Genomic DNA, 72,089 nt, shown 5'->3' on the forward strand with positions numbered 1-72,089 from the left:
CGCTGCTTATATTGGAGTCCGCAGACGACTCGAAGGACATGTCGCTGAAGATCTTGGCGAGTTTTTCACTTGCCCTGGTGCTGACGTAGCGTGTCGACGAAGTTTCTTCTTCTCCTGATTCGGTTGACGATGTATAGCTTAAAAAATCAGAATCGACCGCCGACGATCCCGACGAAATCGGAATTTCGACACGATACGATCCTTCCTTCTCGACGCGAAAGCGAAATCTTCCGAACGTCATCTCCATAGGCTCCGCCAGATACGCATATGCATCCAAACGGGAGGGTGGGTGAGGAATAAAATCGACAGGACCAGCAGCGATCTGTTTACCTCGATCCATCGCGTTGCTTGCAGTTGATGATACCAAAGATCTTGAACGTGCCATCGAAATCAGATCCTTACGCCTCTAGTTCCCACAGACGGCGCCAATTGACAAGGGATTAACTTGTCAATGCCTATGGATTGTAGGCTAGGGTTTAGTTGGAAGTAGAGGGTAAGTAGATCTCGAAGGTTTCAGCCGAAAAGTACTCGACGATTATGAAAACTAGGGTTTGTAAACAATGATTCGATTCCTTCCTCGTCCCTCGACTCCCCCTTTATATAGGAAGTGGAGCCGAGGGATTCGTGTTGTACAAGTTACAGAGTCCGGGATGGTTTCTAATTCATCCCGTAAGATTACAAATAACACTTCCTATTACAACTCTAGCTTTCCTTAATAACATCTTGGGCTTCCGAATCTTCTTATTCTTCGGGTAGTGGGCCTTCAGTAAACCCCGGGTACTATCTTCGGCAGGCCCATTTGGGATGCCTATGTCAACAGGCATGCGGTCAGAGATCACTTTCCCCTCCCACTGCTTGGGAGCTCAGCACGGTTTCACGTTCTATTTCACTACCCACTGGGGGTTCTTTTCACCTTTCCCTCCCTAACCACAACTCATCCGCTGATTCTTCAACATCAGTCGGTTCGGACCTCTGCTTAGTTTCATCCAAGCTTCATCCTGGTCATGGATAGATCACCCAGGTTCGGGTCCATAAGCAGTGACAATCGCCCTATGAAGACTCGCTTTCGCTGCTTCTCCGGTGGGTTCCGTTCCCTTAACCAAGCCACTGCCTATGAGTCGCCGGCTCATTCTTCAACAGGCACGCGGTCAGAGATCACTTTCCCCTCCCACTGCTTGGGAGTTCAGCACGGTTTCATGTTCTATTTCACTACCCACTGGGGGTTCTTTTCACCTTTCCCTCACGGTACTACTTCGCTATCGGTCACCCAGGAGTATTTAGCCTTGCAAGGTGGTCCTTGCTGATTCATACGGGATTCCACGTGCCCCATGCTACTCGGGTCAGAGCGTAGTTGCTGAAGACGATTTCAGAATCAAAAAAAGAAAGTCAAATTTAGCTTATTCTCTCAATTTCAATCGACCACTGCTGAATTTAGTATATCTAATATGAATTGGCGATCAGAACACGTATGGGTAGAACTTCTAAAAGGTTCTCGAAAAAGGGGTAATTTTTTCTGGGCCTGTATTCTTTTTCTAGGTTCACTAGGATTCTTATCGGTTGGGGCTTCCAGTTATCTTGGTAAGAATATTATATCTATACTTCCATCTCAACAAATTCTTTTTATTCCACAGGGGGTCGTGATGTCTTTCTACGGATTCTCCTCAGGAGGATAGATGGGGCGATTCAGGTGAGATCCCATGTAGATCTAACTTTCTATTCACTCGTGGGATCCGGCCGGTCCGGGGAGGGTCCACCACGGCTCCTCTCTTCTCGAGAATCCATACATCCCTTATCAATGTATGGAGAGCTATCTCTCGAGCACAGGTTGAGGTTCGTCCTCAATGGGAAAATGGAGCACCTAACAACGCATCTTCACAGACCAAGAACTACGAGATCACCCCTTTCATTCTGGGGTTTAATTTATCCTTTTAATTGATGTTTTTTATTTTATTTGAAATCGTGTAAAGATTATTTGGATTTGATACAGCTACTTGTGCAAGCATTTTACGATTAAGAATCAATTTCTTCTTGTACAGATTGTGTATTAATTTACTATAACTATCAAATACTTTATATATCCGCGTTGCTGCATTTATCCGAGTGATCCACAAATGACGAAAATCTCTCTTTTGCCTACCTCTATCTCGATGAGAGGAAACAAAAACTCTTTTTACCTGTTGATATTTCTTGCCCTACTATAGGCCAAACTACCTGAGCACTGGGTCCAATGTGAGTAGGATCACTTAGCCATGCTTCATAATTGGAAAAACGGGCACCATGAAAGTACATACCACTCAACCAAACAAAGATAATGGAGAGTTGCCCGAAATGAGCACTAAAGACTTTTCGAGAGATCTCCTCTAAATCACCGGTATGACTGTCGAAATCGTGAGCATCAGCATGTAGGTTCCAGATCCAAGTGGTAGTATCGGGGCCCTTAGCTAGTGTTCTTGAGAAATGGCCGGTTCTGGACCATTCCTCAAAAGATGTTTATACCGATGAATCGTCTCTGCTTCCTTTTTTTCTTCTCTGCACTTATTTTATTTTGTCCTCAGTCTTTGGGCCAACATATACATATTCTACCTGCTCCTAATCAGTTCTAATTTCTGTTTGCCAAACTCAGTACAAACATAAACTCTCACAAATACGTATATATATACACTCACCCCTACGAACATGGGCAGCACACTCTACCCCTATGCCAGCTCATCACATAGCCCGAGGGGCAGTTTGAAGACGCTCATGACATGAACACGAATGGCTCATGACATAGAATGAGGAAGAAACATGCTGAAAGATTTAAAGAATGGCTTCAATCTCAAGTTTAGATGTTTGTAACTTAGTTTTCTTTTTCTTTATTGTATTTTCTTTGTAAAGTTTTACTTTCGTCATTAATAAAAATTGCAGTGGGGTTTTTTTCACTCTTTTACCTTTAAAAAGACGCTCATGACATAGAGATGAATGGCTTGGGCAATTGCTTTTATTAGGATTTCTTTTGCTGCCTAGGATTTATGATTATCTTCCCATTACACTAGCTAGGCATTTAGCTAGTTTTGCTTGCAAACTATGAAACTTCCCACTAGACATTTTTCTCTAGGACTAGATAATTTGTTTCAAATGCTTCTTGTGTCACATGTAGAGTCGCTTTCACCTCTGAACGCCTGGGCAGGGGCAAGAATTACCAAACATGATGGAGCATTTTCTAGGGTTTATGAGTTTTCTTGTGTTGGATGCATAAGTATCTAGGATTGTTTTCACATTTGCTGCTTGTTCAGTCGTCTCTGCTTTGCCTTGAAGAAGGGAAAACTATTATCTGTAAATAATAGATGGGAGATCCCATGGGCTTGGCAACATATTTTAACAGGGGTAATATTGTTCCTTCTCACTTCTCTTTGTAATAAGGTAGACAGACCATCCTCCACGAATAAGAATCTAAGAACATAAGGTGAGAGAGGATCACCTTGCCAGAGGCTTCGGCAAGGCGAAAATTAATCCAAAAGGTTTTCATTGAACTTAACTTGTATCTCACCGAGGTGACACATGCTATTATCCAGTCCACCCATCGATAAGAGAAACCTAACTTTTGCATCACTTTCTTTAGATAATCCCAATCCACTTGTCATACGCTTTAGACATATCCAATTTGTACACACAATGCTCAATGAATGTAGGCACTCAAACGCCACTAGGGCAGTATCTGTAGTTAGCATCCCGAGTACAGATGCACTTTGGTTCACAGACACTATCTCTCCCACAATGGGCCTGAGTCTGTTTACCAAGCATACACTTGGCAATAACTTTGTATATAACATTTTCGCCTTTGGCAGTATCATTAACAGCTTCTTCTGGCATATGATAGTCGCAAAGAACAGCTTAACCGCATTTATTACCTCTATTTTAATTGTAGTGAACAATTCCGTAAAATTTCCAAAACTATTCTGATCACTCCGGGACATTTCAAACATACTGGAACACTTCTGATAATGTTTCTCTCCCATATTTTAGTATCAGATCGATTCCGGTGTGCCTCGGAAACTATTAAGATAACACCGAAATGACTCTGGTACTTCATCAAAACTATTTCAATGTCACCGAAGTTGAGAGAGAGAGTCGAGCTGTTTGAGAGAGAGAGAGGGAGTATTGTAGAGTAAATGTGAAACGAAGCTACAACAGTTTATGCAGATTGTTTGATGTTTTCGGGCTTGATTGGGATGGTCCAATTTTCTCATTGCCCAAGAGAGATGAATGGAGTAGCACGTCTAATAGCTAGGACTTGTTTGAATTCTAGATTATCTTGTAATTCGGTCGATGGGCCCCTAGCTTTATTTTGCCACCTCTTGTGGGCAATGTAACAATTACCTGATAGTAATAAAGCTAGCGATCACGGCTTTCCCTCAAAAAGAAATACCACCTTGAGCTTGTATTCAAAAATAAACATTAACTTCTTCCAAGCTTTCTTTCTAGCTGTATAGGCTGGATTCGTCTACACATAACGAAAGAATCTCCTGCACCCTCCATAAACAACGACGAGGGGCCTGTTTGGTAGCCTGCATGCCTCTTTTTGCATGAGATGAGAAGCGAAAAGGGCCAATTTAGTTGCATGAAGTCCTCCACATTGTTGCACGAACCGGTTTTTAAAGCACCACGGTGACAGGCCCGGGAGAAACGCTCAAAATGACTGTTGATGTTGAGCATGGCCCATTGTCTTTAGACGCCTGCACACGTGGGGAAGGGATACGGAAACGCCGCGTCCGTTCGGGAACACGCGCCATAACTAGCCTCACCGCTCCACTCTTCTTTGTCTCACTCGCCTCTTCACTCTCACCCCTCCCCCCTAAACTGTCACATCAGCAGGGCAGTTGCTCTACCGCCGACAAATCCGCCGCACCGTCGCAAGGAGGAGCAGCGGGATCGGAGGAGGAGACGATGACGAGAACCACCGCGACATAGGCCGGAACCTGCACCGCGCTCTTCACTGACATCTCAAGTTCGGGCGCGATCTCGACCTCGTCCTCGACCTGATCAATGGATGTAAGCTCCTCTTCCTCTTATCTTCGTCGTTGTTGTGCGACAACATGTCATGCTTCACCATTTGCGACGACATGCAGATTAGATCTGCTAGGGTTTCCATTAGGATTGGGTTCGGATAGACGATTGCTTGTTATTCATCACGATTGCTTGTTGTTTTTGTCGATTGCATGTTGTTCACGATTGCAATTTGCTTAGATCTGTTTGTGTACTTTGCAATCACGGTAGATCCATTCTAGATCGGACTGAGATTAGTAAAACTGTATGTACATGCAAAGAGGGGAAGGGCTTCTTGTGCTGGGATTTTGCATGTTGTGATTGTTGTGCCAAAGATTAAGCTGAGTAGCCCTAGTTTGTTCATACCCGGGCGCAAGACGAGCTAGATGAGTTGAAGAACGAGGTTGCTCTGCTCAAGAATTTGCAGAGAACTCAAGCACAAGTTATAAGGTCTAAGAAACTGGAATGGGAGGCAGAAAGAAAGACCACATTGGTGGCTGAAAACAGAAAGTTAGAGTATGACATATACAATCTACTCCAAGTGAATTTGCAAACAGGGAAACGCTCAAGAGGATCAGAGCTATTTGTGATGAGTGATGAATCTGTTGGAGATGTAGTGTAGGAGATTCTGATAATGGTTGAGCTAGGTAGAATTTGTAATGTACCCTAAGTAGAATTTGTAATATACACTAAGTACCACTTGTAATGTTCTCTATTTTAACTAGTACTTGTGTTGTTTGTGAGTGAATTAGGCCGACAATTATAACCAGGGATCATAGTATGGAGAGATGATTGATCAGAACCTATGGCATGACTGAACATGACCATGCCATTGGTTCTGATCAAACATCTGCTCCATATGTCCTCATATTATGAGGCTTATGTTACCTTGCTCTGCATGTTTTTGCTTCTTCAATTCTGTATTGGCCAATGATTCAAGTATGGCACAATGGAAGGCTCTTAGTCGTGTGTACCATTTTTCTTGCACACTAGACTTAGTTTGGAGACAGTATCTTTGCATGCCGTGTGACCCAATCTCTGAGGCCTCTTTAGGTTTCTCTTCTGCATTGGCCAATGATTCAAGTATGGCACTACGAAAGGCAAGGTGATGCCCTCAAATTTAGTCGTGTGTGTCACATTCCTTACACACTAGACTTAGTTTGGGGACAGTCCCTTGAGCTGCAGTGTGATCCATTGTATGAGGCCTCGCTAATATTTTTCATGTCCTTGTTCATCTACTAGAAAATCCAATTTGGGGCACCTGCGGAGGTTCCCGGCGAGGGACCGTCCAAGAAGCGTCTGGAACACGGAGGGGGTTCTTCTTCCTCGCTGGTGCACCGCCCAGGTTACCAAAAGGACCCGATAATGTTGATGCTTGACCCAACAGTGACACCACACTTAGATCATCTCCAGTCGCGTCCCCAAAGGTTTTTGGGGCTCGTCGGACATTTTTTCGGACCCAGTCACGCGCCCCAAAGCCTCCTTCCGCCCGGTGCGGCCCAATATGGTGTCTGGCGCCCCGAGCCCGTCCCCGCTCCACAGGGGACACTCCGGGAACGGAGGATAGAGTGAGAAGTGAGGCGGGGAGTGGCGGGCCCGACGCGTCATTGACCCATTGAAATTTAACAGGTCTCCCGCCACATCGCGCTCTCCCGTCACTTCCCGCCGCCAGTCGCACATATCTCTACCCTACCAAAAGATTTCACCCCCTCCCACCGATTCATTTCTCCCTCCTACCGCTGCTACTCTCTCCCTCCCATCGGCGATTTCATTTCACCCTCCCACCGCCGCTACCCTCTCCCAGCCATGGCGCCGACAAACCCCAAAAAAGTGGCCAAGAAATTGGCCACCAAGCCATCGGGAAAGTAAGCAGTGATGAAGGGGGCGAAGGCGCCCTTCGCGAAGCCGGGTGCCGGCGGCGAGGACGAAGCCGGACGGTTGGACCGATGAAAGGTGGCAGCAAGACTGCCTGCGGCGCAAGTTGTCGACGGCGGAGCGGAGGGGGCGGCAGGTGGTGGAGCATGAAAAGAAGACGGCGGGGTCGCTTGCGCAGCAGAAGACCGCGCTGGCCGCGTGTCTCGCTGCGACCGCCGCGCGCCCATGGAGTACATCGACCTGGTGTACACTCAGGGAGTGACGTCCCCGTCGACACCCGGTTTCTTCGGAGAGGCCGCATCGGCGACGCCCGGGTGCCCGACACAGAACTTGTCACCGCGGTACGAGGATGCACTGCCGCATGGCGGCTTCAACACGAACGCCTTGTTCTCCCCGACATACGACGCACAGCAGCGCCAGCAAGGCCGCGGTGTGGACGGCGTTGCCTTCACTGGACGCATGGGTCCGCTCGAATTCGAGGCCGTCGGTGCTTCGTTCGGGGAGGATGAGGTAGCGCGCGAAGAGGATGACAGGGAGGACGGCGAAGAGGATAACGAAGAACACGGCGACGAAGAAGACGAGGACGAGGAGGATGTCGCAGAGGATGCATCGGATCTCGTGGAGGTTGACGCGGCCAGCGTGAGGAAGAAGAAGAAGAAAGCAGCCTCGGGCTCACGAGGCCCCAAGTGGAAGGTTCCGGAAGACCAGTGCCTCTGCGAGTCATGGTTGACGGTTAGCCACGACTCGATCATCGACGCCAACCAAAAGTACGGGAAGTACTTGGCGAGGATCAAGGTAGAGTTCGACGAGCACAAATGTGTCGACAAGGATTACCGCACGATGCCAATGAAGAGGAGCCAAAAGGCGATGTCGACGCGCTGGGCCATCATCTAGGCGTCGGTGAACATGTTCCGTGGATACTATACCGAGCTCAAGAACAGAGTGGATAGCGGCACAAATGCCGGCGATACGGTACACATCTTTGTACCCCCAGGTTAGCGCCTCTTTTAATCACGATCTGATAGTCCATTGCACTTTCTTTGATCAGTTCGACCGTGCCATGGGGATGTACCGGAAGAATTCAGAAGAGTATAGATCTTTCGTGTTGTTGCATTGTTATAGCAAGCTCAAAAACAGCGAGAAGCGCCATTGATCTGGATCCGCCGCTCGCAACATCGGCAGGGCACCCTATCGGTAACAAGATTGCCAAGGCCGCGTTGGTGCACGCAACGGCGACCAAAAAGACGCAGTCATCGATCACCAAGTGCTTCGCCGAGGTCTCCTCGACCCTGCTCATCCGCGACAAAAAGGCTGACGAAAGGTGGGCGACGCTGCTCAAGAGGCAAGATGACAAGATGCAGCTCAAGAAACCGTAAGGACTTCCCCCTGTTGACCGCGTCGACAGCTGGAATGTCTCAGACGTTGGCGGCGCACAACTTCTACAAAGGCATGATCATCAACGACGTCCAAGCCAAAATGGCGGCGGCCAAGGCAGCGGCAGCAACCCCACCACCGGAGGCAGCGGCGGAACTAGCAGGCGCGTCGGCGACATCGTTTGCTAGTACACCTGCATCGGCATCGGCCTCGGCATCAGCGACGGAACAACCAGACCGGGCAAAGCACGATGAGGTCGTCGTGCTCGACGGCCCTGCGTCGACTCAGGATGCGTCGTCAACGTCGCCAAACCCCTTCTTCTAAATTTTGTTCAGTTTGCACCACCGGTCTGTAATATGATCTTGCCTAGTAATATGTAATATGATCTTGCCCAGTAATATGGTTGCGGCTACTTTGATCGCGACAACTTCAGCACGAATATTCTCTTTTGAATGCGAACTATTTAAATTTATATTTGGGGTAGTTATGGGGAACACGGCTGAGCAGCGACGTCCTCCAAACACGACACGAAGAAAAAACATCCCCAAATACTCAATCCATAACGCTGTTTTGGTGGACCCAACTGGAGATACCCTTACTGCTGTTGAACGGGGAGCTAGGAGGAATCGGAAGGCAAGATTAGCAGTATGTCGAACTCATTTTCTTGTCCATCCTGCCTGGACGACACGTCACAGAAGGAAGCACACCATGCGATACATGTGCATTATTACGTTGTTTATAGAAACACAAAATTCTCCCAGAGATGGATGGGTAAAGAGAACATTTCTCCAAGAGATGCAGTAACAAAAACATATCCAAGAGAATCTCACAGATTTCGAGGAATACATAACTCCTTTCTCATGACTCGAGAAAAAATTGCCATGCTTTTTTCTATGGCGAACTCGTCACTCTTGGAGATTGGCATCACATGAAAAAGCATGCAGAAAGAAAGATCAAAATGTTTCCTTTGCCTTGGGGAGAGATACCACAAGGCAAGACAGCAAAATTTATACATACTGCTCCAGCCCAACAAAAACTTCCCAATACTGTATGTACACTGACTATCAATCAGAGTCTACAGCTACGGCGATATCATATCAACTCCACAACCTTGCAGGGTAAATAATAAACATTCAAAATTCATAAATTGTGTAGCCGGACAGGATGTACCCATTCTTCCGCATAACCGGTCCAGTCGTCAAGGCCTTGCCAGCCATTCTCATCTCAGAGCTCATGTATGCTCAGTTGACACTAACCATCTTCAGCTTCTTCCTAGCTGTACACATAGCCAAGAAATCTCCTGCGCCGAGTCTGCCTACCCGATGTTGGCCACGAATGGCACCAGCCGCTTGTGATCCCGCTTCCGCCCAAGGGCGCATGTGTCAAGCACGCGCCCGAGCAGCAGCCGGGTGTTCTGCAGTGCCACGTCCCGCGCGACCACTCCACTATCCGCAGGAGTGCTCCCGCCACCCTGTGTGGCCATCATCATAGGCCCGAACCCCGACCCAGCGGCTGCGTACTGGAGCGGCCCGCTCCGGGCCTTGAACGACGACTGGGGAAGCAGCATCCTCTCCAGGACCTTCTCCCCCGCCATCCCACCACCGCCGTGACCGCCGTTCTCGCCGCCGAACCCTCCTCCCAGCTCATCCGCCTGCTGCCCGCTGACGCCGCTGCAGCTCCTTAACAGCGCCTCCAGCACGTTGAGCGCCTCGGCACACAGCGCGCCCTCCACAAGCTGTGACACCACATTGTACACCTGGGGGATCTGGGACGGGTCCACGGGGGTCTGCTGCAGCAGCGACTTGAGCATCAGGAGCACCACACGCTGGTAATCCAGGGGGCCCCGCTCGAGAAGCCTGAGCAGGTGTCCAAAGGCCAGGGACGAGTGCTTGGGGAACCACTCGGTGCAGATCGGCGGCGAGGCTCGTGCAAACAGATCTTCCAAGGACACGATCTCCCCATAAGAATATGCTCTGAAGACCTCAGCCAAAACATCCAGAGATTTCACGCGGCACCATCCTGAGATGTTCGACGCCACATAGTACGCTTTCTGGTTCTGTTCTTGTAGAGGCGACGCTGACCCGAGGGAGGAGGATGCTTCCTTGGTGAGCTGCAACCCGAGCCATGGGAGAAGACCTGTGATGTGCATCAGCAGCCTTGTCTCAGGGTTCCCGAATATAGAGTCACATGTGGGTATCGTGATCCTGGATAACACCTCGATTGCAGATCCATGGCTAGCGCTAGACATGAGCCCTTTCAGCACCAGCGGCTGAACGCCTTCAAAAGCAGGCACTTTTCCGGTCTCGGTGACAGATAGCAGTCTCTCAGAAGTAGTTCTAGACTCCAGCCTGTGGAGGTCACTTGAAAACCCATTGACGTCAAACTCATCACGAGGCATGCTTGAGAGCAACACATTTTCATTCGTCCGGTCACGGAAGGTCAAGCGATCAATCACCCTGCAGAACAATTCGAGCACTTGGCAGTAGATATGCACAAAGTCTGTGTGCATCAGCGCAACACAGCCCCAGAAGAGCTGCGGGTAAAGTATCACCTTCTCAGGCTCCATGTTCTCGACCATGACTTGTAATGTCAGCAGATTCTCCATCGCAAAACCCAGAACTGCCGGGACAGGGTTACCCAAGCATCTGTGGACGCACCTCAGAAGCAGTACGCAGCTGTCGCTCTTGACGCTAGGGCGTAAAGCACGGTATATCTGGTGCGATCGGCAGGCCAAGTGACGAGATGTGCACTCCATGGCCCACTTCAGTGCTTCAGCACCCCAAGTCTCACGAAGATCACCCTGGAAGAAAATAGCACTGACCATGCTTTGTACAAGCGCTGATAACAGTGAAGAGCTAGGAAGTTCAGTCCGGACAAGGGTAGGATCCTCGTTCTCCCACATCAGGCTGCCCCTTTTAGACTGGATGTATTTTATCAAGCTCACCACATGCTGCTTATTCTCCCTTTCGCTGCTTTCAACCTCATACAGTTCAAGATGCCGGCCAGCAAGTGAGTAGAGGAGATTCACAAGCAAATCCTGGCAATGCTCAAGTACAATGTCTTCTGAGCTATCCATTGAAACACACGTGACATGGAATAGCAGAGGCAAATTTTCACGGAAGTCCTCATCATTCTCATATGCAATTTCAGCAAGGAGAATCAAAGCTATGTCGGCACGTGAAAGCAAGTGCTGGTGCCCTTGTAATGCAGATTGAAGCTCATTGGCATTGATCCCATGAACTCCGCTGCCACCTGGATGCAGAAACTCATCATTTGAATTTGGGGTGTCGAAATAGTAGTCTCCACTATCTCTGGAAACATGACGGCTCCTCAGATGACCAGCTGAGCTTCGGACACCCATTAACGGCCCAGACATGTTCATTAATGCTGGAAGGAGCTGGCCTGACCGGCCTGTAGTGGGGTTTGGGATGCTGCTTACTTCTGGGGCCAAAGGGCTCAATGGGCCAGACACACTTCGTCCAGCGACTGTTGATGTCCGCCAGCTCAAGTTGCCGCTGACGTTCCTGATTGCACCATCAAGAGAACCACGGACAAGCAGGGGGGACATGTGAGGCTGGCTATCAATTACTGATGCTACCAGAGAGGTAGTAGGTCCTTGAGAAAACTCCAATACAACATTTGCAGAAGCATCAACCTTCCCAGGCCTGATTGGCTCTTCGTTGTCTTCAAGCATTCTCTGAGATAACTCACAGACCAAATGATCAATGGTCTGCTGTGGGCAAATTCGAGCTAGATATAGACTGACACGTTTGGCAACTGAAAAGTATGTAGCAAATGCACCAGTGATCTCTGCTGATGGATTGGCGTCACAGTCCTCTATCCCTCTGGTAATCAAGAAGTTAAGAACGGGGATTATATTGCGAGTATTGCTTGCAACGGTGCTCCAAAGTTTCTCAATCTCGTCGGGAAACTGATCACCATGCTTCCAGGTGACATAATAAAGACTTTTCAGCAATCTCTCACTCCACCCAGATTCCTTTAATCTCACAAAGTTGAGATTTTCAATCCAAGGAGCCATGCATGTGAGGACCTGATGCTGTGCTATAATGTCCACTGCGTCAAGCTGGCGCTGCATTATTTCCTCACATAGATGCTCACTGAGTTCAGGATGGTCCTTGGCGAGCTTTGAGGACAACTTGTACTGGAATTGCTGATAGGAGTCTGGGAGGTTGCCAACAACTGATGCCCGGTAGTGTCCAACACCATCAGCATCATCTTCTGCCCACTCACGGAGAGAGAGAGTCTCCAACATCTGGAGTGCACTGTCACGGATCAGTTTTGTTTGATCGACCACCTTGTAGAGGATCAAACTCAAAAGTCTCTGGATTTCACATTTTGGAATTTCTTGACGCATGTAAACTTCAGCCAGAACACTGAAATACCCATCTGCAATAGAAGCATCTGGAGAGTAGCACTGCAAATGATTGACACAATCAAAATCTAACAGTGATGGCAACCGTTGAAAAAAGCATAACACCTTGAAGGAAATTATTAAGTATGACTAAAGGAAGGAGGATTAAAAAGGAAAAGGAAAATTTTAAGTTGTGAAGGACTAATTAATAAGATGTGTGATTATCAAATACTCTCTCCATCCCACAATATAAGATGATATTACAACCAATATACTCAGTAATTGATAGGCCACTTCGAAAAGAAAACTTCAACTGAAGACTTTTACAGCAAATGCAACTAAATGACTAATGCATAAAACACACTTTCCAGGTATACAACATCAAAAAGTAAAGACATAAGAATAAAAGTAGAAGTTACCTGATCTATGCAAGCAGGAAACAAATCCAAATTTGTCTGCAAAATATTCTTCAACGCAGTTTTTGCTAAAAGAATTCGAAAGTGGCTAGCTTTTTGTTTGTCCTTCCCACCAAACCGTCCTCCATCAGTATGCTTCGAGTATGACGGTGTTCGAGGATCTACTGGTGAATGCCCAAAAGGTGCTCTCAGAGCTGGTTCCCCGAACAGACTATTGATCCACAATATTACCCGGCCTGACATCTTTCTAGCATTATCATCAAAACAAGGACCATAAAGCAAAGAAGCAATAGCATTCATGGAAGCCCAATTGATAGCATCCATCTGCTCAGCGATTTCCCTGTCAAAGGCAAGCTTGTCAAGTGATTCCCTCGACCTATTATGTTGAGTGGCTTTATATCGCTCAAGTTCACGGCGATAGTCAGTGCTGCTTTCCTGCCCCCATGTGCTGCCAGAATCATCACTCAAGTTAAGGAGAAGATCAAAAAGTCTCTTGCGTATTCTGTTGTCAAACCTCTCAGACTTTGCATCAACAAACTCAGGAGCTAGATATCTTATAACAGAGGCTAATGCATATCGGAGAGGCTGCAAATCCTGAAAGCTATCGGATGATGACATGTTGATTTGGCGGTATGTTTCTTCAATAAACTTCAGAAAATGTAAACGGAGGACAGGCTTCCGAATAAGCATCCCAGGCCAAACCTTTTCAGCTATCATTCGATGTATGTTTGCAACATGAGTGCGCAGATCCTCACGACGGAACCTAGCATTCTGCAGAGGCAAATACATAAGAAAATAACTACAATGAGAGAGTTACATTATTGTACCTACAATCCTTAATATTATGATCTGAGAAGTCATATGTATGGATTGGGTTCAAATCATAACCTGATTGTTCTTGCATAAAGGGACAGAGTTAAAATACAAATATGATTGATATATACATTTTATGGTATGAACAAACAAGTGATCGATATTAGGCATGGAATATGGTAAACAAGCAATATGCTTCCAACTGTATTAATTTAAAAGTGATATTTGTGGATACTAGTAGAGTTGCTCAGTAAGAAGAGAAACTAGCCCCGAACTAAAACTACAATTTTGCTGTCCCAGAAAAAGCATGAACACAGCAAATAAGCTTGAGAAGAAAGAAACATCGTAACATGGATCAGTGCTCATCAAGCCAAGTGAATCAAATAAGGTGTGTCAGCCGAGCAGCAACAGGTTAATTTTCAGTAATATGGAGAAGTCTATTATTTGAAATATTAAATGAATATGATTAAAGAATAAAGAGGCAGTGCGAGTTAAATTAATCCAGCAATTTAACCACGATACTGGCATTAGAAGAAAGTTGAGCCACTTTACCTTCCATTTTGGTTTTGTTTCTGTTTCTGATGAAACATCCTCAAGAAAAGATGCAAGTTCACCAAACATGACTTCGCATACTTCTAGATGTGAGTGCCCAAGGGCAGCCGTAGCAGCAAGCTGCAGAAATAGAAACAAAACAAAAGGAAAAAAAATCATCCAATGCATTGATGCAATAATCAACTATGCAGAAATAAAAATTACGTACTATGCTGAAGTGTTCGATTCAGATTCAGTACACAGAAAAATGTCATTAATAGACCGTTAGCTCATTATCCCACAGCAAATCCGTACTAGTTTACTTGTGTGGATTTTTTGTAAAATTTTAAAAATAGAAAAGAAAGCACTTCACCCCATAAATAACAATCTAGAGAAATACATAAGGTGGGTTTAAGCACTTATAGAAGTATAATAATCTTACTGCATATCCTTCTGAACCATGGCGCAGTGATGAGAAAATTGTATGGAATATGTCTTTCGCTGATTTGACGCCGGATTCTTTGTTTTCACGTGGGCAAGAGCACGCAAATGTTGCATAAATCAGCCACTGATCAAGCTTAGCGTCAGAATCTTGTGATTGTTGAGACTTTCCACCTAATTCAGAAGGAGTGATCTGCTCAAGTCTCCTAACAACTTCTATTCTGTCCGAGTCAAGAAACAGGGTCAATAAGATGTCCAACCAAATTGTCAAATGAATGAAAAAAATTATGTTGTTTATTATGAAGTGAATTAACGACAGTACATATTATTTTTTAAGATATTGCAAATCTTCATATACCATCCTGAAACAAATATCAACCATTGTTGGATGGCAACCAATGGTTCTCGGGATTCTAACAAAAAGGAAAGAAGCAAGACTAGACTGATAATTACTGTGTCTCTAGACCTAAATCCTTAATCTTGGTAAGGACACAAACTGACAAGCTTGATTCTTGGTCTTCATAGGGCAGAAAACTGATGCTGGCCTATGAAGTAGGAGAGAACTCACATTTCATCAATTCTTCTTTCTCATGCCCACATACAAACACTAGTTCTGATATCTCAGGCACTAAACTAGTCAACTCTCCATCTAAGCAGGTCTTAAGCATCCACCACAGAACCAAATTGTATTCATCTACAAGCTTCTACTAAAAATGTCCTTGCTAACAGGACATTCAAAAAGAAAGGTTGTAAGCCAAACTGTAGTGTTTCTATAGTGCAGAGAAGTCCCTGTCTAATCAAACACACACACAACAAAATTCGGTGGGGTGTAAGGCACAAAATTAAGAGAGATCGTAATAAGGCTGCTCATGAGATAATTCTATTTGCTAGGCGTGACGGCAACTGTGTATCGTGGAATACGGTGTCAAATTGTACTTGTTATCCTTGCATGAAGGATTGTAATAGCTCTAATAATTGTTAATATAGTTTCACTTTCCATCAAAATATATGGACGACAAAAATCCAGGAAAAGACCAGAGTTCTTGCCTTGCATCATGCACAGAGATCGGGCAAAGTTCAGCTGCGTATTTCACAATTTCGCTAAGGTAGCGGGCCCATCTGCTTTTATCAGCGCTCTCCAAGATGGATTGAAGCGTCACATCCAAAGGGATGGGATCCATCTCACGTCTCAGATCATAAGGTCGCCCTGGATCCCAATAACAGCTCTGAGCAATGTCTTCCTGTAAATTTATTATGATTTAGTGATATGAACAAGCATATTATGTTTCAATGACAAACTTTAAGCCACTGTGGTATTGTTGAAGACATAAGAAACTCACCCCATTTTCCTCTATGATGTCAATGATAAATATTGGTTCTGGTTCAAGTTTCAGTTTATTGTCGCCCCATTCATTTGTCGAGCAATCTCTTAGATCGTTTTTTAGAGCTCGAACACATCGCAATAACTCCAGAGCTGTAAGCCGTATTTGAACATCAGCAGAGCTGAGAAAGACAAGCCCAACTGCATCCATTTCTGAGGCACGAAATTCAGATGATCTCTGCAGTGTATCGCCTCCTAGGCTCGAGCGTTTAAAATTTTGAACATCTTTGGCCAGAAGTTCCTCAGAGAGGCAACCTCTCCACAGCCGCATAAGCTCTACTAAGCGACCCAGTGAATTGAGAATCAAAATAGGGAACTCGTCAGGAAGTTTAAGGATGAAATTAGCCATTCCTTTCAACACAGCAAACCGACGATTAGGCAGGTATCGTACGATCCTGTTCAACACTAGCACGGCTTCTTCACGGACAACAGGGTCAATACTTGTCACATGTTGAGGTATAATCTCAGTCATTCTATCATTACGGCCCACCTCTTCTATCAAGTATGGTATACATTTAAGCACAGATCTGAAGAGTGATCCCTGAGATTTGTCCTTCGTTACATTATCTGAAAAGGCAATATTAGAATAATGCGTAATTCGAAAATGGAAAATGGATTAAAACATTTGCTGCTTTAACAATTTCGGTATCACTCGTGCACAAAAGATGGTCCAAAATTAGTCCATAGGAACAATAGAACTTGGCAAGTAATTTGATCATTTGCTACATATGATGATAAATAGCAACATACCAATTGTAGCCTTTGATGATGTGAGAAGGGCTAGGCTGTAAGCCTTGCTACAAGACCTTAATATTAACTCGATAGCTGACTTGACTTTTGGAATGTAGTGGCCAATACCAAACACTGAAATTGCAAAGTAATATAATGTTTACCATGTTGCCACGAAATGATAAGCTTATAAAAACTGCTACTGCTCCCAAAGCAATGTTACCTTGGAAAACATCCAAGCCAATTTGTTGATTTGATGGAGAAACAACAATCTCAAGCAAAGCCCTAAGACCAACAACCTTTGCTTCACTTAAACTATCTGTTTTCAACAGTTCCAGTATCATATGGTTCATTGCAAAATCCAGGTTGCTCTCAGCTAAGGTCACACAAAACTCAACAAGTTTATCATGCTGGACATCTTGAGTCAGCAATCCTTTCTTCAAAACAGTCAGCAACTGAGATGTAACACTATCCAAATAATCCCACACCTGATTTCTGGGCTGATACTCTGCATAAACATTTACATAAAATTTTACTACCCGATGAAGACAATCTAATGCCATTGATCGATGATTCTTGTCCTGCATCATAAACAATCAATCAGAATTATGCTTCATGGAGCAGAAAGGAAGAATACAAGTTTCATAAGAGCATCTCTAGCCGAACCCCTATAATGCTTTCGCGGAGCAAAATTTCTGGTTTCTTCTCTAACGTGCACCTAGCCGAACTAAAAATAGGAGTCGGCCTCTGCGACTCCTAAAGATACTCAACCTGGCCGAGCCCAAGTAAAACTGCCGGCCTCAAATTTTGTCCCCTTCCGGCCCCACCCGTGCTTTCCCACCCCCAACGCCTCCAACTTCGCAGCCGTCGGTATCCCTAGCTCCGAGTGCCTGTTTGCGCTCGCCGGTGGAGTACCGGAGCGCCGCCCTCACCCGCAAAAGCTGGATCAATTGCGCACGAGCGGGATGCCGAAGGGCGATGAGAACTGGAGGTAGCTGGCCGCCTCGTCGAGCGTTGACGTGGCCGGCTCAACGGGCCTCCTCTGCCGCCCCTTCCTCTTTCTCCCCGCCGACAAGACCGTCCGAGGGGGCCACAATCGCCTACAGGAGCTGCTTCTTCTACCGGCGATTCCTTGTCAAATTCGGCCGTCGCCGACCTCCACTGTCTTGTTCCTATACTGCAGCTGAGCCGTCCGCATCCGTCCGAGCCGACCATGCCGCCATGGATGTCCGCGACGTCGAGCTTGTTTTGCAACCTTGCCGCTGCTTCTACTTACCTCCGGTGCACAACGCACACGCGCCGCCCGCTTCTGGTCCTTGTCGCCGGAGTTCCCAGTTGCTTGCGCTCATGGGCGACAGCAGAGGAGACCCCCTCCTACTGGGATAACAGGTCTTCGGGGCTGGGGGTGGAGGCGGAAGGAGGGGTCGTCGGGGCGGGGTGGAGGTGGAGGTGGGAGGAGGGGTTGTAGGGGCTGGGGGTGGAGGCGGCCAGCTACCTCCGGTCTTCGGGGCAGCCCCTGCACATGGCTAGCTTGGTTGGTTCTCTGAAGTTTAGCACTACCCCTGCACATGTGTATTTCCTTAGCTAGATTGGTTCTCCGATTTGGCTAGCTGTGTTCTGCTGAATTTATTTTTTTGAGCTGGTAGTGCTGTACGGGTATGCATCAGGTGTAACTGGCTAGCTATTGCAAATTTTTCCTAAATTTGTTTGTTCAGCTCAGCTCATTGGAGATGCATAGCAAGTGTTCAACGAAATGTATGAGCCAATTGTGTTTTAGGGAGTTGCGTTTAGGGGATCGGCTAGAAACCAAATTTCTTTAGAGGAGCAAATATAAGAATTTAAGAGATAGGGAGGCTAGAGATGCTCTAAAACAGTATCTCTATGCATAAATAAAAAACGACAGTACAAAATGATAATTCATAAAATATTAACATGATAATCTTGTCTCGTAATTAAATCAAATTTAACAGAAATCACCTTAAGATACTTATACAGGATCTCCAAATGCTGAGAGAAGTTAGTGTTGAACGTATGGGAATCACCAAGGCAAAGTAGAAGAGTGACCAGTGGAAATCCAACCTGCAAAGAAGTTTCGGCATTAAATATTATAAAAACAGAAAATATGTGGAGCAACAGCAAATCAGAAACTAGAAGGGACAACAAAATAATGAGAGAACGGAAGGAGTTTATTGCCTCAATTCACCCACAACCATTATTAACGCACCTCTGTTAATACACTCAAATAAAAACTAACCAAATTAAGAAAGTACCAGTCGTGTGTCATTAAATCCTCATGATTGCTAGCGAATAAACATGTAAACAAATTTGAAGGCCGAGTGATTTGATTGATAATGTGTGCAGGTAATAAACATGATTGACAAAGGGTAAGAAAGATAAATCTTTGGGAAAGGGTTAAGGACCATTTGTAGAATTTAATATCACTTCCAAATTAATAAGGCAATGACTGATATTTTTGGATAAAAAGCAAAAAAAAAAGTAAAAGGTGCACATACATACAGCTACATAATGCTCATAATAAGTTGGCAGACAAAAAAAAGGCTGGCTTGTGAGCTTCCAAAGTGATGAATAGCAAGAAGATTAAGAAACAAAATCAAAGCATACATTCTTTGTGCAAATGCAAAGGTCAAACTGTGTAAAGTATAAAATGAAATGTCATGTCATCAACTTACAGCAATATGCTTGCTCTGTTTATCCATCCAAACCATGAGCTGGACTCTTATTCGAGAAACAGCATCATACCAAAGTGACAATGCAGATTCCACGCCCAGTGGAGGCCAATAACTTCTACCTCCCTCGGCAAGTGGAGCCAGTATACTTGAGAGCATGTTGCACAAAGCATGTTGCAGCTCACTCTTTCTTTTGTTTGGAGGCCGATTTAGAGGATTTGCTTTTGCAATGAAGGATACTGAAGCATTTAACCCACCCTCTGTCTTCACCTGGACAAATAAATTAAGGGGATAATAATAATATAAGCGATCATACACTACATAGCCAAAAACGGCATTGAGGCATTCCATGCAGCCTTGTTATGCAACAAACAAGTTCATGGATGATGAAGAGAACTGCGTAGAGGTCTTTCTTGTGCAAGTGAATATACACTTTATTAGGAAGCAAAATTGTGCAAATCAAAGGGGCTTTCTGAAATTCAGTGTATCAGATTGATCATGCTATAATTTGGTCAGTGGATCCTATGAGTTGGAGCACAGTAGCATACTACTATCTCCGTTCCAAAAAAAAACTTGTCACACCTTTGTCTAGGTACGGATGTATCTACATATTAAAATGTGTGTATCTAGAAAAAACTGTGACAAGTTTTTTGGAACGGAGGGAGTAGCAAAACAAAATTCTTACGAAGTTTCCATATTTTTCTAAACAAATGAAATCGTTATAGGAAAAAAATTTATGTACGTGATGCCAGAACAAATCAGATGGGGAAAGTTATGCACTTCAAATATTCTTGAAGTAGTCATTATAAATTGACACAAATATTCGTGAAGTAGTCATTGTAGAATCATACCCCCAATTTGAGATAGCGCATCCCATTAATAATGTTGAGTGTCTCACTTCTAGCAACAGGAGTATCAACACGGCGATTATTAAGCTCCATGAAAAACCTCTCAGTCACAGAACTAAACCTGTGAGTCATCAGAGTTTTCAGCAACTTAAACAAAGAGATCACACGAAAATGCAACAGCTTTTGCAGTGCCTCTAAAGTTGCACACGCTGCCTGGTGATTCATGGAAGTTGGATAAATTAAGAAATATACCTGATACGTGATAAAGCTCCTAAAAGTTGAGCAACAAGATCTAAGAGGAGACCTCGCAAATCAACCAGCGAAGGATAATCTACTTGGCTGACAACCCTGGAAAATGCAAATTTTGCTCTAAAATCCACACAAGTAAACAAATTTACAGAATGAATTCGAGGACTTTGGCACATGTAGACAAAATAAGACAGCGTAATAAACATGATGAATCCATAAGACAGCGTAATAAGACAGCATACAGGCGTTGAATACAAATTAATTATGTGCTGTTCTGCCAAAATGCCAAGCAAGAGTCCAGCCATTAACAAAAGGCTAAAGACACATCATCAGCAACCCCAACCCCCCCACCCCCCACCCCACACACACACACCCCTGCTTTGTGACCATCCATTGTGGCCTGGCAAATGTCCACCATGGCTGCTGCGCCCAACAACCATTGGTGTCACAGCCGATGCCACATTCAAGCCGCGGCCAGAGGCACCCTTGGTGCATCACACCTCACAATCTCAAGCAACCTAACTCCCTTGCGCCACCGTAATACTGCCGTCCTGAGATCCCACGCCCCGGCAGCCGCCCACCTCCCACGGTCCCACCTTCCCTCTATGGTTGAGTATTTCCGCGAGCCTCACACGACCGATTTACCCTCAACCTAATACTTTTGTTAAGTTCTTTAATATGGCAAGTTTTTGCTCATTTGCTAAAAATTGGTTGTTCAACGTAAAGTGGTCCTCACTAAGATCGCAGAACCTGGTATGACATGTCCTTACCGTACAAGAAACCACATTTAAGAAAGCAGTAGGTTCTCACCTGTCTGCATTAATTAGCCAATCAAATACAAAACTTTCCAAGCCATTCCAAAGTTTCTCTGGAAAAAATAATGCATAAGTCAGTTAACCGTTTTTAAAATTAATGAAGTATGCAAAGTCCTCGCAGGAAACAAGAGCAACAGAAATAACCTGTTATTCCCTCTTGTGGGCAGTACTCAGCAAATCGAATGCAGGCTGAGCTGAATATGCACTCAACAGCAAGCTGGGTAAGGGAAAGGTTAATCCACGAACATATTAGACAAGAGAATGCATGATGAAGAGTTGGGGAACAGACAAGTTTGAGATCGGGGATGAAAATCCTTGCTAGTGACTATTTGTAACTATAAGATGATCTATGGAATGCATATCAGGTGAGCGTGGTCTTGGAAAATGCATGGTCGGTTGATAACAGACCTTCTTCTGGTATGTTGAGGCATCATGGGCACCTTTTGGTGATTCACTGTGGAACAAGGGTGTAGAAAACTTGAGTAAAAAGTACAAGACAGCAGAATGTTTCTAGAGCTGGAGCAAGCAACAGATCTGAAAGCTGAATGTAAGAAAGATGGAAAATCTAAGACTAACAGGTTGGGGTTTTCAAGAGTTGATGCGAATCAGCGTACCTTTCTCTCCAACGAAGGAGAGCATCCAAGAGAGGTAAAGGTGTGTGCCTCGCAACCATGGCGAGAGAGTCCAGTACTTGCTCGTAGCTTGGATCAGACGGCCGTAGGTATTGCCCATCCTGCTAATTATTTACATAATGAAGATTAGGATTGTACATTGCAGCATTTTCTGTGGTAACATAACTTGCTGGTGCATCATGCGGATCTGGATGGTAAAAATGTGTCTAATTTTTCTTTTCAAGAAGCAAACCTAATTGATATATTTTTCTTTTCAAGAAGCAAACCTAATTGATGATAGGTAGCATTCCTGACGGCAGTATACGGGCAGAGCAGAAATGGGAGACGGACGGGGGGGGCATCACCTGGGCCTGTGCGGTCTCGATGCGGCGGCGGGCGAGCGGGAGGAAGCGGGCGAGGAGGGAGTCGACGATCTGCCTGGCGGCGCCACCGGCTCCCGCGTCGTGGGGGGCCGCGGCGGAGGCGTGCGGCGTGGGGGGCAGCGGCGGCGGGTAGGAGACCCCCGCCGCCGCGATGGCGGCTGCGGCGGCGAGGTGGTGCGAAGAGCGCGGGGTCGCCATCCAGCTCGGCCGCGACGGACGGAGGTCCCCCAGCCAGAGCCAGGCGTGGCGTCGCGTCGATCTCTCCCAAGGAGCCTCCCCTAGTGTTAACTCCACAAATATTCGTATTCTCAACGAGAAGCTTCTCATATAATTTATTTTGAAGATAAATCATTTGCTTCACTTGATTATTCATCATTTTATAATGCTTAAAAGCCATCTTAATAGAGTCTGCACAAGAACTTACCCTTTCATGAAGGACCTTACTTTTATGAGAGCTTTCCATTATATCCCTATCAATATCATTTCAGTGGGAGGTGATACATTTCCATTTTTTCAGCGGAACACATAGCATGTACTTGAATAGGAAAAACATGGTTCATCAATAGGTAACTTGATACCCATTTCAGAAAGTTCCTTCAAGTAAGAAGTTTTAATACCCTTTTCGTTCATATACCTTGAAGCTTCTTTCATGTCTTCCTTAGGTAATTCAAATATACCACTCTTATTATTGTTCACTTCAATTTTCTCTTCCTCTTCAATATGCCATTGATGTCTACGCACGCTTCTATTCCTGTAGACAGTGTTGGGCCTCTAAGAGCAGAGGTTTGTAGAACAGCAGCAAGTTTCCCTTAAGTGAATCACCCAAGGTTTATCGAACTCAGGGAGGTAAAGGTCAAAGATATCCCTCTCAAGCAACCCTGCAATTAAGATACAAGAAGTCTCTTGTGTCCCCAACACACCTAATACACTTGTCAGATGTATAGGTGCACTAGTTCGGCGAAGAGATAGTGAAATACAAGTAATATGGATGATTATAAGTAGTAATTGCAATCTGAAATAAAAATGGCAGCAAGCGAACATGTAGCAGAACTTGTTGGAAACGGTGTTTCAATACTTAGAAACAAGGCCTAGGGATCATACTTTCACTAGTGGACACTCTCAACAATGATCACATAACTGAATAAATAAATACTACTCTCAAACACTCTCTTGTTGGATAACAAACACCATTCATTGTGTAGGGCTGCAAAAGCACACCTCAAGCCGGAGTAAACAAGCTCCACAACTTCATAAATGAATCACACACGATGCGCACACTGTCACCATCACACCGTGGAGAGTGAATCCGGAGTTCATATTAAAGTAACCTCTAGAGTGCATAATAGACCGTTGCAATTTAGACCGAGTACTAACATAGCATACACACTATCAACAATAGCTATGAAAGAGGGAATAGATCACATCAATACTATCATAGTAATAGTTAACTTCATAATCTACAAGAGATTACAATCATAACCTACGCCAAGTACTACATGATGCACACACTGTCAACTTTACATCATGGAGGAGGAATAGACTACTTTAATAACATCACTAGAGTAGCACATAGATTAATAGTGATACAAAGCTCATGATCACATAAAGATCACACCATGGGAGAGAGAGATGAACCACATAGCTACCGGTAAAGCCCTCAGCCTCGGGGGAAAACTACCCCCTCCTCATCATGGGAGACAGCAACGGCGATGAAGATGGCGATGGAGTCGATGGAGATGGATTCCGGGGGCACTTCCCCGTCCCGGCGGCGTGCCGGAACAGAGACTTCTGTCCCCCGAACTTGGCTTCGCGATGGCGGCAGCTACGTAACTTTTCGTGGCGGAAGACCGATATATTTAGGGTTTTCGCATCTGGGAGAATATATAGGCGGAAGGGGCAGAGTCGGGGGACGCCCGAGGGGCCCACCCCATATGGCGGCGCGGCCAGGGGTGGGGTCGCGCCCCCCTATAGTGTGGCCGCCTCGTGGCCCCTCTTCGTCTCCTCTTCGGTGTTCTGGAAGACTCCGTGGAAAATAAGACCGTGGGCTTTTGTTTCGTCCAATTCCGAGAATATTTCCTGTGTAGGATTTCTGAAACCAAAAACAGCAGAAAACAGGAACTGGCGCTTCGGCATCTTGTTAATAGGTTAGTGCCGGAAAATGCATAAAAATGATATAAAGTGTATATAAAACATGTGAGTATTGTCATAAAACTAGCATGGAACATAAGAAATTATAGATACGTTTGAGACGTATCAAGCATCCCCAAGCTTAGTTCCTACTCGCCCTCGAGTAGGTAAACGATAACAAGGATAATTTCTGAAGTGACATGCTACTATCATAATCTTGATCAATACTATTGTAAAGCATATGAGATGAATGAAGTGATTCAAAGCAATGGTAAAGATAATGACTAAACAACTGAATCATATAGCAAAGACTTTTCATGAATAGTACTTTCAAGACAAGCATCAATAAGTCTTGCATAAGAGTTAACTCATAAAGCAATAAATTCTTAATAGAAGGTTTTGAAGCAACACAAAGGAAGATATAAGTTTCAGCAGTTGCTTTCAACTTCAACATGTATATCTCATGGATAATTGTCAACACAAAGTAATATGATGAGTGCAAATAAGCAAGTATGTAAGAATCAATGCACACGGTTGACACAAGTGTTTGCTTCTAAGATGGAAAGAAGTAGGTAAACTGACTCAACATAAAGTAAAAGAAAGGCCCTTCGCAGAGGGAAGCAGGGATTACTCATGTGCTAGAGCTTTTTATTTTGAAAACATGGAAACAATTTTGTCAACGGTAGTAATAATTCATATGTGTTATGCATAAAACATCCTATAAGTTGCAAGCCTCATGCATCGAATACCAATAGTGCTCGCACCTTGTCCTAATTAGCTTGGATTTCCATGGATTATCATTGCATTACATATGTTTCAACCAAGTGTCACAAAGGGGTACCTCTATGTCACCTGTATAAAGGTCCAAGGAGATAGATCGCATTTGATTTCTCGTTTTTGATAGATCTCAACTTGAGGACATCCATACCGGGACAACATAGAAAACAGATAATGGACTCCTCTTTAATGCTTAAGCATTCAACAACAGATAATATTCTCATAAGAGATTGAGGATTAGTGTCCAAGCTGAAACTTCCACCATGATACATGGCTTTGGTTAGCGGCCCAATGTTCTTCTCTAGCAATATGCATACTCAAACCATTCAACTCATGGCAAATCACCCTTACTTCAGACAAGACGAACATGCATAGCAACTCACATGATATTCAACAAAAGTACAGTTGATGGCGTCCCCAGAAACATGGTTACCGCTCAACAAGCAACTTATAAGAAATAAGATACATAAGCGACATATTCTTTACCACAATAGTTTTTAAGCTACTTTCCCATGAGCTATATATTGCAAAGACAAGGAATGAAATTTTTAAAGGTAGCACGCAAGCAATTTACTTTGGAATGGCACAGAAATACCACATAGTAGGTAGTTATGGTGGACACAAATGGCATAAGTTTTGGCTCAAGGTTTTGGATGCACGAGAAGCATTCCCTCTCAGTACAAGGCTTTGGCTAGCAAGGTTGTTTGAAGCAAACACAAGTATGAACCGGTACAGCAAAACTTACATAAGAACATATTGCAAGCATTATAAGACTCTACACTGTCTTCCTTGTTGTTCAAACACATTTACCAGAAAATATCTAGACTTTAGAGAGACCAATCATGCAAACCAAATTTCAACAAGCTCTACAGTAATTCTCCACTAATAGGTTCAAACTACATGATGCAAGAGCTTAAACATGATCTATTTGAGAGCTCAAAACAATTGCCAAGTATCAAATTATTCAAGATAATATACCAATTACCACATGAAGCATTTTCTGTTTCCAACCAAATAGCAATAAACGAAGCGGTTTTCGACCTTCGCCATGAACATTAAGAGTAAAGCTAAGAACACCAGTGTTCATATGAAACAGCGGAGCGTGTCTTTCTCCCACACAAGGAATGCTAGGATCCGAATTTATTCAAACAAAAACAAAAAATAAAAGCATACAGACGCTCCAAGTAAAGCACATAAGATGTGACGGAATAAAAATATAGTTTCACTAGAGGTGACCTGATAAGTTGTTGATGAAGAAGGGGATACATTGGGCATCCCCAAGCTTAGATGCTTGAGTCTTCTTGAAATATGCAGGGATGAACCACGGGGGCATCCCCAAGCTTAGACTTTTCACTCTTCTTGATCATATTATATCATCCTCCTCTCTTGACCCTTGAAAACTTCCTTCACACCAAACTCAAAACAATCTCATTAGAGGGTTAGTGCATAATCAAAAATTCACATGTTCAGAGAGGACACAATCATTCCCAACACTTCTGGACATTACCCAAAGCTACTGAAAGTTAATGGAGCAAAGAAATCCACTCAACACAGTAAAAGAGGCAATGTGAAATAAAAGGCAGAATCTGTCAAAACAGAACAGTCCGTAAAGACGAATTTTTTCGAGGCACTTAACATGCTCAGATGAAGAAGCTCAAATTGAATGAAAGTTGCGTACATATCTGAGGATTACTCATGAATTTTTACAGAATTTTTAGATTCTCCTACAGAGAGAACAGCTCAAATTCGTGACAGCTAAAAATCTGTTTCTGCGCAGAAATCCAAATCTAGTATCAACTCTCTATCAAAGACTTTACTTGGCACAACAATGCAATAAAATAAAGATAAGGAGAGGTTGCTACAGTAGTAACAACTTCCAAGACACAACAAAACAGTAGCAAAATAAAAACATGGGTTATCTCCCAAGAAGTGCTTTCTTTATAGCCATTAAGATGGGCTCAGTAATTTTAATGATGCTCTCGCAAGAAATAAGAGTTGAAGCAAAAGAGAGCATCAAAAGCAAATAAGAAACACTTTTAAGTCTAACCCACTTCCTATGAAAAGGAATCTTGTAATTAAACAAGTCATGTAAGCATAATGCAATAAGCATAGGAAAACAAGACAAGCGCAACTTCAAGATTTTCAGCAAAAAGAGAGGTGTTTTAGTAACATGAAAATCCCTACAACCATATTGTCCTCTCTCATAAAGATTTTCAGTAGCATCATGAACAAACTCAACAATATAACTATCACATGAAACATTCTTATCGTGAGCTACATGCATAAAATTATTACTCTCCACATAAGCATAGTCATTACTATTAATTGTAGTGGAAGCAAATTCAATAAAATAGCTATCATTATTATTCTCATCACCATAATCATCATATATAGGAGGCATATTGTAATCATAATTAATTTTCTCCTCAATAGTAGGTGGACTGAAAATATGATAGTCATCATTGTAATCATCATATATAGGAGGTAAAGTATCATCAAAGTAAATTTTCTCCTCCATGCTTGGGGGACTAAAAATATCATGCTCATCAAAACCAGCTTCCCCAAGCTTAGAATTTTCCATAGCATTAGCAACAATGGTGTTCAAAGCATTCATACTAATAACATTGCCATTAGCATGCATATAAAGTTCCATAGGTTTTTTAATTTTCTCTTCAAACACCTCATGTCCTAATTCAATATAAATTTCATAAAGATCTCTAATTTTGTTGTTGTTTTCCATTAAGCCTAACTAGTGAAATAAAAACAAGAAACAAAAAGATGCAATTGCAGGATCTAAAGGAAATAGCTTCGAGCACTCACACACCGGCAATAGTGCTAGGAAATAGCTTAGTAGTCGGAGGATGTGAATACCTTTTACCTTACCTCCCTGGCAACGGCGCTAGAAAATAGCTTGATGTCTACGCACGCTTCTATTCCTGTAGACAGTGTTGGGCCTCCAAGAGCAGAGGTTTGTAGAACAGCAGCAACTTTCCCTTAAGTGAATCACCCAAGGTTTATCGAACTCGGGGAGGTAGAGGTCAAAGATATCCCTCTCAAGCAACCCTGCAATTAAGATACAAGAAGTCTCTTGTGTCCCCAACACACCTAATACACTTGTCAGATGTATAGGTGCACTAGTTCGGCGAAGAGATAGTGAAATACAAGTAATATGGATGATTATAAGTAGTAATTGCAATCTGAAATAAAAATGGCAGCAAGCGAACATGTAGCAGAACTTGTTGGAAACGGTGTTTCAATACTTAGAAACAAGGCCTAGGGATCATACTTTCACTAGTGGACACTCTCAACAATGATCACATAACTGAATAAATAAATACTACTCTCAAACACTCTCTTGTTGGATAACAAACACCATTCATTGTGTAGGGCTGCAAAAGCACACCTCAAGCCGGAGTAAACAAGCTCCACAACTTCATAAATGAATCACACACGATGCGCACACTGTCACCATCACACCGTGGAGAGTGAATCCGGAGTTCATATTAAAGTAACCTCTAGAGTGCATAATAGACCGTTGCAATTTAGACCGAGTACTAACATAGCATACACACTGTCAACAATAGCTATGAAAGGGGGAATAGATCACATCAATACTATCATAGTAATAGTTAACTTCATAATCTACAAGAGATTACAATCATAACCTACGCCAAGTACTACATGATGCACACACTGTCAACTTTACATCATGGAGGAGGAATAGACTACTTTAATAACATCACTAGAGTAGCACATAGATTAATAGTGATACAAAGCTCATGATCACATAAAGATCACACCATGGGAGAGAGAGATGAACCACATAGCTACCGGTAAAGCCCTCAGCCTCGGGGGAGAACTACTCCCTCCTCATCATGGGAGACAGCAACGGCGATGAAGATGGCGATGGAGTCGATGGAGATGGATTCCGGGGGCACTTCCCCGTCCCGGCGGCGTGCCGGAACAGAGACTTCTGTCCCCCGAACTTGGCTTCGTGATGGTGGCGGCTACGTAAATTTTCGTGGCGGAAGACCGATATATTTAGGGTTTTCGCATCTGGGAGAATATATAGGCGGAAGGGGCAGAGTCGGGGGACACCCGAGGGGCCCACCCCATATGGCGGCATGGCCAGGGGTGGGGCCACGCCCCCCTATGGTGTGGCTGCCTCGTGGCCCCTTTTCGTCTCCTCTTCGGTGTTCTGGAAGACTCCGTGGAAAATAAGACCGTGGGCTTTTGTTTCGTCCAATTAGGAATATTTCTGTGTAGGATTTCTGAAACCAAAAACAGCAGAAACGAGAACTGGCGCTTCGGCATCTTGTTAATAGGTTAGTGCCGGAAAATGCATAAAAATGATATAAAGTGTATATAAAACATGTGAGTATTGTCATAAAACTAGCATGGAACATAAGAAATTATAGATACGTTTGAGACGTATCAGCCATCATGATGATTCTGAGTAATCGTGTTCAATAATTCTTTAGCTTACTCAATAGTCATGTGCCTAAAAATATTTCCTGCAACACTGTCTAGATAAGATCTAGATCTTTCAATTATTCCACTATAAAATATGGCAAGTAACTCATTATCTTTAAAACCATGAGCATGGCACCTCCTCAGTTTTCCCACATAAGCAAGATAGATCATCAAATTTTATTAACTGTTCAAAAGGGAATTCTTCGTCTTTCCCATAGAATTTAGATGCTTCAACCCTTTCTATTATTTCAGAGTCAACGGTGAACTTATAATTTTTATTTTTAATGTATATTGCATGTGGATCAATTTTATTAGCCACAGGGAATAAATTTCCTAGACAAGTACTCAGACTAGCTAGCATCAAATTTAGCCAAATCATCTAAATCAATGTTCATGAAAGCTTAAGTAAAAGCAATATCTTCTTCAAAGTGTGTTAATTTAGAGATAATTGCAATACCTTTTTCATCATAAAGTTCATCTTGAAATAGGCAAATATGGAAGGAAACCGGTCATTATGGTGAAATCTGGAGTTTTCCAGAATATGTCCCTACTGTAACTTTTTCGAAGATCACCACGAATGACCTCGAAGATAGCGTCAAATGAAAAGGTGTCAATTGACAAATTTATGGGGAATTTTATGCGCTTGCTATTAGACATAAAATTCGCCCAATCAGACTCCAGATACCCCTCCAAAGCCATATTACTGCGGAGGACAGAGGCAGTTTCGGGACTCCGAAAATATGTGACGTGATTGAGTTAAACTCCTTCCATATTTGGGGATTTCGGCCAAGGCAAAACTTGATGGACTCATAAAGGACAAAGGGGGCTCCTAGGAAGGCCCTATAGGTACCCAAGAGCCCTTGGATCAAAGGGGCATCTATCCTAGGGCCAAAATTGCATCTCCACCTCTGTATATTGAGGGGAAACCCTATTTTTGGAGGAATCCATCCATTGTGACGAAAATCCCTCTCTTTGGCAGCCGCCAAGGAGGAGGAGAACCACCTCCACACTAGCACCAAGTCAAAGGAAGAAGAAGGGGCAAGGGGGTGCTGCTCCCTACAGTTGCCGCCCCTCCAGGGGCCGACGCCACCTCCTGTGGCCGCCACCACATGGATCTTCGTCGCCATCTTCACCTTGGGGCACCTCTCCATCATCTCCCTACTGTAATCTCTTGGCAAACATGATATGTGATGTGATCTATCATTTTCCCATGATCTATTGTGTCTCTATGTCTTTGTTTGAGTAGTGACTTGTTTATGAAAATTATGATATAGTTTGTTGTTGGTTGCATACAAGTTTATGTTATCTTCTATGATGATCTTGTTGTACTAAAATATGAGTGCACACATATGTTGGGTAATACATGAGGTTGTCACCGTTGCATGATGATAGGAGGAGGGACAGATAGAGTTTGACAGAAACCATGTCCCAATTCTTAGATATTCATGTCATATTAATTCATGGTTAATCAACGGAGGGTATAACTTCGGAGACCTTTAAACTTATAGTGGTGGTTGGACTTTATGTCTTAATAATTCATTTGTTTGCTCATACATATGGCCTTAGGATCAATCACTAGAGGTGTATTTGCTCATATCAATGGTTGCACCTATCTATGGATCCTCTCTAGAAGAAACAACAAAAAGACTACCTTTGTTCTTCACTAATTGTGACAACCACACTAATGAAATAGTAATTTGCCTGAACAATTACTTCCTTGAGTTATTCCACTTTACTCCATTTCACCTCACAACCTTTACTTTACTTGCACTAATTTTACTTCCTATAATTATTTTTAGTACTTTACAATTTTCTAGTTCCTAGTAGAAACCACCTTACACAACCACACACACTATAGTTCTTAGTTTTGCATAGAAGGCTATATAAGTGGGTTATAGGGCTTTCGAGAATAGATAGTTTACCTTCAGCTCCTTGTGGGTTCGACACTCAAATAATTATTGAATTATACTACGGTGATCCCCTGCACTTAGAGGTTATCAAGATACTTTTCTAGCGTCGTTGTTGGGGAGCGTAGCACTAAGTTTCTATTCTTGTTTGCGATGTTAATTTACTTTCAGTACCTTGCATATAAAAATAAAACCATAAAAAATTAGATGATGGAAGATGCTTTGGAGCCTTCTTGTAAGGCTCACAAATATATGAAGGATATGATATACAACTATGTTAAAAGCTTGAATATTCCCTTGTGTACTAATGTTTTGAATGCAAGAAACAATGTTGAAAGTGCCAAGGAAGAAGATGACAAAAGTATAAGTTTGGGGATGGCCATGCAACCCTAAGAAGAGGATGGAGAAGAACAAGTGGAGGAAGAATGGAGTAGCAACCCATGTCCAACTCCCAACAATGGTAACAGACAAATTCCTATGAACACCCCTTCTTATACTATTGATGATGATCCTCTATGTGATATAAGTTTGTCTAACTTATGGGAGGATTATGATGATGTAAAGGAAATAGATGATACCATGATCTCATTAGATGGTTTATCTTTATGTGATGATTCTAATCACAACTATGTTGTTGAGTTTAGTTTTTATGCTTGCAAATATTATGAAAGAGGAAGGGAAAAGATCCCTCTTTATGTTATATGTTATTGAAATGCAAGCTACTGATCATTATATGCATTGGCTACCACTAAGTTGCTATTATTTATTCATATATAAAATGCCAATGCATAGGAAGAGAGTTAGACTTAAAAGTCAATGGGATTTGTGATGTTTTTCAGTTTCTTATTGTGGATAACATGGCTGCAACCTTGTGTTGCCATTTTCGCTCTTTTGTGTTGCCTAATCATAATTGCTTTAAAAGGAAACTATTTTTTATGTGTTTTTCAATTTTAAAGAAAAAGAACTAACAAGAAAAAACTAAAAACAAGCAAACAAAGACTAAAAACAAGACAAATAAAATACTATGCAAAATCTAAAAGAAATAAGAGAGCTCACAGTGATGTTACCTCCCCAAGCTTTGGTAACAACACCGTGAGCTCTCTTATCTCTTTTAGATTTGAGTGGCGTCACCAAAACTCGTGTTTTCATGTTTTCTGCCCATTTTGATGGGCTATAGCGCACAATTTTAGGTTCCCGAGACAATTTATTGCGATCGTAACCATCGATACATGATTTGAGTGGTGTCGCCAAAACTCGTATTTTTCATGTTTTCTGCCCATTTTAATTAGCTATAGCGTACATTTTTCGGTTCCCGGGACGATTTCCAGCGACCGTATCCACCGATACATGGTTTGAGAGGCTTCACGAAAACTCGTGTTGTTCATGTTTTCTGCCTCTATTTTCGTGGGCCATAGATCATAGTTTTAAATTCCCGGGACGATCTCTAGCGACGATGACCACCGATACATGGTTGGACGGGTGTCGCTAAAACTCGTCTTTTTCATGTTTTCTTCCCATTTACGTGGGCAATAGCGCACAATTTTTGGTTCACGGGACAATTTCTACCGACCATGACCACATTTACATGGTTTGAGTGGCGTCACCAAAACTCGTGTTTTTCATGTTTTCTGCCCATTTTGATGGGCTATAGCACACAGTTTTCGGTTCCCGAGATAATTTCTTGCGATCGTAACCACCGATACATGTTTGAGTGGCGTCGCCAAAACTCGTATTTTTCATGTTTTCTTCCTATTTTCATGACCTATATCACACACTTTTCGGTACCCGGTTAGATTTCCAGCGACCGTGACATTTCCCAGCGACAGGGTCCATTGTTACATGGTTAGACGGGTATCGCCAAAACCCATTTTTTCTCTCCATTTTAAGTGGCTATAGGGTACATTTTTGGTTCTCGTGATGATTTCCAGCTACTGTAACCACGGATACATGGTTTGAGATGCTTCGCGAAAACTTGTGTTTTTCATGTTTTCTCCCTAGATTTTTGTGGGCCATAGCTCATAGTTTTAAGTTCCTAGGACGAATTGTAGCGACGGTGACCATAGATACATGGTTGGACGGGTGTTGCCAAAGCTCATTTTTTCATGTTTTCTGCCCATTTACGTGGGCTATGGCGCACAGTTTTCGGTTCCCATGGCAATTTCTAGCGATCGTGACCACCGATACATGATTTGAGTAGCGTCGCCAAAACACATATTTTCATGTTTTTGCTCATTTTCGAGGGTTATAGCGCATAGTTTTCGGTTTCCAGCACAATTTCTAACGATCGTGGACACCGATACAAGGTTTGAGTGGCATCGCCAAAACTCGTATTTTCATGTTTTCTGCCCATTTTGATGGGCTATAGCACATAGTTTTCGGTTCCAGAGACAATTTCTTGCGTTCGTGGCCACTAATACATGATTTGAGTGGCGTTGCCAAAACTCGTATTTTTCATGTTTTCTGCCTATTTTTATAAGCTATAACGCATATTTTTTGGTTCCTGGGACCATGACCAACATGGTTTGAGAGGCTTCGCGAAACTCATGTTTTTTGCCTCCATTTTTGTGGGTCATAGCTCACAGTTTGAAGTTCCCGGGACGATTTCCAGCAACGGTGACCACCAATACATGGTTGGACGGGTGTCGCCAAAACTTGTATTTTTCATGTTTTCTGCCTATTTTCATGGGATGTAGCGCATAATTTTTGGTTCCTGGGATAATTTCTAGCGATCGTGACCACCGATACATGGTTTGAGTGGTGTCGCCAAAACTCATATTTTTCTTGTTTTCTACCCATTTTCGTGGGCTATAGCGCACAATTTTCGGTTTCTGAGACAATTTCTTACGATTGTAACCATTGATACATGATTTGAGTGGTGTCGCTAAAACTCATATTTTTCATGTTTTCTGTCCATTTTCATGAGCTATGGCGCATATTTTTCGATTCCCGGGACGATTTCCAGCGACCGTGACCACCGATACATGGTTTGACAAGGTTCTCGAAAACTCAGTTTTTTCATGTTTTCTAACTCCATTTTCGTGCGTCATAGCTCACAGTTTTAGGTTCCCAGGATGATTTTCAGCGACGGTGACCACCGATACATGGTTAGACGGGTGTCGCCAAAACCTGCTTTTTCCATGTGTTCTGCCCATTTTCGTGGGCAAATTTTGGTTCCCGAGACAATTTCTAGCGACTCTGAACATCGATACATGGATTTAGGGGCTTTGCCAAAACTCGCCTTTTTCATGTTTTCTGCCCTTTTTCATGGGATATAGCACACATTTTTTTGGTTCCCATGACAATTTTAACGATCGTGACCACCGACACATGGTTTGATTGGCGTCACGAAAACTCGGATTTTCATATTTTCTACCCATTTTAATGGGCTATAGCGCACAGTTTTCTATTCCCGAGAAAATTTCTTGCAATCATAACCAGCGATACATGATTTGAGTGGTGTCGCCAAAACTCGTATTTTCATGTTTTCTGCCTGTTTTCATTAGCTACAACGCACATTTTTCTGTTCCCGAGACGATTTCCAACAACCGTGACCACCGATACATGGTTTGAGAGGCTTCGCGAAAACTCGTGTTTTTTCATGTTTTCTGCCTCCATTTGTGTGGGCCATAGCTCATTGTTCTATATTCCCGGGGCGATTTCCAGCGACGGTGACAACCGATAGATGGTTGAACGGGTGTCGCAAAAACTCGCATTTTTCATGTTTTCTGCCCATTTTTGTGGGCTAAGCGCATATTTTTTTGTTCCCAGGAAAATTTCTACGATCGCGACCACCTATACATGGTTTGAGTGGCGTCACCAAAACTAGTTTTTTCATGCTTTCTTCCCATTTCCATGGGATATAGCGCACAGTTTTCGGTTGCTGAGACAATTTCTTGCGATCGTAACCACCGATACATGATTTGATTGGCGTCACCAAAACTCCCTTGTTTGTTGTCAGATGATGCAAACTTCTTGTTGTGGGAAGATGCAGACTTATTTCGCCAACTTTTGTTGGAAATATTACTCCATCAGCACCAATTTCAAATTGCATGTGTTGTCCAACCAATTCAATATTTCTGGACTCATTGGTTGTTTGCAAGCTGGGTGTCTCTACTTTTTTGTACCCTTATTTATTTACAGGTCCTTCTTGTGTTGATATGTTGCTGAATAATAATCGTGTGTTGTATGAAGTTATTTTATATGGTTTCTTATGATAGTTGGTTGTCACTTAATTGAACCAAAAAAAGTTATTGAGAATGTGCATAATCATATTATTGTTATTCGGCAAAGGTATGCCACAGCGACCCATTTTTATGCTTGATCGAGTTTTTTGCAAGTCTTTAGATTGGTATCTGGGTGTTCTATTTTAAAAATTATTTTGCGCTTACTTGTGGCTGAACTGTATAGTGACTGCAGAAGGAAGCGAAGGCGCACAGTTTTCGGTTGGCAGGAAAATTTCCAACGATCGTGGCCATCGGTAAATGGCTTGAGTGGCGTCGCCAAAACTCGTTTTTTCATGTTTTCTAGCCATTTTGATGGGCTATGGCTCACAGTTTTCTGTACCCAAGACAATTTCTTGTGATCATAACCACCGATACATGATTTAAATGGGGCCGCCAAAACTCATACTTTTTATCTTTTCTGCCTATTTTCATGAACTATAGCGCACATTTTTCGGTTCCCGTGACGATATCCAGCAACCTTGACCATCGATACATGGTTTGAGAGGCTTCGCGAAAACTCGTGTTTTCATATTTCCTTTCTCCATTTTTGTGGGCCATAGCTCACTGTTTTAAGTTCCTGGGACGATTTCCACTGACGGTGACCACCGATACATGGTTGGACGGGTGTCGCCAAATCTTGTCCTTTTCATGTTTTCTACCCATTTTCTATAACACACAGTTTTCGGTTCCCGGGACAATTTCTAGCGATCGTGACCACCGATACATGGTTTGAGAGGCACCGCCAAAACTCTTCTTTTTCATGTTTTCTGGCTATTTTCGTGGGCTATAACGCATAGTTTTCGGTTCCAGGGACAATTTCTTGCGATCGTAACCACCGGTACATGATTTGAGTAGTGTCGCCAAAACTCGTATTCTTCATGGTTTCTGTCCATTTTCATGAGTTATAGCGCACATTTTCGGTTCCCGGTTAGATTTCCAGCCACCGTGACCATCGATACATGGTTTGAGTAGCGTCACTAAAACACGTATTTTTGATGTTTTCCGCCCATTTTCGTGGCCTATAGCGCACAGTTTTCGGTTCCCGGGATAATTCCTAGCGATCGTGACCACCGATACATGGTTTGAGGGGCATCGCCAAATCTTGCATTTTTCATGTTTTCTGCCCATTTTCGTGGGCTATACAATTTTCGGTTCTTGCGACAATTTCTAGCGATCGTGGCCACCGACACATGATTTGAGTGGCGTCGCCAAAACTCATATTTTTCATGTTTACTGTCCATTTGGATGGGCTATAGCACATAGTTTTCGGTTCCCGAGACAATTTCTTGCGATCGTAACCATCGATACATGATTTGAGTGTTGTCGCCAAAACTCGGATTTTTCATGTTTTCTTCCCACTTTCATGAGCTATAGCGCACATTTTTCGGTTCCAAGGAAGCGACCATAACCACCAATACATGGTTTGAGAGGCTTCTCGGAAACTCGTGTTTTTCATGGTTTATCCCTCCATTTTTGTGATCCATAGCTCACGGTTTTAAGTTCCGGGACGATTTCCAGCGAAGGTGACCACTGATATATGGTTAGATGGGTGTCGCCAAAACTCACCTTTTTCATGTTTTCTGCCCATTTTTGTGGGCTATAGCACACAGTTTTTGGTTCCTGGGACAATATCTAGCGATCGTGACCAATGCTACATGGTTTGGTGGTGTCGCCAAAACTCGTATTTTTCATGTGTTTCTACCCATTTTCATGGGCCATGGCGCACAGTTTTCGGTTCCGAGGACAATTTATAGCAATCGTGGCTACCGATACATGGTTTGAGTGTCGTTGCCAAAACTCGCATTTTTCATTTATTCTGCCTATTTTCACGAGCTATAGCGCACATTTTTTCGGTTCCTTGGACGATTTCCAGCAAACGTGACCACGGATACATGGTTTGAGACGCTTCGTGAAACTCGTGTTGTTCATGTTTTATGTCTCCATATTCATGGGCCATAGCTCACCGTTTTAAGTTCTAGGGACGATTACCAGCGACGGTGACCACCGATACATTGTTGGACGGGTGTCCCCAAAACTAGTCTTTTTCATGTTTTCTGCCCATTTACGTGGGCTATACGCACCGTTTTCGGTTTCCGGGACAATTTCTAGCGATCGTGACCACCGATACATGGTTTGAGTGGCATTGCCAAAACTCATATTTTTCATGTTTTCTGCCCATTTTTTTGGGCTATAGCGCACAATTTTCAGTTCCCGAGACAATCTCTTGCGATTGTAACCAACGATACATAATTTGACTGGCGTCGCCAAAACTAGTATTTTTCATGTTTTCTGCCCATTTTCACGAGCTGTAGCGCACATTTTTCACTTCTTAGGATAACTTCCAGCGACCGTGACCACCGATACATGGTTTGAAAGGCTTCGTGAAAAACCGTGTTATTCATTTTTCTGCCTCGATTTTCGTGTGCCACAGCTCTTAGTTTTAAGTTCCCGGGACGATTTCTAGAGACGTGACCATGAATACATGGTTGGATGGGTGTTCCCAAAACTCGTCTTTCCATGTTTTCTGCCCATTTACGTGTGCTATAGCGCACAGTTTTCAGTTCTCGTGCAAATTTCTAGCGATTGTGCCCATCGATACATGGTTTGAGTGGCGTCGCCAAAAATCTTATTTTTCATGTTTTCTGCCCATTTTCGTGGGCTATAGCGTATAGTTTTCGGTTCCCGGGACAATTTCTAGCGATCGTGACCACCGATACATAGTTTGAGTAGCGTCGCCAAAACTCGTGATTTTCATGTTTTCTGCCCATTTTGATGGGCTATAGCACACAATTTTCGGTTTCCGAGACAATTTCTTGCAATCGTAACCACCGATACATGATTTGAGTGGCGTCGCCAAAACTCGTCTTTTTCATGTTTTCTGCCTATTTTCATGAGCTATATCGCACATTTTTTGGTTCCCAGTTAGATTTCCATCGACCGTGACCATAGATATATGATTTGAGATGCTTCGCGAAACTCGTGTTTTTCATGTTTTCTACCTCCATTTTCGTGGGCATAGCTCATAGTTTTAAGCTCACGAGACGATTTCTAGAGACGGTTGGACGGCTCTCGCCAAACCTCGTCTTCTTCATGTTTTCTGCCTATTTACGTGGGCTATAGCGCACACTTTTCGATTCCCGGGATAATTTATTGCGATCGTAACCACCGATACATGGTTTCATGGGCATCGCCAAAACTCGCCTTTTTCGTGTTTTCTTGCCCATTTTCGGTGGCTATAGCGCACAGTTTTCGGTTCCCGGAACAATTTCTAGCGATCGTGGCCACCGATACATGGTTTGAGTGGCGTCCCGAAAACTCGTGTTTTTCATATTTTCTTCCCATTTAATGGGCTATAGCGCATAGTTTTCGGTTCCCCAGACTTGGGCCATAGCGCACATTTAATGGGTTATAGCGCATAGTTTGCGATAGTAACCACCGATACATGATTTAAGTGGCGTCGCCAAAACTCTTAATTTTCATGTTTTCTTCCTATTTTCATGAGCCATAGCGCACATTTTCAGTTCCTGGTTAGATTTGCAGTGACCGTGACCACCGATACATGGTTTGAGATGCTTCACGAAAACTCGTGTTTTTCTTATTTTTTGCCTAAATTTTTTCGTGGGCCATAGCTCATAGTTTTTAGTCCCGGGACGACTTCTAGCGACGTGACCACCGATGCATGGTTGGACGGGTGTCGCCAAAACTCGTCTTTTTCCATGTTTTCTGCCCATTTTCGTGGGCTATAGCATGCAATTTTTGGTTGCCGGGACAATTTCCAACAAGCGTGACAACGAATACATGGTTTGAGAGGCATCGCCAAAACTAGCATTTTTCATGTTTTCTGCCCATTTTGATGGGCTATAACACATAGTTTTCGGTTCCCAAGACAATTTCTTGCAATCTTGGCCACTAATACATGATTTGAGTGGCGTCGCCAAAACTCGTATTTTCATGTTTTCTGTCCATTTTCGTGGGCTATAGCGTACAATTTTTGGTTCCCGAGACAATTTCTAGCAATCGTAAACACCGATACATGATTTGAGTGGTGCTAGCAAAACTCGTATTTTTCATGTTTTCCGCCTATTTTCATGAGCTATATCACACATTTTTCGGTTCCCGGTTAGATTTTCAGTGCCCGTGACCACCGATACATGGTTTGAGATGCTTCGCGAAAACTCGCGTTTTTCATATTTTCTAACTCCATTTTCATGGGCCATAGCTCATAGTTTTAATTTCCCAGGACAATTTCTACCGATCGTGGCCACCGATACATGCTTTGAGTGGCGTCGCCAAAACTCATTTTTTCATGTTTTCTGCCCATTTTTATGCGCATAGTTTTTGATTCTCGAGACAATTTCTTGCAACCGTAATAACCCATACATGATTTGAGTTGTCTCGCCAAAACTCGTATTTTTAATGTTTTCTGCCCATTTTCATGAGCCATAGATCACATTTTTCAGTTCTCGAGACGATTTCCTGCGACCGTAACCACCGATACATGGTTTGAGAGGCTTCGCGAAAACTCGTGATGTTCATGTTTTATGCCATCATTTTCGTGGACCATAGATCATAGTTTTAAGTTCCCAGGACGATTTCTAGCGACGGTGACCACCGATACATGGTTGATAGGGTATCGCCAAAACTCATTTTTTCATGTTTTCTTCCCATTTATGTGGGCTATAGCGCACGGTTTTCGGTTCCCGAGACAATTTCTAGCGATCGTGACCACTGATACATGGTTTGAGTGGTATCGCCAAAACTCGTAATTTTTATGTTTTCTGCCAATTTTCGTGTGCTATAGTGTACAGTTTTCGGTTCTCGGGACAATTTTGTAGCGATCGTGGCCACTGATACATGTTTTGAGTTGCGTCGCAAAAACTCATGTTTTTCATGTTTTCTGCCCATTTTGATGGGGAGCGCATAGTTTTCTGCTCCCGAGACAATTTTTGCAATCATAACCAGCGATACATGATTTGAGTGGCGCCACCAAAACTCGTGTTTTCATGTTATCTGCCTGTTTTCGTAAGCTATGGCGCACATTTTTCTGTTCCCGGGACGATTTCTAGCGACCGTGACCACCGATACATGGTTTGAGAGGCTTCGCGAAAACTCGTGTTTTTCATGTTTTCCACCTCCATTTTTGTGGGCTGTTGCTCACTGTTTTAAATTCCCGGGACGATTTCCCGCGACGGTGACCACAGATACATGATTGCACGGGTGTCGCGAAAACTCGCATTTTCATGCTTTCTGCCTATTTTCGTGGGCTATAGCGCATAGTTTTTGCTTCTCGAGTAAATTTCAGCAATCATGACCGCTGACACATGGTTTGAGTGGCGTCACCAAAACTAGTATTTTTCATGTTTTCTGTCCATTTTCGTGGGAGATAGTGCATAATTTTCGGTCCCCGAGACAATTTCTTGCGATCGTATACATGATTTGACTCTCGTCGCCAAAACTGCCTTGTTTGTTGTCAGACGATGCAAAGTTCATGTTGTGGGAAGATGCTGACTTATTGCGCCAACTTTTGTTGGAAATATTACTCCATCAACACCAATTTCAAATTGAATGTGTTGTCCAACCAATTCAAATTATTCTGGTCTCGTTGGTTGTTTGCAACCTAGGTGTCTCTACCTTTTTGTACCCTTATTTATTTACAAGTCCTTCATGTATTGATATGTTGCAGAATAATAATCGTGTGTTGTTTGAAGTTATTTTCATATGGTTGCTTATGATAGTTGGTTGTCACTTAATTGAACACAAAAATTGTTGAGAATGTGCATAATCATATAATTGTTATTGGGCAAAGGTATGCCACAGCGAGCCATTTTTATGCTTGACCGAGTTTTTTGCAAGTCTTTAGATTAGAAGGTACACAGTTTTCGGTTCCCGAGAAAATTTCTAGCGATCGTGGCCACCGGTACATGGTTTAAGTAGCGCCGCCAAAACTCGTATTTTTCATGTTTTTTGCCCATTTTGATGGGCTATAGCGCACAGTTTTCGGTTCCCGAGACAATTTCTTGCGATCATAACCACTGATACATGATTTGAATGGCGTCCCCAGAACTCATACTTTTCATGTTTTCTGCCTATTTTCATGAGATACAACGCACATTTTTCGGTTCCCGGGACGATTTCCAGCGACCGTGACCACTGATACATGGTTTGAGAGGCTCCGCGAAAACTCATGTTTTTATATTTTTTGCCTACATTTTTGTGGGCCATAGTTCACTGTTTTAAGTTCCTGGACGATTTCTAGTGACGGTGACCACCGATACATGGTTGGATAGGTGTCGCGAAAAATCGCCTTCTTAATGTTTTCTGCCCATTTCTGTGGGCTATAGCGCACAGTTTTCGGTTCCAAAGACAATTTCTAGCGATCGTGACCACCGATACATGGTTTGAGTGGCGTCGCCAAAACACATATTTTTCATGTTTTCCGCCTATTTTCGTGGGCTATATCGCATAGTTTTCGGTTCCCGGATAATTTCTAGCGATCGTGGACACCGATACATGGTTTGAGTTTCATAGCCAACACTCGTATTTTCATGTTTTCTACCTATTTTTATGGGTATAGCACACAGTTTCCGGTTCCCGAGACAATTTATTGCGATCGTGGCCACTAATACATGATTTCAGTGGCGTCGCCAAAACTCGTATTTTCATGTTTTCTGCACATTTTGATGGGCTATAGCACACAGTTTTCGGTTCCTCAAACAATTTCTTGCGATCGTAAACACCGATACATGATTTGAGTGGCATCACCAAAACTCGTATTTTTCATGTTTTCTGCCTATTTTCATGAGCTATACCGCATATTTTTGGTTCCTGGGACGATTTCCAGCGACCATGACCAACATGGTTTGAGTGGTGTCACCAAAACTCGTGTTTTTCATGTTTTCTGCCCATTTTGATGGGCTATAGTGCACAGTTTTCGGTTCCCGGGACGATTTTTTGCGATCGTAACCACCGATACATGATTTGAGTGGCGTCGCCAAAACTCGTATTTTTCATGTTTTCTGCCTGTTTTCATGAGCTAAATCACACATTCTTCGATTCCCAGTTAGATTTCCAGCGACCGTGGCCACTGATACATGGTTTGAGTGGCGTGCCAAAACTCGTATTTTTAATGTTTTCTGCCTCCATTTTCCTGGGCTATAGCTCATAGTTTTAAGTTCCCGGGACGATTTCTAGCGACCGTGAGCACCGATACATGGATGGACGGGTGTCGCCAAAATTCATCTTTTTCATGTTATCTTCCCATTTATGCGGGCTATAACGCACATTTTTTGGTTCCTGGGACAATTTCTAGCGATCGTGACCACCGATACATGGTTTGAGGGCATAGCCAAAACTCGTATTTTTCATGTTTTCTGCCCATTTTCGTGGGCTATAGCATACAATTTTCCGTTCTTTGACAATTTCTAGCGATCGTGGCCACCGATACATGGTTTGAGTGGCGTCGCCAAAACTCGTGTTTTTGATGTTTTCTGCCCATTTTGATGGGCTATAGCGCACAGTTTTCGGTTCCCGGGACAATTTCTTGTGATCGTAACCACCGATACACGATTTGAGTAGTGTCGCGAAAACTCGTATTTTCATGTTTCTGCTCATTTTCATGAGATACAGCGCACATTTTTCGGTTCTGGGACGATTTCCAATGACCGTAATGACGGATACATGGTTTGAGAGGCTTCGCGAAAACTAGTGTTGTTCATGTTTTCTGCCTCCATTTTCATGGGCCATAGCTCATAGTTTTAAGGTTCCGGGATGATTTCTAGCGACAGTGACCACCGATACATTGTTGGACGGGTGTCGCCAAAACTCGTCTTTTTCATGCTTTCTGCCCATTTATGTGGGCCATAGCGCATAGTTTTTGGTTCCCTAGATAATTTCTAGCGATCGTGACTGACATAGGCATCCCCAATGGGCCTGCCAAAGATGGTACCTGGGGTTTACTAAAGGCCCACGACTCGAAGAATATAAAGTTCGGAAGCCCAAGATAGTGTTAAGGAAAGCTAGAGTTGTATTAGGAAATATAGACTTGTAATTTTACGGGATGGGTTAGAAACCCTCCCGGACTCTGTAACTTGTGTATTACGAATCCCTCGGCTCCGCCTCCTATATAAGGGGGAGTCGAGGGACAAAGAGAGGATCGATTCATTGTTTCACGCAACCCTAGTTTTCATAATCGTCGAGTACTTTTCGGCTGAAACCTTCGAGATCTACTTGCCCTCTACTTCCAACTAAACCCTAGTCTACAATCCGTAGGCATTGATAAGTTAATCCCTTGTCAATTGGCGCCGTCTGTGGGAATTAGAGGTGTCAAGGAGCTGATCTCGATGGCACGTTCAAGATCGTCGACTTCGTCAACTGCAAGCAACGCGATGGACAGAGGTAAACAGATCGAAACTGGTCTAGTCGATTTTATTCCTCACCCGCCCTCCCGTTTGGATGCATATGCGTATCTGGAGGAGCCCATGGAGATGACGTTCGGAAAGTTCCACTTCCGCGTCGAGAAGGAAGGAGCGTATCGTCTCGAAATTCCGATCTCGTCGGGATTATCAGCGGTCGATTCCGATTTTTCGAGCTCAACATCGTCAATCGAGTCAGGCGACGAGGAGATTTCGCCGTCACGCTTCATCAGCACTATGGCAAGTGAAAAACTCGCCAAGATCTTCAGCGACATGTCCTTCGAGTCATCTGCGGACTCCGATATAAGCGGTGACTCGAGCAACATCGACAGCTTCAACTTCATCGATAGATCTACTATTGTTGGAGAGGTCTTCACCAATTGATCTGATGGTGTCACCAAACCCGACAAAGTCCAGAATCCAAAATATCATCAGATCTATGCCATCGGAGAACCAAGTCGCGAACAGGAGGAGACGTCAGAGAACTTCGATGATGCGGGAAATCCGTATGTCGATCCTGCAGATCTCACGCGAGGTCTAGGAACAAAATATATCGGACCAGGAACACGAGAGATGGTACGATTTCCGCAGGCAGTATGGGATCGAGTCGCAAGAGCTATTAATGGTACAGAGCCAATGACCATAACAGCGACACCTGAGGAGTTACAAGCGTATCAATATAGGCTTGCACGTACCAGGCGAGAGCTCGAGAAACAGAAGATCGAGTTGGACAGAGGCGAAGCGGCGTACGCACTCAAGCAGGCGAAGAGCGGAGCTGAGTCGACAATCAGGCACTTCGGGAAGCAGTCACAGGGAAGCTCGCAACAGGGCAAGATCTCGACTGCAAAATATACCTGAGGCAGATAGGGAGAATCTGGTTCAAAATCTCGACATGTCCTTTATGTCGATAGACACGAGGGGGAACATTATCCCTAAGACACCAGAAGCTGGGTACATGGCGACGCAAGCATTCATCCTCGCATCCAAGCCACCTCTCGGAGATCCACGAGAAGCACTGTACAATATGGCCATGGCAGGAGTCGGAGCCATGGGAACGGCGTTTATAAATTCGCCTCCTGAAGGATCAGCAAGGCAAAATAATCCACGACCTACTGCAGCAGCACCAGGTCCCGAGAGAACCAGTGGAGCAAGAGACACAGCAACACAAGCACGGGTGGATAGAGCACAACAAAATAGAAGGGAACATCGGCATTCTCCAGAAATAGATGAAGAGGATATGTGCGGGTTACCGTGCTTTACAAGGAGGGTCCGAAAAACTCGGGTTCCTTCAGGGTTTAAGTTACCCGATAATTTCAAAAAATTCGATGGCCTGCAGGATCCCGAGGATTGGCTAGTCGATTATCTCGAGACGGTGAAGCTGATAGGCGGAACCAGAGCAACAGCCATGCAGAGCATTCAAGTACACCTGAGTGGAGCCGCAAGATCTTGGATAAAGAAGCTTCCTCCGGGTTCCATCGACAGCTGGGAAAGCTTTGAGGATGTTTTCGTCAAGAATTTCCGATCCACCTGCAAAAAACCGGCGTCGCTAGAAGAGCTGAGGGTGTGTAGACAAAAGCATGATGAATCAATGAGAAAGTACATCCAGAGGTGGAACATCATTAAAAACTCGGCAGAGAACATATCTGACGAGAGAGCAATAGATGCGTTCGTGGCAGGAATTCGACGAGGAGACTTTGTCGAAGACTTGGGGAGAACCAACCCAAAGACAGTATCAGCATTAATGGAGATAGCAAACAAATGGGCAGATGGAGAAGATGTTGTTCACAATAAGCGACACAGGTCACCGGAGGAGGACCGCAATCGAAATTTTCAAAATAGACGACGATTTTCTCGGCAGTTCTCGAGTTATGATGCTCCTGGCCAAATATCGGCTGGTTTTCGAGGAAGCACTGGAGGAAACAATAGAGATGAATATCAAAGGAGCAACGAGCAGCGGGGCGACAATAGAGATGACTCCCGAAATAACAGGCAAAATAGCGGACCAAGGTTCCAAAGACCATACGTATCTCCTGAGGATATGATGAACGGGCCATGTCAGATGCATTTCTATCTCGACAATAATGGGAAGAGGCAATCAGGACATCTGCAGAAGGATTGTCGAAACTTTCAAGCAATGTTGAGGTTTGCAGGGCAAGCCAATGCTCAGGCAGCAAGTAGAAATCCCCAGGGACCTAGGAGTGAGATCCACCTACCACCTGCTCCCGCAATTACAGACGAAAATCGGCATCAGCTCAGAATAGCGGCAGCACCACAACCACCTCCATATGTCGACCCCAACTCCAACGGGGCGGTCTCGATGATTCAGAAAGCTAGGTCGTCTAACAGGGCTCAGAAAGTAATCTCGCGACAAGTGTTCATGGCAGAGAAGATGCCTCCACCAACGATTGAGTACCTAAATTGGTCGGGACAGGACATTGGCTTCACAATAGCGGATCACCCGCAGCAAGTTCCTCGACCAGGACAGTCAGCACTTATCTTACCAGCTGTGATCGCAGGATTCGACGTATCTCGAGTATTCATAGACGGAGGCAGCAGTTTAAACCTTATGTATGCAGATACACTAAGGAAGATGAACATATCCCTGGCAAACCTAAAACCCACGGATACACGTTTCCATGGCATCACGCCAGAGAAGCCAAGTTATCCGCTAGGGAAGATCAATCTCGACGTTCAGTTTGGAACCCGAGAAAATTACAGAATAGAAAGGCTGGAGTTTGAAGTTGTGGATTTCCCGTCGCAATACCACGCCTTATTGGGACGACCAGCATATGCCAGGTTTATGGCGGTACCACACTACACGTACTTATTATGGAGGTTACCTGGACCTAAGGGACCAATTACAGTCAAGGGCAGTTTTGCGTTAGCTGATAAATGCGACAAGGATTTTCATCAACTATCAGAAACCTTCGGGATGCAGGCAGAATATATGGCGTCAAAGCTAACAACTGATTATGATGTGTTGCCAGATGTAGGAAGGCCACTCAGGGAGCCAACCTTTAACACTACCAAGAATTCTAAGGAGGTGCAGATTCACCCGACAGATCCAAAGAAAACGACGTCCATTGCAACAGACATGGACTTCGCATAGGAAAGCGCGCTCGTCGAGTTCCTCCGTGAGCACTGGAAAATCTTCGCATGGTGTCCAGCTGACATGCCAGGAGTACCCAGGGAACTCGCCGAGCACCACCTAAGCTTGGATCCAATAGCGAGACCAATTAAACAACCTTTGCGGCATTTTTCGGAACCAAACCACAAAGCCATGCTGTCAGAGATTAATCGACTCAGAGAAGCTGGATTCATCAGAGAGCTACATACAGAGGCCACGTGGGTAGCTAACCCAGTGTTGGTCCCGAAGAAAAACACGAAAGTCCTTCGCATGTGCGTCGACTTCACGTGTCTCAATAAACATTGTCCAAAGGATCACTTTCCCCTCCCAAGGATCGATCAAATTATCGACTCCACGGCAGGATGTGAACGTCTTTCCTTCCTGGACGCATATTCTGGTTATAACCAGATCAGATTAAAAGAAGAGGATGAAGTCAAGACAACGTTCATAACACCTTATGGCGTGTTTTGCTACAAAACAATGCCCTTTGGTTTGAAAAACGCGGGAGCAACATATCAGCGGATGATGCAGAAGTGTCTTGCAACACAGATTGGGAAAAACGTACAAGTGTACATCGACGATGTCGTCATAACAACAAAAGAGGGATCAACATTGATCGAGGACTTAAAGGAAACTTTCGACAACCTCGACAAGTTTTGCCTCAAGCTGAACCCGACAAAGTGCTCCTTTGGCGTTCCTGTGGGAGAACTTCTCGGGTTTTTAGTTTCAGCAAGAGGGATCGAAGCCAATCCAGAGAAAATTCAAGCTATTGTAACAATGAGGAAGCCAACAAAGTTGAAAGAAATACAACAATTAACTGGGCGAGTCGCAGCTTTAAGCAGATTCGTCGCCAGGTTGGGAGAAAAGGCGTTGCCGTTTTACGCTTTGATCAAGCAAGGAGAGAAGTTTCAATGGAACGAAGAGGCGGACAGAGCTTTCGAGGATCTCAAGCGCACAATCTCGACACCACCAATCCTGGTGGCACCTAAGGAGAAGGAACCTTTATTGTTGTTCATCGCAGCTACTCCTCAGGTGGTCAGCACAACACTTGTAGTCGAAAGAGAAGAAGAAGGAAAACTCCATGGAGTACAGAGGCCGGTATATTTCATCAGTGAAGTTTTATCGCCATCAAAACAGCGGTACCCACAGTACCAGAAGCTAGCATATGGAGTGTTTACAACCGCAAGAAAAATGCGGCACTATTTTTCGGCGCATCCGATAATAGTGGTCAACGAGGCGCCTTTATCCAATATATTAAACAATCCAGAAGCTACGGGTCGTGTCTCCCTGTGGGGAATAGAACTATCCCCTCGGGACATCACGTACGAAAAAAGAAAAGCAATAAAGTCGCAAATTTTACCAGACTTCATCGCAGAATGGATGGAGCTACAAAATACGGGACCCCCGGATTTATCGAGAACATGGACTATGAACTTCGACGGGTCCAAGAGATTGGAGGGAGCTGGAGCAGGCGTGATACTAATATCACCTGAAGGCGACAAGTTAAAGTATGTATTGCGGATGACGTTCCCAAACGCATCTAACAATGAGGCAGAATACGAAGCTCTCATACACGGGATGAAGATGGCGAAGGCTTGTGGCGCAACTCGACTAAAAATCTTCGGTGACTCGCAATTGGTGGCTCAGCAAGTCATGAATCAATGTGATGCAGTCAATGATAGTATGATAGCATACAAGGAAGTATACAACGAGTTAGAGAAGCTGTTCGATGGATGCGAGGTAAATCACATCAGCAGGCTGAGCAATGATGAAGCCGATGTTCTTGCAAACATTGGGTCGCAGTGTCTCGCGATTCCACCAGGCGTATTCTGGGAGGAGATAGCTGAGAGATCTATGAAGTCGAAGAAACCAAAAAAGAAGGAGAAGGACAAGAAACCCTCAGGGGCTACAAAAGAAGCACTAGAAGAAGAAGAATCAGACCTAGTAATGATGGTGCAAGTTCCATGGATGCAAGCATACATATCATACATCCTACGAAAAGAAATACCCGACGATCCAGTTGAAGCAAGGTGAGTTATCAGACGTTCTAAAGCCTTTACTGTAGTCAAAGGGGAGCTGTACAAACGAAGCATTTCGGGAGTGTTACAAAGGTGCGTCACACCCGAAGAAGGAAGGCTAATTCTAAAGGATGTACACGAAGGAATATGTGGTCATCATGCAAGCAGCCGAGCTATAGCAGCCAAGGTTTTCAGAGCAGGATTTTATTGGCTGACAGCAATCGAGGACGCGAAAGAAATAGTTCGTACTTGCGACGCGTGCCAGAGATTTGCCGCAAAACCTCACTCTCCGGCAGCAGAATTGACGCCAATACCGCTGTCTTGGCCCTTTGCTCAGTGGGGTCTCGATATGGTGGGAAAATTGCACAAAGCTTCGCCAGGAGGATACGAATACATGCTCGTCGCTGTCGACAAATTCACAAAGTGGATAGAAGCGAAGCCGATAAATTCGCCAGACGGAGCGTCTGTCGTTAAGTTCGTGAAAAGTATCATTTTCAGGTTTGGAGTACCTCATAGCATCGTCACGGACAATGGTAGTAACTTCACATCCAAGGAATTCAAGGCATATTGTGCAGAGGTAGGCATCAAACTACACTTTGCATCAGTTGCGCACCCGCAGACCAATGGACAAGTCGAGAAAGCCAATGGTATCATCTGCAATGGTATCAAGAAGCGCCTGCTGGCACCATTGGAAAAAGCTCGACACACTTGGCCAGAGGAGTTGCTTAGTGTGTTATGGAGTATTCGAACAACACCAAATACAGCGACACAGGAAACTCCGTTTTTCCTGGTCCACGGAGCCGAAGCAGTACTGCCAATAGAAATAGAGCATGATTCTCCAAGAGTCACAGAATATAACGAGGAGGTTTCAAAAAAAGCATTGGAGGATGATGTCGATGCACTAGATGAAGCTCGAGACGAAGTGTTATCACGAGTCACTAAGTACCAGCAAGACCTGAAAAACTACCACAGTCGACGTTTACGCCCGAGATCCTTTCAAGTGGGCGACTTAGTTCTTCGGCTTACACAAAAAAGCCATGAAAAACTCGAGTCGCCATGGCTTGCCCCTTACATCGTCACAGAAGTAATCGAAGGAGGAGCATACAAGATAAAGGACAAGAAGACAGGGGTTGCCGAGCAAAACCCCTGGAACGTGGCGCAACTCAGGCGGTTCTACGCTTAGAGTCAAAATATAGTTCCTCCTTTGTAAAAATACAATGTACTGAAACGCCCGCGAGCTTTCAGACGCACTCTTTTCCTTTTCAGGGCACCGAGTGGGGCTGGAAAGGTTTTTAATGAGGCGGGCTCGCGGTGCTGCAATATAGTAAAGATAGTGGAGACATACATCTTTTTCTTCGACAGGCTCGGGGGCTCACGCCCAGCAATTACAATATAGATCTCCAAATTACAAAAAGATAGTTTTGCCTTGGTGCAAAGCACCTCGCAAATCAATGAAGATACAAAATAGTGATCAACAAAAAGCTCGGGAGCTCATACCCACAAATACAATATACTCAATAAAAAATATATTTGCCTTGGTTCAACCTCGCAAACACAATAAAGAAAATCGCCACCGAAACACTCGGGGGCTAGGAAAAAATATATATTATCTTACAACATATATACAGCAAGTTACAGTTCCTTTCGACAAAGAAGTTATCTACCAAAGAAATAAACTTAGTCGTGCCCTAATATATCGTCAATGTTGACTCTGTCTTCTTCGGCAGAGGCACCCAGAAAATCGGCATAGTGGCCGTCTGCAAAAAAGTCGGCATCCATTCGAAGAAGATCACTAATTATTTCTTCAGCCACTGGTGTAACTACTGCATCAATTCTATCGACACCTATCCTCCGTCGCCTCAGCCTGGTATGAACTTTTTCAACCACCTTGGTCATATCAAGTTTTGAGTGGCAGATCTGAAGCATGATAAGGGAAAACCTGGCACCAGCTACTAGTTGAGCTCTTACAAAACCATGGATTTTGTGCGAGTCCTTAAACTTGTCCATCAGCTCAGGAAGGGTCTTAGGCTGAACATTACGCGGAAACATGGAGTTGTAAATCATGGACAACGTCTTGGTACAGAATTCGAGGAATTCACGAACTTGGCATGAGCGGTCTTGAAATCTGACGATTTGTCGGGTGCGTTCAGGGGTAGCCCAAAAAAGGATGCCATGATCAAGTGCCAAGTTAATAAGGAAATTTGATCTTGTGTCAACTCGTTGATCTTCGGCATCAGCGTCTAAAAAGGGACCTATTTGGCGACAGTACACCAGTTAAAGGCAGAAAACAGACAAAGAAAAAGCGGAAGGTTAAGTTTGAGGAACATACCCGCCATCTCCAGGCTTGCTTCAGTCATCAGTTCAAGCATATGATTCTCTCGGCGCGTAGCTTCAGCAGCCTCAGCAATTGCAGTTTCCTTCAACGTTATGGCTTCTTGAGCTTGTTGAACAGCTCGTTTTTCATTCTCAGATGATTTTCGAGACTGTTCCATGATCACGAGAGCTTGTTTTTTCATCGACTGTAGTTGTTGACGGAGTTCGTCCAAGTCTTCATTTTGTGCAGCACTCGAAGAACCTACAATATACTCGACATCGGAGGACCTTTTCGAGCAAGTTGCAGCAGGCAAAGCAGCCGAGGAATGAGGTCCAGTGGTATAGTTGTCAAAAATCAACTGGAAGAGAAAATACTTCGATATCAATACCTCGGCAACATAGCTTTTTCATTAATAAGGTCAGATATTTACATGGCTATTACAAAAGGTTCCTATTGAACTAATGGGGTAGTTGTCGTCAAAGCTACTTTGGCGACAGCATCAAAAGAGAAGCAAAACAAAAAAAAGAGACAAGGTGGTCTACTTGACCTCCGGCTTCGATGAACTAGGAGCTGGAGTTGGCTTGAATCCAAGGAAAGCAAGGATTTTCTTCGAGTTTGGCTTGGCAGCCTTAATCAAAGACTGCCATTTCTTCGTCTCCATTTCCTTTACATCACCAACTTTAGCCCAGTCGACATCCTGTTGGCTGTCAGCAACCAAAGCTATGGTGCCTTCAACACCAATCTTCAGGCCTTCTTTTCGAAGACTGGGTCCAAGATTTTCTTTGGATTTGAAGCAATTGGCGAGAGCAGTAAAAGTCTCGGGTTCTTCTTTCTTCACGAAGAAGTAGGGAAAAAGCCGCGACAGAACTATTCTAGCGTCAGTAAGGCCTTGGCGTGCTTCATCTCCGTGAATCTCAAGAAGGGAGAGCGCGTCGAGAAGGCGATCACCTTCAGGATTTTCTAGATCATAATCTTGCTGCGTTCTCCCTAATAAAGCAAAAATATAGCTTGTCAACAAACAAGAAAAGGAATAGTATGGTTACCCGAAGAAATTATATGGATCCAAGTACTTACTGACAAAACGTCGACTCTGCGACTCTAAGCGAGTGACGATTTCATCTTCACGAGCAGATTGCTGAGCTATGTTGTCACTCAAGGAGGTTTCCGCGTCGTGAAATCTTTTTCGAAGATCTTCGACAGCGGCAGCATCTCCTTCAGCTTTCTTGCGAGCTTTTTCACTTTGCTCCAATTTAAGAGCAAGAGCATCAGCGCGCTTGTTGGCTTCCGCAAGATTGGCTGGAAAAACAATCGATAGTAATAAATGTCATGACAAAAGAATCATGGGGAGGTCATTTGCTAGAAGCAGCAGTAAAAATAGTACCTTCAAGCTTTTTCGCATGGTCACGGTACCCGACAAATTGGGTACCGAGACGGATAAACTCCTTCATTAGAGGCTGCAACGAAAGATAAAGATCAAAAAATCAATATAGAAAGCGAAAAGTTCGACAACAACAAGCAAAGGAGAGTCGAAAGCTTTGAAAAATTCGGAACATAAAAAAAAGAAGTGGACAACTTACATCATCCATTGAAGGAGTCGTGGAACTACCAACTCGCAAGGTAGACTCCTTGGTTGGCTCAACCCTAGCCCTCTTTGGCGAAGGGGCACGGGGGCCTCCAATTGGAGTTGGATGCTCGATTTCTTGCTGAGGAGGCGAGGTTTCATCCCCATCAAGCTGAGCTTCAGAGACAACTAAAGTACGCGACGTACTCGTTCGAGTAGTCGCGTCAATAGGTGGATTTTCATCCTCGTCACCACTATAATAAAAAGGCGACAATATATAAAAAAAAAAGAAAGTCGGGAGCAAACAACAAAGAGTAACACGAACTTACGAGCTGACAAGGGCATCCTCGTAAGGGTTGAAAGTTGTTCTTTCGTCAGTAGGAACAACTTCTTCGGCAGGAGGTGCGCCGGATTTGGAGGGGCCGGAGTCGACGACTTCATCCCTTTTTCTTTTGTTCCTTGGAGAAACAGCAGATGGAAGAGAACGAGTCGACTCGCTAGCTTCGGATTCAACTTCTTTTTCAGAGGAGGCCGCGGATTTTGGAGAACCCACGACTTCACTCTCAGGGCGAGAAGTACCCTGGTTGTCGTCAGTGATAACAGCCTGTTCTTCGACTTCTCCACCTTCAGGAAGAGGAGGAAGAGAAGCTAGAACTAGATGATTCTACAGACAAGAAATGTCGACAAGAAATTACGCAGGGGATGTCATCAAAATAGTAGTCGACAAATAGTAAAACATTCGGGAAGACAATAAAGTCGAGAGGACAAAATACTAGTCGAACAAAATACCTTGGGGAGAGGATTGGTGCCACTATATGGCTCCACGCGGCAAGAAGATGGAATAGGATCTTTCTTGCTAAGCGACGAAATTCTTCGGATAAGCTTCTCCAAGTCCTTTACAGAAAGATCCTTGGAGAGCCTGTCGGCGTCTTTTTCGCCAGCATACATCCAAAGTGGATTTTTGCGAGCTTGTAAAGGCTGCACTCTAACCCTAAGGAAATACGCTGTGATCTGGATACCCGACAATTCCTTGCCACGGGTGTTCTGAAGTTCATGGATACGGGACATCAGTGCCTCTGTCGCCGTTTTTTCTTCTTCAGTGGCTTCAGCGTCCTAGGATCGGCGGCGAAGAATCTTAGCACTTCCATCGAAAGGAGCTATGTTGTACTCCGTCGAGTCGGAGCTTTCTTCGTGCACATAGAGCCATCTTTTGCGCCATCCTTGGACAGAGTCGGGGAATTTGACGTCAAAGTACTCGACGTCAGGGCGAACGCAAATAACAACACCGCCTATGTTGTAGGCGATGTTGTGGGAGCCATTGCGGCGAAGACAGAAGATGCGCTTCCACAGAGCCCAGTTTGGCTGGACTCCGAGGAAGCATTCACAGAGGGTAATGAAAATTGCGACATGGAGGATGGAGTTGGGAGTCAGCTGATGCAGCTGCACCCCATAAACAAAGAGAAGACCGCGGAGGAAATCGTGAATGGGGGTGGAGAGGCCACGGATAAGGTGGTCAACGAAACTGACCCGATACTCGATAGGAGGCGATGGATAGCTTTCCTCACTGGGGAAGTGGAGAGAGCCCTCCTTCTTCATCAACCCGAGCTTCTTCATCAGGTTGAGGTCTTGGTTGGAGATCTTAGATCTCTCCCACTCCAGATCTTCCGCCGCCATCTTCGATTCAGGAGTGCTGTGTCGAGTGAGCCGTGCGCGTGGTGGCATTAACAAAGGCGAAAACGCGAAGTGCGAGTCTGGCCGCGTTCAGGGAGTGTTGGGCGCAATGGGGAATTTTTGCAGAAGGAGAGCAGAGGTGCGGCGCAGGTGAAAGTATGAACGAAGGAAGAAGAAGACCTTATATAGAGAATTGGCGAAGCGACGCGCCGTTGGATGGAGTAATTTTGCGGTGGATGCTGCACACGTGGCTAAGGGGTAAAAGAGTATTTTGACTATGAGGGAACGGAACAGGCGCTACAGTGTGTGCGCCAGGAAAAGCGGAGGACGTGTGTCCTCCACTTGCACAACGTGTCAAATTGATAAGGATTCTGGACCCACAAGACAGAGAGAGAGCAGTACTCGCGTCTTCCCGATATAGTGGTCGTGGCTATCGTCAGCAATGATGTCACCTTGACTAAGGGAAAATCTCGGCTGTGAAGATTAATGAAATTGGCGGTAGAAAAAATTATCGATTATTTCGAGAGCCTTTGATCAAATACAAGTTTTTGACCAAATGCTCGGGGGCTACTTTAGAAAAAAGAAAAGATCGAGTATGTGTTATCACCAGATTTTAACCACGCCAGGAGGTGGGCCGTGATTGAGATGGGCTTGGAAATTATGCACGGGAAATATTCATGAATCGGCCTCGTACAAGGGTTTGGGCTAGATTGCCCGTGTATCTGTAAATTATAGTAGGTTACGTGTCGGTTAGAATTGAAAGATAGAGTTTAGCTCGTACACGATGGGATTATTCCCAAGTTAGAGAGTCTACGGACTATAAATATGTATCTAGGGTTATTGAGAAGGAGGACGATCACGTTCACAAACAAATACAATCTAGGCGCATCGCCACCCCTTGTTTCGAGGGTTTTCTTCCGGGTAAGCGCCATGCTGCCCAGATCGCGTCTTGCGATCTGGGCAGTACCAGTTTATTCGTTGTTCTGTGTTGCTCGTACTGAAGCCTTATTGAGGGCGAGTGATACTGTTATCATGGATATGTTGGGGCTAACATCGATGCTTTCTTGATATTTGCTTAGTTATGTTGTCCCTCCATATCTAGCTGCCTTTGCACCTATCTTAAGGTGTAAAGGTAGCAACTTGCTTGATCTTTATTTAGTAGATTTGATCTGTTATGGTTGTTCCTTGTTCTTCAAGGATTAGTTTGATATCCGCATGATTAGGCCTTGCAAACGGGTTGAATGATCCAGCAGTGCGTAAGGTATGGTTTGCCGATCCTAGAGGAGATGTTCCGAGAATCGACTCTATGTTGGTTTTTAGGCCTTTTCTAGGGTTAGCTTTCTGTTGTCTTTCGCATCTACCAGGCTCAATTACGTGTAGGACGTTCCAGTTATGCGGTGAAAACACTAGACTGACGTAGGTCAATTTGACTTGGTTTTGATGAAGCAAGACCCCCATGTGATCGTAGATCTAATACGGATCATGGGACAATCGGCTCCTTGAGCCGATTCACAGGGAGACCTGAGAGCCGATCGAGGCTCGGATTTAATGTTTACGTGTCTACCATGCAGGAGAATAATCGAAGCAATCCATCACCTTCCTGACCAGGTATAGGTCAGGTGGCACGCCCTCGCAACAGCCAGGACGTGTGCCGGAGTTTTTGCGGGCCGTCGCCCGAGGGACCAGGGCCCACAAGCAGTCCTGGGAGCCTCCCGGCTCTTCGTGTTGCTCGTCGCTGCTCGCCGGTGGGTTTTGGCAGGCAACACATTCTGGCACGCCCGGTGGGACGCTATACAGCAACGGCGTCGACATCTGCAGCTGTAATGGCGGAGACACCAATCACGTACGAAGAACTGCCTGAGGAGCACAAGAAGAAATATGATGAGATTAAAGCTGTCTTCGAAGCCGATCTCATCGGCTCTTTTGAGAGGACCCGTAAACATGGCATTCGTTGGAAGGGGTTCTCACCTGAAGGCGTTCTCGATGAAGTGGATCTGTCTATCCCTTCGGAGGACCGCACCAGAGCTCTGCGCCAGGAAGTCAATTACATGGTGGCTCATTCGCTACACCGTCATTCTGAGAGCCTGGTAAACGCTTTCGAGCGTATTGCGGTTCGTGTAGTTCAGGAGATCATGAAGCATCAGTACTCTCCGTCAGGGCCTGCCCTAGGAACTCACCAGGGAGAGATACCGTTCCAAACCAGACCACAACTGCCCTTCGCACTTGCAGCTCCAGAGCCGCCAGGTTCGCCGGCATATGTCGTCTACAAGATTGGAGGCGATCCTAGCGATTACCAGTTCCTGCAAGAGCCACCTAAGGAGATCCCACACGGATACGTGTGCACGTACGTGCCGGACTGCAATAACTTGGCGCGCACGAATCAGATGGCAGCAGGGGGGATTCCTGGAGCAGACGCTGATAAACAGGCATGGCTAGCTAAATATGCCACCGGAACGAGTCATGAGAACTCAGCTCCTGCAGCTAATACCATGGAACAAATCAGTACAATCTTAAGAGACCAGTTCGGCCTCCTGCCAAAGAGGAGAATGGTCGGCTATTCCAAGCCATATCCCAACGAGTACGATTTGATTCCACTACCGCCCAAATATCGGCTCCCTGAGTTCTCAAAGTTCAATGGATCAGAAGGGTCTAGCTCAATTGAGCATGTGAGCCGATATTTGGCACAGCTGGGCATGATTTCAGCGTCAGACCCATTGCGTGTGAGGTTTTTTGCGCAATCTCTCACAGGACCAGCTTTTGGATGGTATACCTCGTTGCCACCAGATTCAGTCCGGACGTGGAAGCAGCTGGAAGAACAATTTCATATTCAGTATCACTCAGAAGCTACTGAGGCTGGCATTGCCGATCTGGCTCAGGTGCGGCAGAAGCGTGGAGAAACGGTGGCGGAATACATCCAGCGTTTCAGAACTGTCAGGAACCGATGTTATTCGGCTCGCTTAACTGAGAAAGAAACGATCGATGCGGCGGTATTGGGCCTCGCCGCGCCGATCAAGGATCTAGCTTTCCAAGTCGAATACAATTCACTGGCGCACATGGCTCAGAAGTTAACATTGTACGAGCAGCGCCACCCAGAATTGTACCAAGACAAGTTCAGGCGCCCGGTAGGCCTGGTCGAGACAGAAGAAGTAGGGGACTCTGCAGAAGACCAGGAAGTAGCCGTGGCTGAATGGGCTCGGGGGGCAGACCCCATGTCCTGCAAGTGGGTGAAACAACAAGGGCCAGCAAAAGGGTTCGACTTCGATGTAAGCAAAGCTGAGCAAATATTTGACTTACTGCTCAAAGAGAAGCGGCTGACGTTACCCGAAGGACATAAAATCCCTACGGCGCAAGAGTTGAACGGGAGACCGTACTGCAAGTGGCATCACTCGTTCACCCACATCACCAATGACTGTAAAGAGCTGCGACGGCAGATCCAAACGGCGATAGAACAAGGCCGTTTGATCTTTGGTCAGTTTGCTATGAAGGTGGACACACAACCGTTTCCTGGCGTCAACATGGTGGAGCATAATCAACCCACAAGGCGTCAGCTGGATTTCTCACTCGGTGTTAACATGGCAGGGCCTGTATACCACCATAGCAGGTATAAAACAGAAAGCGGTCAACCCCGTGGTAAGGAAAAGGAAGAGGCCGGCCCACGCGACCGGCCCCGATACGATGATAGACGGTACATCACCGAGGAACAAGTGAGAAATGTGCGGTATCAATGACCACTCTCCGCACATCTCCTTAACAAATATGAGCGTCAGTACGATCGACGCCGGCGGTACGATACAGACGACGAAAAGTACCGTCAGTCTGACGTAGACAATGGAAAATATCGTCGGTGTGGCAGAGACGACGAAGGGTATGAGCGTCGCGCTAAGGGAAGGTTGAGAGAGCAGGAAGACATTGACAGACACTGGGATTGTCCTTTCTTTAAGCACTGCTGGGATTCAGGTATGAGCCGATTGCCTACAATCGATAACTGCCCGGAATGTAGACGGCAGAAGGAAGACACGGGTGAAGTCTCAGTGTTCAAACGTCTAGGGCCTCTCCCACCTCAGAACAGACAAGCTGAGTCATCTCGAGAGGAAGATTTCGAGGAATCAGAAGATGAGGAAGAAGATAGATACCACCGGCCAAGGTGGTGTCCTGATGGACTCAGTCATTCCCAAAAACGTAGGGTTCAGCGGCTACGTAGCTTGGAGGAAGCCGAGGCGCAATACCTGCACACGCTGAGGAAGGCACGGCCCGATCTGGCCGTGAAAATTCAACAAACCTTGGACACTGAGATGCGTCCACAGAAGAAAGAATGGCGCCCTAAGCAAATAAAAACCGATGCGAAGGCATCGGCTGGCACAAATATGGTGTTCATTCTTCCATCAGAGTTTTGTGCTCCAAGAGTCGAAGGAGCGCCGGTGGCGCAGTTGGACTGCGGCCCACGGCCAGTTATCTTTGAGAAGCCACGAGAGAAGAGCTACAAACATTTGAAGGCCCTGTACCTAAGAGGTTATATCAACGGGCAGCCTGTCAGCAAGATGCTGGTTGATACGGGGGCGGCAGTGAACATAATGCCATACTCCATGCTGCGGCGTTTGGGACGCTCTAACGCGGATCTGATCAAAACCAACGTCACACTAAGCGACTTCAATGGCCAAGCATCTGAAACGCAAGGCGTTCTGAGCGTGGATCTAACCGTGGGCCGTAAAACCATCCCTACATCATTCTTCATCGTCGACAGCAAAAGCACCTACGCTGTCCTGCTAGGGAGGGATTGGATTCACGCCAACTGTTGCATTCCATCCACAATGCACCAATGCCTTATACAGTGGGATGGAGATGAAGTGGAGGTCGTTTATGCGGATGACTCAGTCGAGATCTCAATAGCTGGCATGAATATTTGGGACGCAGACGACCAAGAGCCGATTTCTGGAGTCAGTTTGGACGACTGTGAGCGCATCGAAGCTACAAAAAACGGGGTGAGGCTGGTCTTATCCACCGCTTTGTGAGTAGTAAGACCAGAATCAATAAACGTACGTGGCAAGGCCGATCCCTGCGATCGGCCCCAAAAAATAAAAAGCAATGATCTCACCTTGAGCGTGCCACGTAGTTGTAATAGGGAGACTTCCTCCCGTAGTAGAGCACAAATGAGTTGTACACCTTCATTGAGCAATACAATCAAAAGGGGGGCCGATTCCAGCAATCGACCCAAACTATCCTCCCCATATGTTTTACCTGTGTTCGGCATCGATTTAGCAGCCGACGGAAAACTAGGGTATGGATTTACACCAGCTGATGAGCTAGAAGAAATTGACATTGGTCCTGGGGATAAGCCACGACCAACATTTATCAGCAAAAAGCTAGACCCACATCTGAGGGGCCTGATGATAGCTCTGTTGAAGGAATATCCAGATTGCTTTGCCTGGGATTATACAGAAATGCCCGGGTTAGACAGGAGCATCATTGAGCATCGGCTCCCTCTTAAGAAAGGATTTCGGCCGTTCCAACAGCGAGCACGACAAATGAAGGCCGAAATTTTAGAAGAAGTCAAGAAAGATCGAGAAATTAGGTACCCTGAGATCGAGAAGTTGTGCCTCTGCCTGTTTTTTACCTGCACCAAGCTTCGCTACATCTTTCTGTCAGCGGAGATCGTCATCATCTGCAAATCAGATGTCATCAAGCATATGCTGTCGGCTCCTGTGTTGAAAGGCCGACTCGGTAAGTGGATGTTTGCATTATCGGAGTATGATCTCCGGTATCAGCCTGCGAAAGCAGTCAAAGGACAGGCGTTGGCCGATCTTATTGCTGAACGAATCAACACGGATATAGCAGCACTGTCTGTGCGTGCATGGGCCATGTTTTTCGATGGATCGGCTTGCGATGATGGTTGCGGCATCGGCATTCTACTCGTGTCGCCCCGGGGGGCAACATATTCATTCTCCATCAGGCTACCTACCCCTTGCACCAACAATGTCGCTGAGTATGCGGCAATACGCAAGGGAATGGAGTTGCTTTTGGAGGCCGGGGCAGAAGCAGTGGAACTCTTTGGAGACTCGAAACTGGTGATTTCCCAGCTCACGGAAGAATACAAGTGCGAGAGCGAGACCCTCTTCCCATTATGGATGCAATGCCGTGAGCTGATGGCACAGTTTAGGTACATAAACTTCAGTTGGATCCCGAGGTCGCAAAACACAGAGGCCAACGATCTCGCACAGATGGCCTCAGGCTACAAGGAGATAGCAGGTGGAGACGATGTTCAGGTACAGTCCTTGGAGCCAGATGACTGGAGAGCCGATATCTTCAATTACTTGAAAGATCCGGCTCGGGGGGCACCTAAACGGATAAGGTACAAGGCCATGAAATACGTGCTTATAGGAGATGACATGTTCTACAGGACCTTGGAAGGGTTACTTCTCAAATGTCTGGGACCAGCCGAATCGAATCGGCTCTTACACGAGGTACACGAAGGCGCCTGTGGGACTCACCAGTCGGCTCATAAGATGAAATGGTTGATCAGGCGATCGGGGTTCTATTGGCCCACCATGCTCGAGGATTGTTTCAAGTACTATAAGGGGTGTCAAGCGTGTCAGATGTTCGGGAAAATTCAGATGGTACCGGCATCAGCAATGAACCCTATCATCAAGCCTTGGCCGTTTCGAGGTTGGGGCATGGATATGATCGGCAAAATCCATCCTGCATCGGGCAAAGGCCACGAATGGATTTTGGCCATTACAGATTACTTTACTAAATGGGTGGAGGCCGTCCCTATGAAGAAGGTAAAGTCGGAAGATGTTATCAATTTTGTGAAAGAGCATGTCATTCATAGATTCGGGATTCCTCAAACCATTACGACCGATGGAGGTTCGGTCTTTATTTCTAAAGAGTTCAGAAAGTTCTGTGATGACATGGGAATTAAGTTGATCCGATCATCTCCATACTATGCTCAAGCTAATGGGCAAGCTGAAGCGTCCAACCAGAGCCTCATCAAGCTGATTAAGAGAAAAGTTGACGAGCACCCTAGACGTTGGCATGAAGTATTGTCAGAAGCTTTATGGGCCTATCGTATGTCATGTCATGGGGCTATAAAAACTTCGCCGTACCAGCTGGTTTATGGACAAGAAGCCGTATTGCCTTGGGAAATTACGGCTGGATCGAGACGTGTTACGTTTCAGAATGATCTAACATCTGAAGAGTATGCGGCTTTGATGAGTGATAGTATTGAGGATTTAACGGAACTAAGACTCTGGTCATTGGAGAAGATTAAAGAGAATAAGGCCAAGGTAGCTCGCGCATACAATAAGAAGGTGAGACCAAAGGAGTTTCAGGTTGGTGATCTAGTATGGGAAGCTGTGTTGCCGTTAGGGACTAAGGATAAAGCATATGGTAAATGGTCTCCTAATTGGCACGGTCCGTACAGAGTCGACCAGGTTTTAAAGGGTAACGCATACATGCTTGAGGAACTGAGCGGCGTGAAGTTCCCGGTGGCTGTCAATGGTCAGCATCTCAAGAAATATTTCCCAAGTATGTGGGATGACGGACAGTGAAATATGGGGGCCGATGCATGGAATCGGCCGGTAAAAAATATGCGAAGCAACAGGACATAAAATACAGCCGATGCACAGACATCGACTTTAGACTAAAAAGCCGATGCACAGCCATCGACTCTAGAGGTACAAACTCAATTGAGCAGTTATCAGTTTACATAGAGAGGCTTTACTGAAGGAATGCCTCGAGGGCATGGAGGGCGTCAGCACGGACACGATCCACCTCGGCGATCTCGGTCTCATCATCTTCATCCTTGCCTGTCACCAACTGTCTGTTCAGAGCACGTATTTCGGCCAGATCAGTTTTCAGTTCAACCTTGAGGCCTTCTGCTTCATCTTGAGAGTGGGCAATGAGAGCTTCTTTATCTTGGATAAGCTGTTTGGTTACCCTGACCCTCTCTTCAAGATCCTCCAGTTCCTTGCGCAGGGTCTCAAGTTCGGTGCTGCTGATAGAGGTGTCAGTTTTGGCGTCCAAGGCAGCCTTTTTCTCATTGAGCCGTTGGCACTTGTTTGCAATATCGGCTTTCAACGGAAGCTGGGCGTGGCGTAGGTCGATTCTCTGACGAGCCAACTTCACCCTTGACCTGAAGGCTGACAGAGTCACAACTGGCCAGAGTTTCACCTGCAGTGTCACCGGGAGATGGGGCTGAATGTCCTCAAGAATGCCTTTCACTTCCTCGGGGTTTTCAACCAATGCCTCAATTGAGGAGGAAAGCAAAGCCTTGAGGCGCTGGAGTTGGCCATTGGTAGTGCTGGGTCCTAGCTCTTCGCTTACCCTGGAAGTAGCTGGTTCAATTGATTCAGGGTCGAAAGTTAGCAAGCTTGAGAGGTCACAACCCTGACAAACAAACGAGAACAGCGTCAGTATGCAGCGAAAGAGAAAGGTAGAGATAAGGGAAAGGAGTGTACCTCTCCTAAGACCAGAGGAACGGCCGATGATGAAATGATCGGCTCTTGCGTTTCTGCCGTGGGCTTGGCTAAGTTGGCAGCTTTGTCAGCTACACTTTTGGAGGGTGCTAGGTCTAGGGTGGCGGTTGGCATCAGTACCTCCTCGACTTCTCCACTAGACGTGTCGTTAGTCTGCAAAGGGAGTGGTTAGCCGATGCGAGTAGCGATGGGTTAGTATGAGATATGAGCCAGGGGGAGTAATTAAAACCTCCTGACTTGCTGAAGAAACTTGCGGTTCTTTGCGAGCTCTCTTGATGCATCGGCTCTTTGTGCGTAGCCCTGCTTTGATTGGAGCTTGGAGGGCAGAAGGTTCGGGAGCTGACCTTTTCTTGGAAGCCGGCGGTGGCGAGTCTGGCTGGCTCTGCGTGGTGGTTTTCCCAGAGTTGCCTGAGCTCGAGTCCCTTCGACTGGACTGCGTCTCCTCGCTGGAGTTCTCTTCGGTGGAGGTCTGTAAAAGAAATACAAGCATGTTGCAGAAGTCTAGAAGGATAGATGAAATTAGCCAAGGCATGGATCAGCTTACGTGCGAACTTTCTTGAGCGGGAGTAGGGTTTTGGCGCTTCGAGGTCTTCCTGGCAGCTACTTTCCTGACTGCTTTCCTTGCCTTGATTGAAGCTCGGGGGGCAGTTGGCCCAGAAGATGCTTTGCTCTTAGGAGCCGATTTTTGTGAAATCAGCTGGCTCTGCATCACAACCTTTTTCAAGGGTGGTGAGCTTTTGCAGAAGAGAACCACCGGAGCCGGTGGGAGGAATTTGAAGGGGGAGCCGTCAGCTTGCGCAGGTGCTGGACCATCTTGTTGCTGCAAGGAAATAGAGCCAGGTTACAAACAATCATTGTAAGCCACTGCAAGAAATTTGTGAGTAGTAGTACCTGTTCCGCGGGAATATCATATTCAGCATCCAGTTGCTTCAGCAACGGTCCTAGAGCTCTTCTGAAAGCATGGGTCTTCCACATTGACCACCAGGTTTCAAAACCATCGATTGACGAGGTGAAACGGAGGTTGTGAGGGATTGGAATAGCTAGAGCATCAAAGAAGGAGTAACACCTCTGGCCGGTGAGGACATCAGGCAACTCAGCTCTGCTTTCTGTCAAGTGGTGAAGGAAGAAATGTGGGGATACTTGCCCAAGACCAAACTGCCGGGCTACTACGACCGGCTGGTAAGACTCATAACCAGGTTTGATGATCCTGTTAGAGGTGCTCATGCCAACTGGAAGGAAGCAGGGACGGATCATGAAGGAATACAAGTGCCGAGTGCTAGGGTCATCGGCAAAGCTGTCTAGCCTGAAGGAGACTGGATTTTCAAAATCTCCAGATTCAGTGTAAGGAAAGAACAGGGGATTGCCCAGGCCTTGGAAGAAAATCCTGAACCACTCTGATGCCTCCTTGGGGATCAGTTTGCCACCTGGAAGGCTACATAGAGCCTGGCCGTAGCTAGTGCATCGGATCTGCCTCCCATTAGCATCTGGGAAGGTGCAAGTGGCTAAAGGTGGAGAGTTTGGGATCTGGTTTTGGAAGTACAGCTGGGCCCATAGCTGAATAAACCACCAGGGGCCTCCTGTTTTGACTGTCTTTTGGGAGAACAGGTTGACAGACATCAGTTGGAGATATCGATAGACCTCTCCAAGGAATAGTTTGCCGATGCCAAGCTGAGTGCCTTTGGCGAGTTCATAGGCCAGGGAAAGGTAATTTTTGGTTGGGGCAAGTGAAGGGCCACAGAATATGAAGTGCTCCAGCCAGAAATTCAGGAAGGCCGTGTGTTCTTTCTCGGTCACAGGGCCTTTGGTTTTCATATGACGTCTAAGGTAGGCACCCCAGCTTGTACACTCTGTTTTGGAGGAGAGTGTAAAAGGGACCTTTGGCAGCATAAAAGCAGAGGGGCTTGGGGATGCAATGTCTAGACCAGTGATCATGACCACATCCAGCAGAGTTGGTGTCATGGGGCCGTGGCCAAACATGAAGCAGTTCAGGGCATCAGACCAAAAGTATCCGATGGTTTTCAGAAGGTTCTCATGCTTCTCAAGGGGAGACAAGGATAATGATAGAGCATCGGCTATTCCTATAGTTTCCCATATGGCTTGGTGAGTTTTGGATACTCTACTGTACCATGACACCCAATCCTTAGGAGGATTAGGCCAGGCTCATAAGCAGTCGGCCCAGGAAGTTAGATCCAGATTCTGGTTTACAAAGGGAATCCTATTGGCCTCGCAAGAGATCAAATGGGCAGGACTCTCGGAAGAACGAGGGCCAAGACAAAGAGAATTTGGGAGAGAAGGATGCTGCAGCAGAATGTCTGAGACCTAAATTAATAACGGAATAGGACGTTAATTCAAGTGTTTGCTGATTAGTCCTAACACTTACTTGGATGGCGAGGAGCAGTTAAGGATTACCTTCAGACCAGAGACCGTAGCGTTGGCGTTGGATGATTCCGCCATTGGATTCGCTGCAGAGTTGACTTGGCGCGGTTAAATAAAGGGGATATAGTGGAGGTTTAATGCTACCGCGGTTTCCGAGGAAGTGGTGCTCAAAAACTGTCGAATCGTGCAGAGAAGTTGAGAAGGCAAGGCATCATGATGAAAGGATACTGCGACGGTTCTGCTCTGCCATGACATGACCCTACGAAAGAAAAAAAAACAGAGTGGTTTTGGAATTATCATTGCCAAAACCAGGGGGGCATGTGTTATCACCAGATTTTAACCACGCCAGGAGGTGGGCCGTGATTGAGATGGGCTTGGAAATTATGCACGGGAAATATTCATGAATCGGCCTCGTACAAGGGTTTGGGCTAGATTGCCCGTGTATCTGTAAATTATAGTAGGTTACGTGTCGGTTAGAATTGAAAGATAGAGTTTAGCTCGTACACGATGGGATTATTCCCAAGTTAGAGAGTCTACGGACTATAAATATGTATCTAGGGTTATTGAGAAGGAGGACGATCACGTTCACAAACAAATACAATCTAGGCGCATCGCCACCCCTTGTTTCGAGGGTTTTCTTCCGGGTAAGCGCCATGCTGCCCAGATCGCGTCTTGCGATCTGGGCAGTACCAGTTTATTCGTTGTTCTGTGTTGCTCGTACTGAAGCCTTATTGAGGGCGAGTGATACTGTTATCATGGATATGTTGGGGCTAACATCGATGCTTTCTTGATATTTGCTTAGTTATGTTGTCCCTCCATATCTAGCTGCCTTTGCACCTATCTTAAGGTGTAAAGGTAGCAACTTGCTTGATCTTTATTTAGTAGATTTGATCTGTTATGGTTGTTCCTTGTTCTTCAAGGATTAGTTTGATATCCGCATGATTAGGCCTTGCAAACGGGTTGAATGATCCAGCAGTGCGTAAGGTATGGTTTGCCGATCCTAGAGGAGATGTTCCGAGAATCGACTCTATGTTGGTTTTTAGGCCTTTTCTAGGGTTAGCTTTCTGTTGTCTTTCGCATCTACCAGGCTCAATTACGTGTAGGACGTTCCAGTTATGCGGTGAAAACACTAGACTGACGTAGGTCAATTTGACTTGGTTTTGATGAAGCAAGACCCCCATGTGATCGTAGATCTAATACGGATCATGGGACAATCGGCTCCTTGAGCCGATTCACAGGGAGACCTGAGAGCCGATCGAGGCTCGGATTTAATGTTTACGTGTCTACCATGCAGGAGAATAATCGAAGCAATCCATCACCTTCCTGACCAGGTATAGGTCAGGTGGCACGCCCTCGCAACAGCCAGGACGTGTGCCGGAGTTTTTGCGGGCCGTCGCCCGAGGGACCAGGGCCCACAAGCAGTCCTGGGAGCCTCCCGGCTCTTCGTGTTGCTCGTCGCTGCTCGCCGGTGGGTTTTGGCAGGCAACAGTATGACAAAATAGAAATGGCGAGAGCCTATGATCAAACGCAAGCATTTATTCATAGCCTCGGGGGCTACTCCCATCGGGAGCGCTGGTCGCGCACCCGATAGATATGAAAAGTTCGAGAAAGAATGACAATATAGCGGCATAAGGTGTTGAGCCTACAACCAAGCACAAGTCCTTGGCTGTAGCCTCGGGGGCTACTCCCATCGGGAACGCTGTTCGCGTGCCCGATGAAATTATAAAAAAAAAAGAAGAAGTGAGCATATTTCGAGTTATACAAATAACTCTACATATACTCCCATCGGGAAAGCAAGATAAGTCATCCGTTGACTCAATAAAATGTGCTATTCCAACAGCCGGAAAAGCACTCGACAATATATTCTCAGAGCGCTAAAAGTCGCGAATAATCTCTGAATGCCGCAAAACTTTGCGAAGGTAAGACCCCAGATCCGTTCTGAGCGGCGTGGCACCGTCTCTGACGTCAGTTTGCTACTTTTTTCCGTATCAACAGATACGAAGAAAAATCCTAACGGACGCGTTAGGTACCCGATAAAATATGACTGGGGCTCAACAGAATGGTAAGACCTTAAGCGGCACCTGTCGAGTTAACACCAGTATCCCGAGATCTTGTCCAGGGACGTGATCTTGAAGTAGGTTTTTGCGGATTGCCACTAGAGCAGTTAACTAGTACCTGATCCGTCAGATGAACTAGCCCCAACTACCATTATCCCTGTACAATATAGAGTTGCATATCCAAAGATATGTGATAAGCTTGACAAAGTTATTGAATTGGAGATTTTCCCTGATTCTTCGATTCAAGCAAAATCTCGGGGGCTACTGACATAGGCATCCCCAATGGGCCTGCCAAAGATGGTACCTGGGGTTTACTGAAGGCCCACGACTCGAAGAATATAAAGTTCGGAAGCCCAAGATAGTGTTAAGGAAAGCTAGAGTTGTATTAGGAAATATAGACTTGTAATTTTACGGGATGGGTTAGAAACCCTCCCGGACTCTGTAACTTGTGTATTACGAATCCCTCGGCTCCGCCTCCTATATAAGGGGGAGTCGAGGGACAAAGAGAGGATCGATTCATTGTTTCACGCAACCCTAGTTTTCATAATCGTCGAGTACTTTTCGGCTGAAACCTTCGAGATCTACTTGCCCTCTACTTCCAACTAAACCCTAGTCTACAATCCGTAGGCATTGATAAGTTAATCCCTTGTCAGTGACCATCGATATAGGTTTGAGTGGCGTGACCAAAATCGTGTTTTTGATGTTTTCTGTCCATTTTGATGGGCTATATCACACTGTTTTCGGTTCCCGAGACAATTTATTGCAATCATAACTACTGTTGTGTTACCTCCCCAAAATCTAAAAGAGATAAGGGAGCTCACAGTGGTGTTACCTCCCCAAACTTTGGTATTTGGCAATCACTGTACTACACTCCTTTCAGTTCCCCGGCAAAGGCGCCAGAAAATACTTCTTGATGACGGCAAATAGCAATACCAAAAAGATCTTGATACGTTGGGATGCCAAGTGCATAATGGTGTATTAGCAGAGTATCTTCCCCACAAGGGTGACCCGAGGGTTTATATCGAACTCTCGGGTAACTGGACAAAGAGTATACTCTTCTCTCTTCTTCTAGCAATCCTGCAAGTAAAATAAATTCCTTATGTCCCCAACTCCACCATGTGGTTGTCAAGCACAAGGTTTTGCGTAAGTAAATAACGCAAGTAAAAATAAAACAAGTAAAACTAAACTAGATAAAATAACTAATTAAAAACTGTAAAGAGTTTGATTTTTTTGTGTGTTTTGGATGCAAATAAGAAAAGTAAATATTTTTGTATTTTCAGATTAAAATAGTGCATCAAATAGAAAACAAGATAAAAGCAATATAAAGGTGTTTCTTATGATAAAGAGTGGACTGTGGTTCATGGATTCACTTGACTATTCTCTCTTTTAGTTGCAGTGGACAAATAACAATTTATCAATGAGATATAAAGGTGCAAATAATAGTATACATAATATCATAATTAATATGGGCATCACGTCCTAACATAGAGATGATGCAACACATATCTCTCATACTCCACAAGAAAGAAACTTCATCAATATTGTATTAAGAATTAATAGAGCATAGCTATAAGTACTTTGATATGGAGTTTGAATATCAAATATGCTACCTTGAACAAACAAGATCATCACTACTATGAGAGTGGATTTGGTGATCAGGTGGATACGTGTGCATGCGTCTATCACCGTTGGATCTAATGATGCACCGTTGGATCCTGTCATCCCAAGATTGTCAATAGATGGCCACCGCACGGTTCGATTAACTTTCTGTTTGTCACGTGACAACAACATGTGCGTGTGTGGCCCTTCAAAAAGTAGCTTTGGCTAACAATGTGATTTCTCTGTTTCAATCCGTGCGGCAGCAACACGCCACCATCATGCCCAGCGACAGCCTCCCTCAAGGACTGCCAGCGGCAACGACCTCCCCCGGCGCGTGCCGGTGACTGCGTCCTCCCCGACGGCGGCGGCCTCTCCCAGCGCTTTCTCGGCATAGGCGGCCTCCCTCGACGGCCAGCCCGACGGTGGCGGCTCCCCCGATGCTTTCTCGGTGGAGGCGGCCTCCCCCGACGGCCAGCCCGACAGCGGCGGCTCCCCTAGCGCTTTCTCGGAGGAGGCGGCCTCCCTCGATAGCTATCGTGATGGCGGCGGCCGCTCCGCTTCTTCGCCCTCCGCGCGCGCATCCGACCGGACCACCCGTGCGCCAAGGCCCAGTAGCAGACGCCCGCTCCTACTTCTGCTGCTTCTCCTGCTCCCCCCCCCCCCCCGCGCTAAAGCGCCGCCGCCTGGTGCCTCCCCTCGCCCCCGTCGCTGTCCCCGCCCCGCCACCGGTGCTACTGGATGTCGTTGTCCCCGCCCGCCACCGGTGCTACTGGATGCCGCTGCGGCGAATGGGGCGATGGGTGAGGTGGCCGAGCAGGGAGAGGGCTTCACGGCCTACTGCTGCAAGGGCAAGGGACGGAAGCGCGTCGAGATGGAGGACCACCACGTCGTCGCCATCGCGCTCGTCGGGGACCGCGCGTAGGCCCTGTTCGGGGTGTTCGACGACCACGGCGGGAAGAGCGCGGTGGAGTTCGCCACAGCGGGAAGGACTACCTAGCGGCAGCGAACTCTTTTTAGATGTGCAACACCTCAACATGAGAAACCGAGAAAATCACCAAACTCGAAAACGCAACAAGTGATCTATGCAAAATCCGTTTTCGATGAACTATAGCTTGTCATGAGAATAAGCACAAGCTCTAAAACATCACATGGATAAGATCCAAATAACAACCAAGAAAGATGATGCAAGGATGCAAATGTTTGAGCTCTCTCCGAACGATACGATCGAGTTACTCACTTGAGAGCCCTCTTGATAGTACGGCAACTAAACTATAAACCGGTCTCCAACTACACTATGAGACCGGTGAGAAATAAACCCTATCAAGAGCAAACCTTATACTTGCGCATTCCACTTGAGCTCAATGATGACGATCTTGACCGCAACAAGATGGAATGCCTTTCTTGATTGTGCTTGCTTGACAAAGTCTTGTGGATTGCTCCCCCATAATCCACCATGGGAGAGCTTCTTCTTCGGCGCAACTTCACATATCCATGATCACCATATGGATGGCAAGCTTCAAGCATATGATCTCTTCGAGTTGGCTCATCTTGAACTTGCACTTCATTTCTTCATGGCAAGCTTCAAGCATATGATCTCTTCGAGTTGGCTCATCTTGAACTTGCACTTCATTTCGTTGATGTCTTGAAGTTTACTTTGAGGGCTCACTTCATCTTCAAGACATACTTGGCACTTGATATTCTTCATCAATTTCTTCTTATTGCAACGTTGAAGCCAACATATGGTTCAAGCATTGCCTATGGACAACTCCTACAAATATAACTCAATGCAAACATTAGTCCATAGGGATTGTCATTAATTACCAAAACCACACATGGGGGCTCCATGCACTTTCATCGTTTTTTTGTGCGGATCCGTAGGAATTTTTTTGTTTTCTATGCTACGTTTCCCATCAGTGGTATCAGAGCCAGATCTATGCGTAGATGCTTTGTGCGAGTAGAACACAATGGTTTTGTGGACTTTGATATTCTTGTTGCTACCTCCCCACGTGTACTGATTTGTATCGCGGCATAGTGAGATGAAGCGGCCCGGACCGATATTACGCGTACGCTTACGCGAGACTGGTTCCGCGCTTGACATGCAACTAGTTTTGCATAAGCGACTGGCGGGTGTCTGTCTCTCTCACTATAGTTGATACTATCTTTGCAACGGGAGGCTTGTAGATCTTGTCTACACGGGGTTCACGCGTTTACGAAGTTAATGTGTAGGCTTGAAAGATCTTAGTTGAAGATTTTTCTTGTTTACACACCCCGGAACAGTTAATAAGCAACAGGTTTATCAACGTTGTGATTAGTTGACGTAGGTAAGAACGGTTCTTGCGCAACCCTAGAAGCCACGTAAAAATTGCAACAACAAAGTAGAGGCGTCTAACTTGTTTTTGCAGGGCATGTGATGTGGTATGGCCTTAA

At 45.1% G+C, this 72,089-nt stretch overlaps 2 protein-coding genes across 4 annotated transcripts; both read right to left on the bottom strand.

Moving 5' to 3' along the window:
* Positions 1-9,217: 9,217 nt before the first annotated feature.
* Positions 9,218-22,801, bottom strand: LOC127326796 (uncharacterized). Of its 2 annotated transcripts, none has more exons than XM_051353590.2 (17): positions 22,533-22,801; positions 22,171-22,289; positions 21,965-22,010; positions 21,701-21,773; positions 21,552-21,609; positions 20,745-20,840; positions 20,496-20,613; positions 19,648-19,914; positions 18,935-19,036; positions 17,181-17,538; positions 16,979-17,092; positions 16,188-16,795; positions 15,895-16,088; positions 14,849-15,068; positions 14,428-14,547; positions 13,066-13,833; positions 9,218-12,709 (listed from the first exon to the last, which is right to left on the bottom strand). In XM_051353590.2, the coding sequence occupies exons 1-17, from the start codon at positions 22,746-22,748 to the stop codon at positions 9,590-9,592; spliced, it is 6,597 nt and encodes a 2,198-aa protein (XP_051209550.1). In that variant the 5' UTR covers positions 22,749-22,801; the 3' UTR covers positions 9,218-9,589. The 2 variants fall into 2 exon arrangements, with proteins under 2 accessions (XP_051209550.1, XP_071677442.1); XM_071821341.1 differs by having other exon boundaries at positions 22,171-22,292.
* A 39,941-nt stretch (positions 22,802-62,742) lies between these two features.
* On the bottom strand, positions 62,743-65,948 carry LOC127326783 (uncharacterized). Of its 2 annotated transcripts, none has more exons than XM_051353578.1 (2): positions 63,613-65,948; positions 62,743-63,541 (listed from the first exon to the last, which is right to left on the bottom strand). In XM_051353578.1, exons 1-2 carry the CDS (start codon positions 63,742-63,744, stop codon positions 62,873-62,875), a joined length of 801 nt encoding a protein of 266 aa, XP_051209538.1. In that variant the 5' UTR covers positions 63,745-65,948; the 3' UTR covers positions 62,743-62,872. Both variants share the same exon structure in this region; 1 of them encodes a protein (XP_051209538.1).
* Between the last annotated feature and the right edge of the window lie 6,141 nt (positions 65,949-72,089).

The sequence above is a fragment of the Lolium perenne genome, chromosome 6 (genome assembly GCF_019359855.2).
Source record: "Lolium perenne isolate Kyuss_39 chromosome 6, Kyuss_2.0, whole genome shotgun sequence".
NCBI classification, from domain to species: domain Eukaryota; kingdom Viridiplantae; phylum Streptophyta; class Magnoliopsida; order Poales; family Poaceae; genus Lolium; species Lolium perenne.

Coding starts and splice junctions, on each gene's coding strand:
- LOC127326783 (XM_051353578.1), bottom strand. CDS start 63,744: ATGCCAACCGCCACCCTAGACCTAGCACCCTCCAAAAGTGTAGCTGAC. Junction 63,542..63,612: donor TTCCTCTGGTCTTAGGAGAG/GTACACTCCTTT, acceptor TTTGTTTGTCAG/GGTTGTGACCTCTCAAGCTT.
- LOC127326796 (XM_071821341.1), bottom strand. CDS start 22,748: ATGGCGACCCCGCGCTCTTCGCACCACCTCGCCGCCGCAGCCGCCATC. Junction 17,093..17,180: donor TGGCTTGGATGTTTTCCAAG/GTAACATTGCTT, acceptor TTGCAATTTCAG/TGTTTGGTATTGGCCACTAC. Junction 16,089..16,187: donor ACATCATAGAGGAAAATGGG/GTGAGTTTCTTA, acceptor ATAAATTTACAG/GAAGACATTGCTCAGAGCTG.